Below are 70662 nucleotides of genomic sequence, written 5' to 3'. Positions count from 1 at the left end.
CTGCAACTCTCACTCTCCCATTTATACGTTAAAAATATATTTAAAAATAATACATCAAAACATATAAATTCCATTATTAAAATATCTGAAAATTAATATAAAAAGTAAACTAATAAAACAAATCTTAAAAATGGAATGGGGGGTGGGGGTTAGAATTGGGGAGGTACAGGGAGTAACCCCCCAAAGCCCAAATGATGCAAGTAAGCCCTTTCGTGATTCCTTCATGAAAGACCAAATAACACTCCAAACAAATCCCAAAATGATTCAATTCAATACTAAGGATATTAATTAATAATAATTAAGAATGTGAAATTGTTTTAACCTTATTTTTTGGCAAACGTTTTGTCCTTATAAAAACTATAATTTTAATATATTATTCACCATAAGTAGTAATTATATAACTATATTATATATATATATATATATATATATATATATATATATATATGTGTGTGTATGTATAATTTAATGTAAATTCAAGTAATATTTTCATTGTGATAATTATTTTTAATTGCAAGTACATTTTTACTTATTAAAATAGAGATGACATATATGCTTATATTTCTACTAGTAATAATAGTATCAATGGTATGACTAGAAGAGAAAAATTTATCTACCTTCCTTTTCTAAAAATTAAAAAATTGAAATATTGTTCCATAAATTTAAACAAGAAATATGTTTATTTTTATTATTTTTTAGAAAAAAAATTTAATAGAACCTTTTTTCTTGATTACATGCAAGATCGTCTAAAAAAATTCAAAAAAAAAAATTAGAAAGTAAAGAGAAAAAAATGATTTTCAATTAGTTTGAATTACTCGTATAATATATGTAAGTTAATGATAGAAATATAAAAATTCGATGCTCAGAGTTAAACTTAAAGCTTCACAAATTCATTTCAAAAGTAATTTTTTTTATATGTAAAAATTGAACATATGCCAGCGATATAGAAAAACAAGAATTTTTTAAAGATTTTTATGCTAGGATTAAATTTAAGTTGGTTCTCATATTTGGTGTAACTGCGTTTTAGAATTGATAATATGCTTAAAATTGTTAAACTCTATTATTTTAATATTAAAAATGTAAAATATAAATAGAGTTTTTACAAATAATTTTATTATTTTAAAACATATCATTTGTCTAAAAACTTTTTTCTCTGGAGTTTCCTCCTTCTTCTTTAGGTTTTTTCACTATCGGTTAATCTATTTGAAGATCTAGAGTGATATTTGTGGCAAGTTCTTCACTTCTGTCCCATCAATTTCTTCAATAGAGTGAGTTAGTTTTCTGTTTTTTTTTTCTTGATTTGTTCATTCTTTCTTTGCATATGGCCCTTTTTGGCTTGCTCGTAGTGTTTGAGTTTTCTTTGCTAATCTTTGCTAATAAGTGGACCTAATGGTGTGTCGTAATCATGTTTATGTTATTTCTAGGGGTAGATAAAGCTTTCGTGTTTATGCTATACATGTTTTGTTTATAATTGGTATATTATGATTTATTTTAGATCAAATCTTTTGCACATTAGTTTACCCTTTTATTTATTTTATTTTTTTTGGTGTTTTGTTGTGATTTTGTAATGACCATTTCACAATGTAAGTAGATGTTGAGGAAGGTGATGATACACACCTATGATGGAAGGGAAGAAGTGGTGGAGTAGTTTATAGTTTTCTTTAGTTGTGTGTAAGAGTTCTCACTTTTGAAAAACTCATGTGATTTCGGTGGACATGTACATATATTAGATTACTATAATTGTGATGGTGGAAAACTGTCTTAATAAACAAGTCTTAATTTCCATCAAAACAAAATTTACATATCAAGTACCTTCCTAGACTAATACCTTTGTTATTCCACTTGTTAAAACCTCCAATTTTAAACTAGAAACCAACTATAATTCTCACTTTTTATTATATCAATATTTAACCACAATATATATATATATATATATATATATATATATATATATATATATATATATATATATATATATATATATATATATCATTCAATCTATCAGCACAAAAAGATCAAAACAAGTAACAATTAACCAGCATTCACAATAATATTTTCAATCTAGATAAACACATATAATTCAATTTCAAGCAATTATACCACAACGCAACAAAAATCTCAAATAAACTCAATCTCTTAATCAAACTAAAGCATACCAATTCAAATAATCAAAGCAATAAAATAATAAAAGAGAGGTATTTAACTTCTCTTACCTAATAAGAGCTTAAACAGCTCAAAAGAACCTAAAACCGCTTCCTCAACTCAAAGAGCTCTATATGCACCTACCAACCACAGAATCATTATTAGGGTATGCGGTTAGAATCACTGATCATTAGAGAACATACTAGAAAACTAAGAAGACACATGTGATAGACCAAACCTCACATGCACCGAAGATACATATAACTCAAGAAAGAGTAGAAACTAACTTACTTCTTTAAGAAAACAGATCGACTAGATTAGAAGGTTGCGCCATAGTGATTGCTTTGACACTCTCTGATCTTCAAACAGATGACCTAACAATATCTAAAGAAAAGAAGGAATTCTAGAGGAACTATTTTTAGAGAAATAGTATGACTTGAAATAATGAAACTCGTCTTATAAAACTTTTATTTAGACTTTGAACTTTTAACCTTAAAATAGTAAAGTGTGGTTTGAAAAGAATTTCTAGGGTGAAATTCTTGATGTTGGTTTTAAGTAAAGTGATGTATTGATATAAGGACTCGGTCTTGGAAGTTATCGTGACACTCAATAATTGCGACATCTCAAATAGAGAATGAGATTATGTGGTGAGGAGTAGCAAGGGGGCATGGTCTTTGGTCTGGATTTCTTTATCTGTAGGTGATAGACAAATTAATCTTGTGTGGTAGCTTGCGGGACAATTGTTTTACCATTACAAGTACAAATTTTGTCATAGTCTGATATCAATACATCTATTGGGATGATTTTCTCTAGGTTAATGGCATGATTAAGATGAATGGATTGATTTGGTTAAAATAAAATGTATAATAAATCTTAATGTGTGATGTTTGTTTCTTTTTAACATTGACTTACTTTTGCTATTCTTATATATTTTTTTTTTCTCTTTTGAAATGATCACCTAAATGATGTAAGTTAAAAAAGACGTCTTCAAATTAATCTAGCATGGGATGCGAACAAAACAATGACATGATTAGGTTTTTAGTTTGACAAATATAAATCTTTAACTCTAAAAATATGAAATTCTTAATCAATCAGTAACACTCATCTTAATAATTTTATACTAATAAAATAAGATGTTAATATATATATACATATATATATATATATATAAATTTATTGAGTATAATTGTATTTCTATCGGAAATCAATTATTAAACTATTTATATTATTTATCGTTTTTCAATTCAAGACAAATATAAATAAAAGTTTAACATATTAATTTGTACTAAAACATCTCCAACCTTTGTACGTTTTCAAAATTCATTCTATATGTTTTTCCATATGATATATTTTGCATCGCGATAATTTTTTACATCTTTAAGTATTACTTTTATATTATCAACTCGTCACATTTTTTAATAGTTTAAAATCTATATTTTTTATAAAGTCTATTCAACCATTTTTTTGTATTCTCATCTTTTTTTATTTATAGATAGTCTCTTATTTAAATTTTTTACATTATTTATTTAAAGTCTCATTTAAAATTGAATTTAAGTGCTTAATTTTAACTAACTCAGTTTTTATTTAAAATGATTATATATAATAAATTTTATTAAAAATATATAAACAATTTAAATACATTGTAAAAACTATTAAAATATTATTATTTGATTTTATAAAATAATATAATTATATGAAACTATATTGATATTTTTGTAATCTCAAATTAATATATAATTTAAAACCAGTGCATTTGTACGGATATAAATACTAGTATTTATACATTTAAGAGTAAATAATTTATTTATTTACTTAAAAAGATTGATGGCAATTTGCAATGATTCTGTTGTGTAGGTTGGGATGTGAAGAAAGGTGCACGTGCAAGGGGCAGGAGGGTAGTGGCTGACCGTGATGTACGGGCAGCTGTTGTGGGTCCGGAAGACAAGGACAGGTGAATAGAAGTGCCAGCAAGACCATGAGTCAGGTGGACCCCACTTCGATGGTCCTTGTCGCCTTCTCTTTCTCTGTGGGTCCCTTGCCCCGTCAGCTCCATGTTTGCTTTTCTCAACCTTTTTCTTCTTTCTCTCTATCTTCATTTCTCTTATTTCTCAATATTATTGTCATTCTTATTCTAAATTATTGACAAACAAACACAACATTTCTCATATCTTCTTTTCAATCAATAGAGTTTTTATTATTTGGAAAAAAAAAAATTGCTTCTAGTAAGATTCATTTCATCATATTTTATAAGATTTTAATTTACTTTTTTAAATTTTCTTTCAACATATTCACAATAAATATAAAAAATATTAAGATAACAAATTCCTACAATATTATCTAATAGTTATAATTGTAGAGAGGTTCATGTAAATATAAGTATTCACAATGATAAGATATTGTTTGATTTGTTTTTTATATTACTCCAATTATTTTATCTGAAGTGAGATTTTGTTTGTATCTAATAATATATATTATTTAATTATTAATAAACACATACATATTTTTAAAATTTTATTTTATTTTTCTTGATGCTATTTAAGATTGAAAACATTGATGTTATCTAAATATATTTTAATCTTACAATACTTAAATTTTAAATTTATACTCTATGATCTCTAATTAAAGAGTTTTATAATATAAAAATAAATGGTGATAATGAAAATGTTCTTAACATTATAAATGATATTTTTTAAAGAATGATTTATTTTTATTAGGGTATGAATACTCTTAGCAATTAATAATTCCCTAAATGCATGTCCCACCAATTTAAATGTTTGAAAGCTTTAAACCCTAGTTACTAGAAAATCATGCAATTTTTCATTATAAAACAAAAATGTTGTATTATTTCAATTGAAATTGAATTGTTTTTGGTTTATGGAAAAAAAATTATTTATTTGGTGGAAAATTATGAAATCCCACTATGAAATTTCTGAATTTCTCTTACACTATTTTATGATTATTCTAGAATTGTGGGAAGTGACGTGCTGTGTAAAGAAAGAGGCATAAGTGGTAGATGGGGCCATGCACAGCATAGATATCATGAGTTTGTTTGATTTTGATGCGATGGGAGTCACATAATTACCTTTATACCCTTTCTCTTACTTCATTTTCTCAACTTTTTCAAAAGCAAAAATGTGTCTTTTGCCATTATCAAATCACATTTTCAAAAGTTCTCAACCTTTATTATTATCATTATTATTATTATTATTATTATTATTATTATTATTATTATTATTATTATTATTATTGCTTTCTTTTTCCAATTCAATGCAAATCGCTCAGTCACATTCCAAAGGAATAACATATTATTATTTAATTTATTAGTTTTAAGTATTTCATAAAATTAGTTGATATTGTTTTAGTAAATGTAAAAAAAATAGTTGAAAATGATTATTATATAATAATAATTAAGATGTATTTATTCTTTTATTCTTTTTTGTTTAAATTATTGTTATCTTAAATTTTGAATTGATTATATTTTTCAAGAATTCAATTTTAATTTTAAAACAAAATTATAAGAAAAACTATTTAATTTATGTATTTTATCAAATTATGTAAAGAATTACTTTTAATAAATAATCTGTGTTTTTCATGTGACAAAATTAATTCAGTAACCAAAGACAGCAATATAATTTATTTGGAGAACGTTTTTTTCATAAACTATAAGACTAAATATTTTGTAATTAAATTTAATAACGAGACAAAATTTTTATAAATAGATCGGAGATAAAAAAAATATATTTAATTCTTAAATTTTTAATATTTTGTTAATATAATTTTCATATAACATCATATATTTATTTTGATTTATAATATTAAACAATTTTATCTAAACAATATAAAACAATTAGAAGGTATAAGTTAACAAAAAATACAATAATTAATATTTATAATTGAAAATTTAAAATGGTAGCAATTGATAAAAAGTATAGCTAGGTTAAAGTTTCTGAAAGAAATCACTATACTAAACATTTTTATATTAGTGCAAAGCACATTTACAGTATGTATATAATAGTTGTTTAAGGTTTTTTATAATCCTTTATTAAAGGCATGTGTAATAACATAAAGAACTTAGACCTAAATCTTAGGAAGCAAAAGAAAGATTCTTCTCATTTGGTACAGAAAATCTTACAATTTTATAAGGAAAAATATATTTTAATACATCTAAACTTTTTACATTTATTTTACATCGTTTTTCTTTATCTTTTAAAATAAAATATAAAAATTTATATTTTTATAATTATTTTATCCTTATACTTTGTATCATGTAAAAGTGTGTTACAGTATTATTTTCTTGAACAATTATATTTAGATAATAATTTTTACAATACTTAAACATTATTTATGTGTTATTTTGTGATTCATTCATGATATTTATCATTTGTATCATTTTCCAAGTGCCACGTTCTGTTCATCTCAGAAAGTACAATACATCAGTTTAGAAATAAATTCAGAAAAACAAAAACTAATGGAACAGTGAAATGATTCTCTTGCCCTAGGAAGAGTCCAAGTGAAGAGAACCTTGTGGAGACATGCTTTATTTATTTATTTGTTATTTATTTGTTTATTTAATTAATTATTTCTTTTTTAGTCTTTTTGCCATTAGTTCATACCAGACCAGACCAAATAAAAGTTGTCTGTCTTTATTCAAAGAAATTTTATGTCAATTTAATTACAATAAATAATATTACATAAATAAAATTGATAGAATAAATAGTTCAACTTAGATTTGGGAGAGTAAGATATAATTTGCTGGATATTGGATCTAGTGTCAAAGTAAAATTTTAATTTTTTTTTGATATTTTTGCTTTAAAACTATATATATTTTCTTTAAATAGATATTTGTTATATTTATTTCATTTATTTAAAATTAAAATAAAGTTTTAAAAAAGAAACAGTTAACCTTTAATCTTACTCAAATAATTGATTAAAAAATAACAATGATGAAATATAAGTTGAATCTATGTAAAAAGATTGATAAATATTTCTATCTAAACCCTTAACTTTTTTATCTTTAATATATTGTGAAACTTAAAATTATATTTCAATTTTTTTATCTTAAATTAATTTTTAGTTAACTAACTTAATAAATTAAACAATTAAATATTAAAATATTAATTAAATTGAATTTAAGAAAATGATGAGACACGTTGAATTAGAGAGTTAAAAGGTAGCCCAACCCATTTTGGAGTGTTGTACAAATACTCATCAGAGGAAGGACCAAATATTAAAAAGGTTATTTAAAGTGGAAAAGGTCTTTTTGGGAAAAGGCGTGTTTGTGGTAGAACTGCTCACAAAGTTATTATTATAATGGTTAATAATTCAGGTCAAAAAGAAGAGAAATAAATAATATAAAAGAGAAAAACAAATAATTAAAATTTGAGTTAAATATGTTTTTAGTCTCGATACTTTGGAATGATTTTAGTTTTAGTCCATTTTTAAACTAATGTACAATTTAGTTCTTTAACTTTAGAAAACTCTGATTTTAGTTTTTTTTTTACCAAATTTTTTTAACTTTATTTGCTGTTTCAAACGCATTTCTCAGTTAACATTGAAGTAAAAATATGTCAAACAGTGTAAACAATCCAAATGCTATAATAAAACGTGCTTGAAACAGCAAATAAAGTTAAATAAATTTGTTAAAAAAGACTAAAATCAGGGTTTTCTAAAATTGAAGGACTAAATTGTACCTTAGTTTGAAAATAGACTAAAACCAAAATTACTCCAAACTATAGAGACTAATATAATACTTAACCGTTAAAATTTTTAGATAAAAATGATATAATTAATTTTTTACATATTTTTTTTCATAATTTATTATTGTTAAACTCTTTTAATTCTTTTCTTCAGAAAAATTCAACAATTGTGTTGTTATTGTATTCTTGTGATAACCAGCTCGAATATTTCTCGCGTATTATTGAAATATTAATCTAAAATTTCTTGGATTTTTCCTCTAAAAAAATACAGAATAAGATGAGTAGTAAAAAATTGAATATTTTACATTAAGTAAATATGAATATTATATAAAAGAAATGTAAAATTTATTGTTTTAAAATTTTAAACTAAAGATAATATTTTAGTTTCTTGTATAAGCTTTCTCAAAATTTATCAGTGTTGAATCTTTATAATATTTTTCTTCGAAAAACTGATAATAATATTAAAATTACTGATAATAATATGACTTGAGTTAAAAATAATATTTAATTTGTCATATAAATTTATATATAACTTATTAACGTAAACTTTTCTATGATTATTCAAAACAACAATTTAAAAATAAAAAAAAAAATTATCTTAAAAAAGAGAGGTAGGTTCTAATTAGACAATTGTTTGGTTGGTCAACAATTGAAAACGATAAATACAATAATTTCTTTCGATATTATTCTCTCGAATAATTAAAATCAAGAATTTTGAAATAGAAAAACTTATCTAAAAAACAACTGTAATATTTTTGTTTTTCTAATTAGTCTATTATTTGGTCCACAACGAAAGAAAAAACAACAAACACTATAATTTATTTAATTAGTTAATCTTATTTAACATTTATATGTTTATAAAAATAAAGAAAAATCAACATTTTAATTATATACTTAAGAAATAGAATTATTCTGGTGCACTTGGATTGTCCCCACCAATCAACTTCTCTATTAACACATCACATGATTCATTTTATTATATTCATTAATCAAAATTAACAACTTCTACAATTATTCATGTTTCTTTTATGTCATTATTTGTGTTTATCATTTAAAAATTTCTATAATATATATAATTTTTTTTCTCGTTAAAATAGATAAATAATCCATAAAATGTTAAAATATAACAATCTATTCTATAAAGGTAAAAATGTTAAATCTTAATTAACAAGTGTAAATGAATTAGATTTTTTTATGTGAAATCCAAATAAAAGCTATCTATTTTTTCTTTTTAAATCTTATGAAAGAAAAGTTATACCTTTTATGATAAATTATGTGTATAAGTAGGTAGTAATATGATTAAAGCATTAGTTTTTTCTTTTAAATAAATATATAACATTTAAAAGAAAACAGTATTAATTTAGCAGTTGACTAATTTTTCAAGTTTAACAACTTGAAAATATTCGAAGGTAGAAACATTTGTGTAATAAGAAAAATAGAAAATAGGGTTAAAAAATAGTAATATTTTGATAAATTTTTTTTCAAACATTTTAAATAATAATTGTATAAATATTAATATCAACCAATCACGTAATCACATCTAAATAATATTAAAATATTGTTAAAAAATATCGTGGTTATAAAAAAAATAAGAACATAGTAATAATATAATATTAAAGGCTCATGATTGGTGGGGAGTAGGAGCATAGTTTGCAATGTGCACTACCTTATATAATCCAATTCAAGTGAACCTCTCATTATATAATAGCGATTTTTCTTTGGTTCCATTCCTGCATTTTCTAGCTTCTTCTTCTCTTCTCTCTCTCAGAGCTTTTCATCCATGGCTACTTTTCCTTCTCCTCCTTCACCTTCTTCTTCTTCCTCAATTCCTTCTCCAAGATCTAGCATGTTTTACTATGCTAGAAGTGAAAACCACTGAGGAACCTCACTTCCTTCAAGCTTGTTTTCTTTGCAGAAAACCACTAGGCCAAAACCGTGACATCTTCATGTACAGGTTAGGTCAATTCAGATCACTCATCTGTTTCACCCTACCCCAGATGCTGATTCTTGTTCATTCCTTCAACTTTCAATGGAAAAATTCCATTTTTACACTGAATTTCCATGTGGGGTGCCGTGTTCTAGACCTTTGTTTTCAGATCTAGAATAAAGTACCTGCAATATTTCTCTGGCTTTTCAGCTGATTTAATTCAATCAATAACTCCAAAGATTTGATTTTTTTGTTCTTATTGTTTACAAGTTGAATGGTTTAATGAAGTCTTATTGTTGTTGTTGTTGTTTTGTGGTAGATTGATTGAGATTTGTGATGAGGGTTTTGTAACTGTTGTTTATGCAGAGGGAACACACCATTTTGCAGCAAAGAGTGCAGGCAGGAGCAAATAGAGAATGATGAGGCAAAGGAGAAAAGTTGGAAGCTTTCTTCCAAAAGGGGTGTGAGACAATCAGAGAACAGTCAAAATAGTTCCACAACAAATAAGGCTGTGAGAACAGGCACAGTTGCAGTAGCATAATCAAGGAACAATCCATGACATGATGATGATGATGATGATGGTGATTGTGATTGATGAAGATGAATGGGGAAAAAGGTCCAATTTTTTTGAAGTGAAAAAGATGGAATGGAGAATTCCAAAGGAAGATGATGAAGTGCAATCAATAATCCATGAAGATTCTGATGAAACCGGGATGAATCTTCTCTGTCTTTGTAAAGAAAAAAGTTGGGGTTTTTTTTTTTTGTTTTTTTTTCATTGGGAGAAAAGAAATACCCAAACAAGAATTTTTGGCTACTTTTTTTTTTCTTTTTGGTAATATTTGATTTGACCCTTTTATTTTTACTCTTTTTCTCTCGTGTTCTATAAGAAAAAAAAGAAAAACATCATGAGATCGTGTTTTGTTTTCCCAAAATTTGAGAAAATGAAGAAAAAAGTGTCAAAGATTCTTCATCCAAGATCTAGATGAGTGAACTTTGTTACATTCTTCCAAGAGCTTGTGTTCATGGCAAATTTCATTTTCCTTGGTGACTAAAGAATCATTTTCGTATAAATCCAAATCTCAATGAAACCAATATTTTTTCTTCGATCTAGACAACCAACGATTATTTGTCCATATGGAAAGAGTTTGGATCCTTAAAATAGGTTACCTTTGATTGCATATACGAACTTTTGCAAATGAAAAAAAAAAGAATGTTAAATATGAAATTAATTAGTCAAATTTGGCATCTTTATTCTTTCACTATGAATGTTTTAGCAACCAAAGCTATATATCTCTAGACTGGAAAATTCTTTCATATAATATGAATGTTTTTTTGAAGTTAAATTTAATTTGATAAGTTTGGGTTTACAAACAATTTGATTGAAATTAGTACAATATAATGTTACAATTTTAATAAATCTAAAATTATAAAGCTTCATACAAGAGTTTCTTGTGAATATCACTTTAATATAACTTATATTGGTAAGGGATTCTCATTATTGGAATATAATTATATTTATTTATTTATTTATATATTTTCAAGAAGATCACTTATATATATGACTTTGCAACTTTTCACATGGAATAATGGATGTTAATTTTTTAATGTGCAAGCTCACAACATTTAAGGGTAATGGTGTTCGTAAATAATTGTATATTTAGATAACATTTTTTTAACAATACAACATAGATGATGTTTAAATATTGTCAAAAAAGTAATACGATGTAAATGATGTTTAAATATTGTCAAAAAAATATTATCTTAGGATTATTATTTTGTCTTATTTGTAAACAAATAATTTAGGACTGGAATCTTAACAAAACTCAAGGTACATATTAATTTTACTTTACTTTCTCTAGATAATGTGACTTTCTCAATTTGAAGAATGTTAATAATGGAAGACTAGATATCATTGTCATATTGAATATACTATCACAAAACAATTCTTTTTATTCATTTTATAATAGGTAATCGTTCAACGTAAATGCAGTAACATAAAACTATATCTAATAAAATATCTGATATATTCTAAATATAATAAAGTTCGTTGTAGTTTTTTACATTTTTTTTTAAATTTAGAATTTAGTTAAATAATTTTATTAGTCTTTATTTTGTTAGAAAAGTCTCAAATCGATCTTGTATTTTTATTTATCTCCATTTTGTTTTCGATTTGAAAATATTGATATTATTAGGTTATTATCATTAAATTGAATTAAATGACATTTTAAAATTATATGATTAGGTTTGTTGATATAGAGTTTTAAAATTATGTAACTTAATAAGTTAATGCAATAATTGAAACAAAAACATAATTATTACTAAAAATTAATGTAATGTACAAATTATTATATACTACAATTATATATTATTATATTTCTATTATATATTTTGCGGAGACTTTTCGTATGTAATGAATGAAGTTGTTGTGAATTGGAAGAAAAATGTTGAATATATGCACAAAACATAATGATTTCAATTAGGGTGTATGATTTCCAAATAATAGAGAAAGAAAATTGATTCAATGCAAATATTATTGTTTTCTAACCAGTTGTAATATAGGCATGAATAATGGTCATCATCTAATGCATTGCCTAGTAATCCCACTCATATGAGTCAGTTTGTTTATTACATTAATATATCATCCTAATTATAAATAATGAAGGAACATTGCTGAAATAAAACAAGTATAAGAAATTATGGACTAAAATACCAAACCTTTGAAGGCTAACCATCCAAGCTTTTTAGTCTTAGCAATTGATTTTCCTGACAACATTATAAGTGTTGCAATTGAACTATGAAAAAAATAAAGTTCTAGGATACACTTATATCATAAAGAAAATTCATAACATTGAGGTTGTTACCAATCTATTACTTGTCTAAGATGTTTGAGTGAGACTTGTACAATGAGCAAAATCACACAACAATAGTCCGGTAGGAAAACCACAAATAGTTACCAATGATGCCTGAATTGATAATAACTTAATTGTTATATACTTTAAAATCATAGGTGAAACTTACAAGTTACCAAACTACACTTACAAAGTGATTAATCTTCTTAAATTGTCCAACCAAATGATCCAAGATTCAATACTTGTAAATTATTACTACCGTCTCCTCTTACATTCATGTTTAAAAAATTATATTTTTTCAAAAACCTTGGAGATAGTAAATAATTTTTGTATTCAATCTCAAATGGAAAACTAAGACTAACTCAATACAACAATATATTTAAACATACAATTAATCACATATCTAACTTACAAAAAATAAACAACGTACTATAAAATTATAGGCTCATATTAAAAAGTGAATTTTAAAGATAATATTAGGAACCCGGGAGTGTGAAAAGTGGATAACAATGGAGAAGGATGAAACTACCATGATTTGGAAAGGTACAAAATTCCACCACAAAAATACAGTACCTAGACATAAATACAAACAACATATTAGTCTCAAAAACAAAAGCGATCATAAAAACACATAAAAAACAAAGAGAATCACGCTCATCACAACGAAGAAGATAAATGACAAAAGCAAAGAATGGATGAAGAGGTGGCACGATGGTGACAACAACAAATGAAAGGTACAACAACTTCATGTAGTGATAGTGGCATTCACATTCGAAGATAAGGAGACCATGCAACGATGGTGGTTCACACATATGAAAGGAAGAAGAAAATCGTAGAAATGGGTCCTTTGTGATTTTTTGCAAAATTTTAACCTTGGAAAGACATATTGCTTCAGTTATTTTGATAACCGAAAAAATAGCACTTCTATGACATCAATTATTAGTAAAACGGATGCCTAAAGTTGGTAAATGAAAAAAAAAATTAAAATTTTCACTAATAATTTTGAAATTTGAATCAAACTTTTGACTTTGGTTTTACATAAAATCGAACAATAAATACTCTATGACATCGATTTTACAAACAATTGAGACCATAAAAACTATTCAGACATGTAATAACCAATTTTCAAAGATCCTAAGACAACAATTCTATAAATAACCAAAGCCATAAATCTTGTTTAGAAAAAATAATTTAAAATTGTCAGTTTTTAAAGATCTTGTAACAACGATTATGTAAATAACTGAATCCATGATCCTTTCAGATAATAGTTTAAACTCTCAATTTTTTGAAATATTTTAAATATTTGGTACCTTTAGGTTTTCGTTGTCTTTTAACCGAAAACAAAAAAAAGTATATACGATTTTGATTCTTGAGTAAATTGAAGCTTATATATTCGTAAAACTTACAAAAATATCATTATATTATTTATGACGTGTTTCGTCAAAATCGAAACATATTATGCGGGAAGCTAACTCTGTATTAGTAAAAATTATACTAATGAAAAAACTGTACACAAATAATAAATTAAAAATACAAAATCAATTATTATTGAAATTTCCAAAAGTAATCATATGATAGTTAGATGTAAACGTGGATTTTACGTCAGAATTAAAAAATATAATTTATTTATAAATATGTCATTGGGTATTTTTTTAATCTAATATAAATTATATGACATGAAATTGAAGCTGAGGATGCAGCCAACTAGCTCAGCAAACAAGTCAATGATTCTAACTACACTCACAAGATGGAGGAAGAAGAACGCAGTTGAAAAAGTAGTGATGTTCCATTCTTTTTTTTAATTTTTTTATAATAATATTTTTTAACAATATTTAAATTATCCATGTGTCATTATGTGATTGGTTTATATTGATATTTATGACTATTATAATTAATTGTAGAAAAATTTTAAACTAATCACAAAAAATACATAAATAATGTTAAAATAAAAAATATTACCAAAAATATCAATATTTTTTTTAGAATACTTGACCCAAATTTAATGCATGAAAAATTAGCAGAAGGGAACAAAAGGAAAATGTGACAGGTAATTTAGTTTTATAACTTTTATTAATTATTGTTGTCAATTATTAATTGAAGTTGATGAATCTGCTTACCTAATTAATATCACAGTCAATGAGGTCTAACGTGTAGGCTTTTATATAATAATAATAATAACAGTGACATAATAAGTCAGTCACTGAAACGTACCAAACATTAAATTCATTTTAACTTCTCATCTGTTCATATGATAGAGACAAGGCCAAAGTTTTCAATTTTATACAAAAATGAATAATAATTTTTTGGAGGATGTTGTCGATTTGTCAAGATAATGACCCTTGATCAATGAAAATACATCATGATTTCGAAGTTTGGTTCTGTGTTTAATAAATTAAATTGTAATTGTTCTATCGATTTAGTTCTTAATTTGGAATGTAATCAAAGTATAAATATTTGGATAGTTGAATGATTCTAATAATGTTGATAGATTGATAAAGAATTTGGATTTTTTTAAGTTTTTTATTTATTTATGAATAAAAAGGTGATTTTTTTATTACTATACAAAATTTTTATATGCTTCATGGCAGTAAACATCTTATTTCAATTATCATTCAAACAGTCTTTAATCTATATTGATAAAATGAAAGTCAGAATTTTTAAAAAGATGATAAAAAGCTTTAAAAACAAAAATCTAAAAAGATTATTATATATATATTTTATTACAACACCATTAAACCTAAAAGTTTAGCAACATCATAAGAATTCTCATCATTCTACTTAATACTAAAAGAGACTTGAATACAATGACACATTCTATTTTTGAACTTTAAGTTCCAACTTCAAATCCTAAGCCATTTTAATATGTAACATAAATAATCGAAAAATATTATTTGACACATCTAAATTTCCTATATTTATTTAACACTATCTTTATTTATTTTTATTCTTTTATTTATTGAAAAAATACAAAAGTTTACACTTTTATAACCATTTTATTTTTATATTCTGTCTCAAATGAATATAAAAGTATGTCATAATACCATTATTCTAAATAATCATATGCTTTACTTTGAGAAAAAGAGTTGATAACATATCACATAAAGATTGGCTTGGGAGCATTTAAACACATATATGACAAAGAAAAAATTCTTTTAACAACACTTTTTTAATAATTTTTTGATAACGCATACATGACAGCTTGTGATTGGTCCGTTTTAAATATTTTTTTAAACATAAACTCAAATAGACCAATAAAGTGATAACACGTGTTCCGTTGTATAAAAAATTATCAAAAAGTATTGTCAAAATATATTCTAGAGATGAACCTTGTTCTCACCTACACTTAGGCAAAATGAAATGTTTTCTAGAGATGAAACTATGAGGACACATTGGCTCTATGAAGGATCATAAATCTTTTTCTGCCAGCACTCTCCACACTTTCACCAAGTTTTGCAAGATGTTCCATCCTCTTTTTCCACAGCTCTGAAGACCTTAATTGATTTCCCTTCTCTTCAGCCTCAGCTTGACCATTTTCTGATACCTCAACACTTCTGTCATCTGCCTCATCACTGTCTTCCATTATCTGCTTGAGTCTCTCCACCACCTGACTCATCGTCGGCCGATCTTTCGCGCTCTTACGCAGGCAATGATCGGCGAGTTTTGCAAGTTTTCTTGCTCCATTCTTGGAATACTCTCCCTGAAGTCGCTGATCAATTATTGTGTCAAACTTCTTGCTGTCAGAAGGGTATTGCTTCACCCACTCCAGCAGTTTCTTCTCTGATTTAGGCCTGTTTCTTTCCATTGAACGCCTGCCAGTAAGCATTTCATATAAAACCACTCCAAAACTCCACACATCACTCTTGGCTGTGAGATGACCTGTCTCAATGTAATCTGGAGCAGCATAACCATACGTCCCCATCACCTAACATGAAAAAATGTTTGCATAGCCACATTATAATCATACATAACTTTGATATTGATTATATAAAGAAGATAATTGTTTTGTTGGATTTGTTTTTATACTGGATTAGATTGAGGAGATTGACCAACTCTGAAGTATGAATTGTCCATGCATTTATCTCAACACACTCACTACCCCTAACTACAGTTGGGTCTTTACCATAATTGGACATACTTATCTCAGCTTAAACCGAACACCAAGACAAACCATCGACTCTGAAATTACGGTTGAAAGTTTAACGTTTGTAGGTTTTGTTTTTCTTATATAGTGTTCAACATTTTCATTTCTATTCAAGACTTTTAACTCATGCTTAAATTCTTAACAGGACTGACATTGATAAAGGAAGAATGAGAGAAAAGCCACTGAAGTAGTTTAGACACCATGCAAAGATTGCCATTGGGAGCATCAGTTAGAAAGGCCACAAGAAAAAATTGAGAGGCATCTTGGGGTGAATAATCAAGTTCAATGAAGTCATGAAATCCATGTGGCTGATTTCATGAGGTAGGATAAGACTTTTGTTGTTAAATATTTGGTAAGTCAAGTTTACGAATAGTATTAGAAAGAATTTGTCTTATCTTTTGTCGTCGATGTGAAACTTCCAACAAATAGTACAATTAAATTCAGAATCTATGCAGAAAAATGCATGCAATGTGATAACTCTGCTGAATATAGCATGGCACTTACAGCGGTTGAAACATGAGTATCACCAGCTACTGGCCCTTCCCTGGCAAGTCCAAAATCAGAAAGCTTTGGCTTAAAATCTCCATCCAGTAATATATTTGAAGATTTAAAATCTCGATATATCACCTAAAGAATTTGCATACAAATTGTTAAAAGCAGAGGAAGAAAAGTTCAGGAGATATAAATACAAATTAAAAGCTATATCAAACTGAGAAAAGCAATTCAATGATAGGAAAAATGGTAATTAATAATGTGAAATCCAAGATTATGGTATTACTCCGTTGAGTTGCCACTGTTAGTTTGTGGTATAAAGTTATGAATTATATATTTTACTATAGCTATACTGACAAAATCATGTCGATAAATTATGAAATAGCTGCTTGATCCCAGACCATGTGGTTGTAAAGGCATTAAAACAGTAATATGGACCATGTTTCATATGAGCTTAAAATGTTAGGCGAAGGCAATGAATGATCATATATATCTCTAAGGAAGAGCAGGTATAATCTATAAACATATTTCTTAAATCTAACCTGAATTTCTAGTTGTTCATGAAGATAAGTTAACCCTTGAGCTGCTCCAAGTGCTATTTCAAGTCTAGTTTTCCAAGGAAGAGGATCATAAGCTTTATTGAAAAGATGAAACTCTAAGCTTTTGTTCGGCATGTATTCATATACGAGTAGTCTCTGGATGCCTCGTTCGTCGTCCAAAGCACAGTATCCAATAAGCTTGACAAGATTTGGGTGTTCCACAACACCAAGAAACTGAACTTCAGTCAACCATTGCTTGTGGCCCTACATGAAAGAAGGAAAAATAGTCAAAGGATGTCCTCATGTCACCATATCCAATTATTCAATTACTAACAAATTTTTAGAACATAATTGATATTTCAGGACCTTAGCAAGAAAGAAATCTTGTCTATTATATCTAATTAGCACGTTAGAGTAAAAGATCCATCAAAATAATTCCTCTGTACTTTAAATTAAGGATGATATAGGGTTTTTTGATTAAGAAGTATAATAAATAATTTGTACCATACATGCAGAAATCCATTTATGGAGTTACATTACCGTACAATTTCTGTATATGTAAATTATACCTTAACATACTGAACATTAAGTTCAATTCCAATAATTTTTTGAGTAAAAAGATATGGCAACAAATATAACAAGAAAAGTATCTTATTAATTTTTTGTAAGAGAAGATTTTGTGTTTGAATTGCCTGAAGAAATCCCATTAATTAGCAGTAAATATACAACTCATAAGTGAGAGATCTTTGCCACTAAAAAGAAGATTATTTCCAACACTCACTATCTCATCTTGAACCTAAGGTCCAAGGATGAAAGAAGCAACTATAAATGCATAGACATCTATTGATGTCTTTTTGAACATAACTCGTTTATAAACACATTAACGCAGACTAATGTAATGAGGTACTACCAGTTAGTTTTTAGATAACTTAATAACAGAGGAAATTAGAGTCTTCCCACCAGCCAATCTCCCTACTTTTACAAATGTTAAAATAGTAGATAGACTGTGTAGCGGATGATATGACTTAATCTATTGGGTGAGACAAAAATTCTGATCCATTGAGGATGAAGAATATGAATGATATGAAGCTCGGACACGCATGCGTCCAATACATATCAGACACAGACACATGTATGAGACAACATGGGACACTGACACACAGACACAGACACAGACACTACTGGAAATGGTGACAATTGCACTCTAAATGCTTTGAACCATAAACATAAGAGTTTGTATGCAGAAGTCTCTGATCAATTACATCCCAAAGAAATTGTTGAGTCTCATACCTGTAAGGCATCCTTGTTAAGCCTTTTGATAGCAACTACAACAGGATTCCCATTCCCATCAGCAGGCTGGATTGAACCTTTAAACACACTTCCAAATCCACCTTCTCCTATCTTAAAAAGCCTGTTGAAATCACTTGTTGCACGCTTGAGCTCTGAGAGGGAGAAGACCCTCAAATTCTGACCCTTCTCCTCATACAGTTCCGGTATACCACGGGGTGAAGCAGATGAGCTTGAAGACTTGGTGACTCTCTCAGCCCCTGAAAAGTCCAGTTGCTCTTTCTCCTTCAGTTCAGGTGCTGACCTTTGCCTACCGTTTCTAGATTTATCTCTGAAATAGTGAAAGCACTTCATTGCATAACCAATCAGCTATGCTTATTTAACATGCACAATCTCTGTTCAGCCTGTTATCAATTCAACAATTCACAAAAATTTTGTCAGGAATAAACCCTCTTGGTACCATTATCATCTACAAAGTAGAAAAACACAACAAAGTAGTGAATATAAAAAGCACTTCTCAGCATAAACAATTAGCTATGCTTCTTATGCACAGTCTCTGATTAACCTGATATCAATTCAACAATTCACGACAAAATTATTGTCAAGAATCAACCTCCTTGACACCATTACAATCTACAAAGAAGAAAAACACAAGAAAGCATTGAATAGAAAAAGCACTTCACAGCATTAACAATTAACTATGCACATTCTCTGATTAATCTGCTATCAATTCAACAAATCACAAAAAAAAATAAAAAAATATTGTCTGGGATAAATCCCCTTCACGCCAATGAGCTATGATTCTCATGAACAGTTTCTGATTAACCTGTTATCAATGCAACAAACCACAACAAAAATTATTTTCAAGATTAGGTCCCCATGATACCATTACCACCTAGAAAGAAGGAAAACACAGCTATGCAGTGAAAAGTAAAAGCAGTTAATAGCATAAACACTTACCTATGATTCTTAAGCACGGTCTCTGATCAACTTGCTATCATTCAACAAATCACCAAAATCAATGACTGTCAAGAACAAAACCCCATGATACCATTACAACCTACAAAGCAGCAAAGCACAACTATGCAGTGAATAACGATACCCCAGATGCATCTCTATACTAGAATTGCAAAAATTTTCAAACTTTAAGCAACCCGAAAGAGCAAAAACATTAACCATCAGAGAAAAAAAAAAACATTGACACAAAAAAACAACTTGTCATGTACACAGCACATGCAAAACGAACCAGAATCGGGTAAGTCACACAAACAGGATTCAGAAGGAAAAACCAAGTGAAGAAAGACCAAAATGGTTGAAATTGAAGGTGAGTAATTAAATTTTGGAATCCTCACAGGGAAGAACACAGAAGGGTATGGCTTGGTTCCGTACACGTTCGAGAAGCTTGAAGTTTTCACGAAAAAAACAGAAGAAAAGGTTCACATCCACATGAGTTCGTAGTTTTCTTTGGCTTCTCTCACACGGATATCAATGAAGAAGAAAGAAGTAATAAAGAAAGTTTGCTGAAAGTTGTCTTTTTTCATTCATTGGTTGACCAAAGGTTAGCCAGCTTGCTCAAGTTTGAAGAGAGAAACATCAACACATTAACACATTGACCAATCTATCTTTGTTTTCTCTTTCTTCTTCAGAAGGATAATATCTCAAAGAAGAGATAATATAGCTTTAGGATAATAGGATAATGATATTTAAACAATATATTTTTGATAATATTTAGATATTATTTATATGTTATTTTGTGTGTTTGGTTTCACAATTAATAATAATAATAATTAAAAATATTATTATAAATTAATTATATAATAATATTATTTAAATATTGTCAAAAAAATATTATCTAAGTACCATTATGTTATTTTAATAATTTTTTATAATAAAATATGTTACCTATCGCTAATTTATTTATTGTTCTGGTTAAATTTAATTTTAAAAAAATATTTAAAATGAACTAATATAAATTATCAAGTATGTATTATTAAAAATTATAAAAAAGTTATTAAAAGAAATTTTTCCATCTCACGTACCCCAACTTATATTGCTTTAAATTATTTTTTTTCTAGTGATATATTTAAGATAATTATTTGTATATAATTATACCTTTTAAATTTAAGAAATTTTCCATAGATATAAGAAAAGAGAGTTAACGGGTTTCCTTTGAAATATCGAGTTTAATATATATGTGTAACATTTTCAGTTTAAATAAGTCATTCTTAAATCTTTTCGTATATGTTAAGAATATAGCAAAATTTCAATTAAAAAATCACTTACATATAATAAACATCATTTATTGTTTATTAACTATTTAAAAAACAAATTAAATAAAATTGATAAAAATTAAAATTAAATTAAAATAAATATTAGAATTATATTCAGTGAGCTAAAAAAATTAAAAATCAAATTAATATTTAAATTTATATAAAAATAACAACGTTAAGATATTCTCGTGGTTATCTAGAAGATATAAATGCTTATGCCAACTTCATTAATTATTACATTTAATAGAGATAGTGCAATAATTGAAATATTTAATTGTTAATAAAACTTATTTAATTGTTAAACCCCACACATTTACAACATTTTGTCTTTTTACAAATAATGAAATATTTTTTTTTTCATTGTCTCATCATTAACTTTCTTACTCACACACCTCTTTAATTATCTTTCAATAACTTTATTACCAACTCTTTAATTCATTTTCTTTATTCTGCATCTCTTCTTCAAGGCCTAGTTCTTTTTTCATTCATGGCCCTGTCTTTGAAAATATTAGAGATTAATATATATAGTTAAATATGTTTTTATTTTTTAATTTAAGTAAAAATTAAAATTAGTTTTTTCTTTCAAAATTTTAGAGTAATTTATTTTTTTATTTTTAGAAATATAAAGATTTAATATTTAAATAATACTAGTTAATTATTAATTACGATGAAATAATTATATATATATATATATATATATATATATATATATATATATAATTTATCCAATTAAAATATTAATTAATTAAAAGTGTAATTTGTTTAGTTTGTATAAACTTCTATTTTAAGATTGGAATAGACTGATTATTTGGATAAGTGGATTGGTAAAATGAATTACAAAAACCATAACAAGTTAGTAAAGAAAAGCGAAAAATTAATTTAATTTAAATATTTAAAACTAAATATTAGTATAAAAATTATTGATATATTTTGCTTTTAATATAAAAATATTACGCTCATATAGTATAATAACTTTTTGTTTGAATTTTAAAAGTGATTAATAGAATTGAACATAGTTGTTGTCTTTTAGTAAATATTCACGTATGTATTAAATATAAAATTAATGTTAATATACAACTAATTTTGAAGAAAACATTAAAAGATTCAAATTTAGAAAAAAAAAATGGTAAAATATTTTTTTCTAAAAGTAAATTGCATTTAATAAACACATATAACAATTACAAATTAAATCCATAGTCATCAATGGAGTTCAAAAAAAATTAAAATTTTAATTATTAGATGTTTTAGTATAACTGATTTTGTAAAATAGTATAAACATAAACTGTGTGTCATGCATTAAACACATAATACATTTATATCATATACAATTTTATAATAAATTGTCTTACAAGTGAGGGGAACTGATTTCTTATAGTTTATGTTAATAGTGAATTATACTTTGATTATGATGTAATTTTGAGCAATTTTGTTACTTGATTTGTATTGATGAATTTATATGTTAAAGTTGTTAAATGTTGAGTTGAGAATTGCTTGTAGTGAAGTGATGTGAATTTATGAAAAACTTGAATATGTGGTTGTTGGAAATATGTATGAAAAACTAGAATCTATGATTGTTGGAAATGTTTTTATGAGATCATTTAATTGAGTATATACGACTTGAGTTGAATTTGAATTTTTTAAAGTATTATGACGTTTATTAAGTGAAGATTAATTCAAATGATATCAAATTACTCAATCAAAGCTGGAAGAGGAAGTTTGGTGTACTAATCTATTGTCGAGCGTCACTTAGATATTATGATAGAGGATTATCCCATGCTTCTATAGAAGAAGAACTTGACGAAGAGCCCTTGCAATTCAAATGACCTATAGCAAGGTCAATGAGCAAACAATTGGAAGAATAAATCTCCTCGAGCCTCATGATGTTCATGAAGATTGGAATTCAAGGAACATAAAGTTTATGACTTGGAGCATAATTATACAACAATTAGGCGATTAAAAATTTTTGTAATTTTCTTTTACTTACAAATAATTTGTTTTTGTATTTTTTAAATTTTCAAGATTTTTTTGAGCTCAATGTCTTTGGACTTTCTTTTAGGGTTTCTTAGTTACCTTAAACATTTGAGTCTATATACAGGGCACCAAATACATATGTAGATACTTTTGAGTCCTATTATATGCATTTGCATTCGTATAGAGATATTCTATTGGTTCTTGGATTAGAACGCTGATTCTTATCAATGATTAATAACTTTGTGACGAATCTTTATTTGACTTATCAATATGTTAGATTGTGGCATCCTCATCTCTATCTTATTCCACATTCTTTCATAGGTCTTACAAGTGTATTTTATTCATATCCAAGCCTTATGGTCAGACCATTCTCTGTTTTCTTTCATGAGTCTCAAAAGTAAATTATGCCTATGTATAAAGCCTTATGGTAGAAACCACTTTTCCTTTTTCCCGACTTAGCAAAGTCCTTCGGCCAAAAAGGAAAACAACTCGGCTTTACGGTTACAACAACAAAAGACTTAAGCCAACCAAACTCATCTTCCAGCACCAACTAGACCAACGAGCCAAACATATTATCTCATCCTCTAACACCAACTACATTGATGAGACAACAAACAAACTCATACAATGTGCATATTAATAATCCAATTCATCATGCCATATAAATTCATATCTTATTTCAAAACCAACATAAACCTTTATATTTCATCACAGATTTTCATACCTTTCTTAGATATATTGCACAATCAACATAATAACAAATGCATTAACTATTCGAGAGTATAGAAAGAAAATTACAGTTTCCATAGAACTTAAAAATATATGTTCTTGCATTAAAATTAAATGTAATTGAATGAGTAACATACTAAAAAGAAGAATAAACTCAAATGGGTAACTGTGGAAAACATTATGCATCAAACAAACAATAGAGGTCAAGGTTATCAACAACCTAAACTACTAGAACATTACGTGAAAATTTTTTCTCACTACAAGCCTCAAATATAAGATATGACCGATCAAATTAAATTCCAATATATCTAAAACCTATGGTAAAAATTTCATATTGATCTGATAGTTGATGAAGTGGAAATCTTAATTGTTTACCAAGATGACTCATAAATAAAACTAAGGTGGTGATCAACTTCCTAAAAATGCAAAAATAATTTCTCTAAACACTAAAATCAATTAATTCGGAGTAGTCAAAGTGAATTAATATATCCTAAAAATCGTATATCAAAATTTCAGGTTGATATGAGGGTTAACTAACTAAGAACTATGGTTGTATCGAGACAAGAATGAAAAAGTGAAAAATATACCACCGAAACCAAATTTAACTCCATCCACGTTACTTAATATCATACCCAATACCACATCTAACACCTTACGAAAACACCACACCTAACACCTTACTTAACACCATACTCTAATATACCACACCTAACACAATACGTATTTTACTGTAGCATTATATGTATTTTACTGTAGTGTTACTGTAACATTATACGTATTGTACTGTAACATTATAGATATTATTACTATACCATAAAAATTTATCGATTAACTTAAATATAACTATTTTCAAAGAATTTACATTAAGCAGAAATCAGACTAATTTTATTTCTTGTTTTGAGTGTTATGAAGAGATTATTGATATGTATATACATGTGTGATAAGGTATGGTGATTATAATTGATTAATTGTGTAAGACGAGTGAAAAGGATGAAGTAATGTTACCTTGAGCTAGATGTAAGGGAATTTTCGAAGAGAAAATCCTTGTTGTTGCGAATGTGTTTAGTGTATGCAATGATGTTAAGATTGTATTGTAGATTATCCTAAGACTCTAATAGATATTCGTATTCATATAAAGAAGGGTATAGGTTATGTTGGAAAGTAGTAAGAGGTCATAACCTTATGTGTGGTAGGATGAAACTCATTGGAAATGACTTTGCAAAGTAATAGAGGTCAACGCAAATGCATAACTTACCAAAGTCTGATATCAATGCATGTATTTAGATAAGTTAAGTTTAAAAGAGTCTTTAAGTGTGTGGTTATGTCTTTACCATTGTTTGGATTACTTTGTATGCTGATACAAGATGTTTAATTTGTATATGATGTTTCTTTTTCAAAAGATCCTCATGTGTTTGTTGGTATTATGGTGTTTTGTTTTCTTCATTTTGCAATAACCACCTTATTGGTGTGAGTAGATGAAGATGTAGGTATAAAGACATTTCTTGTGAATCATGAGCTAGTTCTCAGCCGTTAGACGATATTACATCATGTTAGGTATATTTTTGAAATAAAACTATAGTTAAGATGTTTGTGTTACATTATTATAGTCATATCTTTTGGATGACCATATTACTCTTCACTATTTTTTAAAGTATATATTTTCTTAATATTATAATGAAATATTTTATTTTAGTAGTGTTATGTTATTAAAATATGATGTTGACTTGGTATCTATAAAATAGTAACCTTTATCTTTTTTTAATTACTATAATTCTTTTTTCTTTTGTTAATATATTAAAACAAAGATTGAAAGCAAAAAGAATAAATTAGTTCAAAGTGTGATTTTGTTTTATTCTCTTTTGTAAGATATGCATAAAATAATTATGATTTTTATAATTAAATGTAAATATAAAAATGAAATAATACATGAAATTAGAAAATGATCATTATATATCATTAAGCAAGTCAATATTTAATGATAAATTAAAGTTTATAATAATGTTTACCTTGACTTTATTTGAAATGATTTATAATTTTTATTTTAAAAAGTAAATACTTTTTAAAAATATTATTTTACAACATATTTACAGTGTTCAGATAATACAATATTCTTATTTAACTTTTCTTTTGGTGAAAAAATTAAGTAAAAAATAATTTATCTAGATAAAGATTCAAATGGTGTTATATGGTATATATGTAAAAAATAACTCATATTTAGAAATAATTAAAAAAAAATATGTACATCAATTAAATTAATTCCTTTTATTATTATTATTATTATTATTATTATTATTATTGATACATATTTTTATGTTTTTTCATTTTTTATGATAAAAAATTATAAATTGTCATTATTAACTCTAAAATATCAAAGCTCTTTTAGTTTTGCAGTATGCTTTATATATAAATAGAAACATTACAAAAAATGATTCAATCATACTATTATGATCATTTATAAGCAATCATATTATTATGGCAAATGTTCATATTAATGATTCTAAAGACACACACAAACAAAAGAAACTTACCTGCAAAAAGAAAAACACATTTGACCAAAAAAAAGAACAAAAGAACTAAGTTAATCAAACGAAAAAACTGATAGATTATTCTTGTAAAACTCAACACTTTTAATATATAAGTGGTCTTTGATCGTCAAACATATAAATGAGAAAATTAAAAAAAAAATATCTATAAAAATAATAATTTTATATAAAATAAATTCTAATTAGTTTAAACTTTTTATTAACAAAATAATCTAATATTATCTTTTTATAAAAATCATCATTATTTTCTAGATTCTTATTTTCTAGTTTAAACTTATATTCATCATTATTGCCATATACTAGTAATTTATTATTTTTATCATGCAAAGGTTAAAATAAGTTAAAAACATATAACCTTTTAAAGATAGATATATAAACAGATGTTGTTTAAGTATATATATAACTTCATTATAAATAAGTATACAATGCTCTCTTTTTTTTTTCTTTTTTTTTTCTTTTTTTTTTCTTTTTTTTTAAATAAGTGTGTACAGCTGAAAATTTAAAACATATTGCTATGTACATATATTTACATAATCAGTTATGTATGTAATTGATATACTTTATTGTTTTTAATTTTATCTCCACAAAAAACAAGTTCGCAAACACATTTATCTAAATAAATGCGACAATGAAATAAAAAGAAGGGTTAAATATGTTTTTAGTCCCTATACTTTGGGACGATTTTGGTTTTAGTCTCTCTTTCAAACTATAGTACAATTTAGTCCTTCAACTTTAGAAAACTATGGTTTTAGTCTTTTTTACCAAATTTTTTTAACTTTATTTACTGTTTCAAACGCGTTTCTCAATTAACATTGGAGTAAAAATGTGTCAAACAGTGTAAACAATCCAAATACTATAATGTAACGTGCTTGAAACAACAAATAAAGTATAAAAATCTTGGTAAAAAGGACTAAAATCAGAGTTTTCTAAAGTTGAAGGACTAAATTGTACTATAGTTTAAAAGAGGGACTAAAACCAAAATCACCCCAAAGTATAGGGACTAAAAACATATTTAACCCTAAAAAGAATTAATGTTAACTTTGCAGTTTTATATTTCTAATTTTTTATAACATTGATAATTACAATATACAACATTTCTAAAATATAAAAGTTTGTAAAAAATAACTATAATTTGAAGAAAAAACATAAATAGTTACCTTTGCCACTATAATAAGCCTTTTCAATATATATATAATTTTTTTAAAATATATCATAACTTTTTTTTTGTCCACTTACATGTCTCACTTTGTTAAGAAAATTCCAAAATGCATGAAAACAACAATTCATCAATCTCAAATTATTATGATTTTTTCTTTCTTTTTGTGCTTTTTGGCCAACAATTATTGTCGAAGAATTTAAGGGCAAGGTTGGTGAGTGAATTATTTAAGTTGTTGGAAAATCATTGACAACATTAAATTTCAATGTTTGGTATAATCGTTTTAAGAACTTCCATGAGTCTAACATTCTCAAGAATCATTTTTAATTAAATTTCTATTTTAAAACTCAAACTTTTTATAGTTACATATTTTTTTTTTTCAAAATTATCTTTGTTCTTAACAAAAACGAACTATGGAGCATAGAAGTTGACTGCCAAACAATTAATAAAAATCAAGAGAAAACTGAGTTACAAAATATTCTCCCATATTCAAATCAGTTGGAATATAAAATTATACATATAAGAAAACTTACTAATAAAAAATTCTCCTTAAGTCAGTAAAGTTTAAAACTATTGATATAATAATTTGATAACAATAACCTTTCTATTTCATTTCAGATATCAATTGTAATAAATATTCTTCTATAATATATATATATATATATATATATATATATATATTATAATTATTCTATTTTTAAGAAATATGGTGCATAATTTCAAGACAAAATCATTTAAAAACAGGAAAGATTCCGTTTACAATCAAAGAAATGTAATTAGGGTTAGTCACGGGCATTTGTTTGATTTGCTGATATTAGCAAGATGAAGACATGACTTACATAATCTTAATAATAATTACTATAATAATAATGCAACTTACTATAAAATTTTTAAAATAAAGGTGTCAATTATATGCATTAACTATTTGTTTGAATTACAATTGTTTATATTTTTGTCATAGGTTATATCACATCTTATACGTTTTTGAATGGTCTGAGTCTTGCATATATTATAATCAAATAATTTGATTTGGACAAAAGAAGGGTGCTATAAAAAAAAATAATTCTAAGCAGTAGGGTCATGATATTGACTTTTGAGTAGAAAGATTTTGTTTTTTTTTTCTTTCATTAAACATGGTACTGACACTTAGATTAATTTAAATAAAGGTAAATCAAATTTATGGTGACAGTGTTTTCTGCACTTTTACTTTTTAGATATTCCATCTTTAGATTTTTAATATGGTTGAAATAGTTGCTTGTTAAATAAACTTGTTATTATCATTAGTACAAAAATAGTATACAATGTTGAATATTTTTTATCTTTCATGTTGAATTTGAGAGTGATGTTTTATCGAAAAATGTTAAATTGATTTTGAATTTAAAAAATTCGATGTTAATTTAATGTCAAATTTTGTCGACGTTAATCAATTTTATTTTTATTTTTTTAATTAATTGTAATACTTTTTTACAATTTTGTGAGACCTGAAAAACAGAAAAACTACAAATTTCAGTTTTTGGTATTTTATCATGCATGAACTATGAACGGTAATATAGGATCAACAAAAAAAACAATAACAAACAATAAACAAGTTCAATCAAACAAAAACAACATACTAAGTTCAACCAAACAATAACAACAAACAAGTTCCACAAAAAAAAAACAACAAATAAGTTCTTCAAAACGAAAAAGGAAACGAAAACTAACACGTGGATTCATCAGAATAAAGTGTTGCCACCAGTAAGAGAGAAAGCAGAATGTGGCTATGAAAGACAAGACTACGAAAATAATCGATGAAAACAAACGAAAATCATACTTAAAGTAGTTAATTAACATGCATTTGTATCAAATGAAAGAAAAATTACATGTGATGGTCATCAAATTTCGTTTGAGAAAAGTTTGAGTAGAGAATAGGGTCTCGCACGCTAAGATAAAGTGAATGAATTTTCAATCTCCCGCTCAAATTTTTATTGAATTCACTAACCTTTTGACTTCTAAAGTTGGGGCATTCGACGTTTTATATCCTTTTACATCAAATTACAATTCTAAAAGACGTTTAATAATTTCATTTATTTACAAAAATGTCACCGGTCATTTTTAACGTTGGTTATTGAGTGGTTAAATATTGAACGTGTGACGTTATACACTGTTTTTGCACTAATGTATCTCTTGTTAGACAGTTTATAGGAATTCACTAAAAAAAACAGGAATTCACTGCTAGATACATAATACCAAACATTGGTTGTAGAAAATTGAAGTCAAAATTACAATTGAATCAAATTCCTATTCTGCTAGTTTCGTTAATTAATACGAACCAAAGAAGTATTTTGGGTTTATAATGGCAAACACAATTACCAATAAAAATCTTGAAGAAACACCTAACAAAAGTTAATTACTATACATAAAAAAAGTCATGGACAATATAAAACCCTACACCAAATTTCATTTCTGTGTTATATACCCCTTGTAATTAGATTCATAATGAACAACACAAGAAAAACAAACTAATATTAAAATTAAGACATGGAGCAAACAAAGTAGCATATAATATTATCACTTTCAACAGAGCACAACACATAGACATATAATAATATCTAAACTCAACATCTGGATTCATACATTATTATTGAGCTATAACAGGTTGTGCACTTGTGATAGCCTCTACGGCTCTATAGAGCCATTGTCAATTGGTTTCACCCTATCACACACAAGGTTAGTCCGTTAAACGCCTTAGGCCAAGGTAAAGCCCCTAAACTAGGACATTTTTCAACTCTCACAACATTTCTCACCCATCTCTACTTGAGAATGAATGACCATTAGAGCATCAGGATAACCCTAAGACTGAGCTCCTACAATAATAAATACACTAATTGAAACAACCATTATGAATTTCACCTTAGAAACTCTTTTCAAACCATACTTGAGTACATACATAACTTTATGCATAAACTATCATATAATTTAATTTATTTAACTACACAAACTTTAAAGAATCTAAACGTTTCCATCCATAAGCAATAGAAGAGAAGAAAACAAAACGAATCAAACCTGTATACAAGGTGTCCAATGCTAGACTTCTAGCGCTCAACACAAACTCTACTCACCCAACGAGCAACCCTTAACACCTAATGAGAGGGCAAATAGAGAGTTCTCTAAGCCTAGCGAGAACTCTCACACATCCTTTGAAACACATTACCATTCTTCACCACTAACTTGCCCAACGCCCAAAACCTACTGGAAAAATAGTGCTCAACGCCAAAAATTCCGCTCAGCGCCCAGAAAACAGTGGGTTTCACTCGCCCAACATGCCTATCTCACCTAGCTAACTTGTAGAATTCTGTAGAACATTAATTCTGTAAAATTTGCACCCCTCTACCTCAAATTTTCTAACTCTCACATCTCCACATGCACCTACAACTCTGATTCACTATTTCAGGCCTTACGTTAACTCATCAATGTGTTTATGACTCTACTTAGACTCTATTATTCTTGTTTTCCATGAATTTCCAACTAAATCAAACCAAAACACCATTCAAAAGCTCATAAATCTATTACACTCATTCCTCATCACAATTTGGTAAAATCAACATCTAAACAACTTCGAAAATAGCCTAAAAACATATCTTAGACCTCAAATTTTCCCATCCAACTCTTTCCTCAAAATCTCACCTATTAAAACCCCCCTTTTAGACCAAAATCAATACATAATTCTACCTATTTTGCTATTTCCCCATTAAACATAAGATTTAGTTAACTAAGGTCTTATACCAATTTTAATTAACTTAAAGACAACTACCAAACATCAATTATAGTTTCAAATTCACTTGTATAGAAACTCACATAACAAAACCTCAAAATTTGACTAAAAACCAACTCAAAACTTCTTCATTTTACTACTACCCATATCACATCAGCTTCCTACTCACTGTAACCTCAAAGATCAATATCCATTGATTCCAAACCAATCAAATACTACAAGCATTCATAACAACACACCTTCAATCACCAATAACATGCATTTTACCAAATTTTCAATTTGCATAGACTAACATATATTCATATTCATCAAACAATCTATTTAAACACCAAACCAAACCAATTCAATTTCAATACAATAAAAGCATACCAAAACAAATTCTTAGTTTACTACAACTTTATAAACAATCAATTAGCTTCCCTCACGTGATGAAAAGCTCAAATAACTTTGTAAGATAAAAAAACTTTGCCTCAACTCAAACAACACTTGCAGTACCTACAAACCACATAATTATTATTAGGGTAAGTCCTTAGGACCACTAATCGACAAGAAACTAGAAAAAGAAGTCGAATGACACATCCGTCAAACCTACACACATGTGGCTTAAACAAAAATCTATGGAAAAAGGAATAGGAACTAACTTATTCTATAGGATAAACTGATCAGACGATGTTGTAGTATTCACTATCATGATTGTCTAGTCACCTCCTGATCATCAAAAAGATAACTTATGAGTTCACAATCTTAAACAGAAAGGAGAAGAAGTCTAGAGAAAATATTTTAAAGAAATGATAAGTGTTTTAACTAATGAGATGCATTTATAAAATTCTATTTATATTATTTAATTTTAACATTAAAATAATTAAACTCATTATTTTAAAATATCTATAAATTATAATACTCTGTTTTCTAAGATTTTACAAATACCTTTTATGAAAGACTCAAATATTGATAAAGAAAGTTAGATTTTAAAACTCAAAAATTCAATATGAACATCTTCAAACATCATTAAGCATATTGGTCATCATTTGTGTCTTCAAAACTCTTCTTAAAAATTAACATAATACTCAACAACAAAAAGGGTGCAGTAGGAGTAACGAGGTGTACTGCAGTGGAGAGGTGCAGTGCGAAAGAATTAATGTTGAAGATGAAGTTGTACAACAAGGGTATTTTAATCTTTTTGCTATTCATTTGACGTCATATACTAATTATGAGAGTGTAGGAAGTAAAAGTCTAAATTGGCTGACCCTTGGTATCTTAACCCAAAAGAATGGCCCAAATGTATTTAACACCCCGAACACGATCAGTAACTCAGCTACCAATGACTCAACTAAATACCTGCTAAATTATTTGAATTTATAATTGATAATGGCAAGTGAGTCACGAATAATAATATTACTAAAAAGGTTATTTTATTTTATAATTGAGCATTACATTAAGAAATATAGTCCATCCTAAGAGAATAATGAAATACTTTTCTATATTCCATTTTTAATCATGATCGAATTCAATATAAAAAAATTATCAATTCGTATTATTAATTACTTTTAATAAAAAATATAGCTATTTATTGAAAATATTTTCCATGATTAATTCTTTTACCATGAAATCATAGAATAAAATAATTATTTATTAACATGAATTTTATAATTTAAATTGATTTCAATATTTAAATAAGTTTGTTATATATATATATATATATATATATATATATATATATATATATATATATATATATATATATATATAGACACACACACCAATTATGTTTAAAAGGTGAATCTTTTCCAGAGCCTTTTAATATATTAAAAATACAAATTATCAACCTCATATTTAGAATTAAGATTACGGATAAAAAATTCTAATATTTATTATTATGTTTCGTCAATAAATCTATTTTACTAATGAATTGTTATCCATCACTAAAATTTCATGAATGAATACACTAATTGAATCATGAATGGGTAAATAATACATGCCTTCATAATACAAAGAAGTTTACATGGTGAGGCAAGTTTTTGAAGTTTTAGAAGAACTGCATACCTAATAAACATCCATATAAACGATTGTCCTTATAACACAAAATTCTTCACTAACATGTTATGTTAATATTGAAATTTACATAATTTCAATAAATCCTCATTTAAAATATTCACTAAGTCATCTATTGCCATGCTGAAATGTTCCACCTGCACAACAATAGAAAGAAAATTCTTAATAACATTTCTATGAAAAAAATAAGAAAAAAATGACATCATATTTTTCATAAATTAATTGTAAGAGCTAATTTATAAATGTTATTTTTACATCAGATTATGCAGGAAAAAATTTTCATAAGAGGAACCACAACCTATATATTTGATTTATTTTCAAAAATGTCATCGCGCAGTATTATGCTGTGGTTTCTAGTGAACCGATACATAATGTGCGCTATAAAAACTCTATTTTTTATTAATGAAATACTTAAATTAGCTTATATGTGAGATAATTTTGTAAATACTCTTATAATTGCTCTATTTTTAATTAAATTTATGTTTAAGATAATTTTAGTATTTTTTTAAACTTGTTTCCTTAGAAATATACTATTATTCCTAGCTAGATGTGATATTCTGTCTAACATCGAAATATGTGATATGTGATATTCTGTCTCACATTGAGATAACATCAATTTATAATATATAAGTGTGTGCAAACTTCACTTTACAAACTGATTTGGTGGAATTGTATTAGGTTTAAAATCTACTTCTTAATAATTAAATTTTTTAAAATTTACTTTTTACTTCACACACAAATTAACTTTAATTTAAGAGATATATTTATGGAGAAGTTTACTCTAAACAAATCCTAGTTAGTAATGTTTTTCCTTTTGCATGGATGATATTAGATTGTACCTGGCAAATGATACAAATGTTTAGAGCAGAACTTCCCAATGGCAAAACACTGCTACCAACTATGGAGAGATGGTGAGATTCAAGCTTCGAAAATAGCTTTGCTACAATGTGTTGTCGTCTGTCACAAATAACTCTGATTCTTACATCTTTACCTGAAACACTTGCATCAACTTTGGGAAATTTTTCTGAAATATTAACATTGGATCCCTTGTTTTTGCTGCACTTTACAGATTCTGTCTTACGTTTTTGTTCTTGTAAATCTTTCACACGATTCTGTAAATGTTTTACATAATCGATCGTTTTGCCAAGGATAGATATCTTGTCTAACTGCACATACAAATATTTTATACTTTTAACCAAACACAAATGTTTCACATAATTTCAATATATAATTGCTATTAAATGGTCTATTCTATAATTTTTTTATAACTCTTCGTTTAATTTTGACACCCATTAATTTTCTAATGTAAGCTTGAATATTAATGTGAAGATGTGAAAATAAATCACAAATTCTTAGGTATCTCTGGTGTCATGCCAAACTGATTTTTTGACACACCTAAATTTATTTAACATATTAATATATTTAAAATTTCTTTTTTTTTTACATTGAACAAGGGCAGTACAGTATATTAATGAAAAATAATTCTTTAACACATTTAAATTTTTTACATCCATTTGACATTATCCTCTCACTTTTTATTTTTTTTTACAAAAATTTACACTTTTATGATCATTTTATCCATGTAGTCTCTGTCAAATTAATGTAAAATGGTCATACCCGTACTTTTTGTTTCTTCAACTTATAATATATAGAAGGATTTAAAAGGAAATAAATAAGATGTAAATAATCAACTTATATAAACATATTGGGATAGAACTTCACCGATCTTCTACTATATCCTAACCTTGTTCAATGTAATAAAAAAAATGCAGTTTTTAATAGAATATCATTATCATGACACACTTTTATATTTATTAACAAAAAATATAAAGGTAATATGGTCATAAAAATGTAAATTTTTGTATTTCTTTAAAAAACAAAAGAGTAAAAAGTAAGTAAGGATAGTGTCAAATGAATGTAAAATATTTAGGTGTGTCAAAGAATCATTTTTCTTTTTTTTGGAAAATGATATTTTAACATCATTTTTTGACATCACTTTGACACTGCACACGTGTCAAAATGTGGTTGGACGATTTTAAATTAAAAAAGCTGAGACAAGGACATATTTGAAAGAAAAAAACCAAAGTTTTTTTTTTTTTAATTTAAAATCATCCAACTATATTTTAACACATGTACAATATCAAAATGGTATCAAAATGGTGTCGAAGGAAATGGTGTTAAAATGTCATTTTCCGTTTAGGAATTGAAGTTACCTTTTTCAAACCAGGAAGCATGGCTGAAAGTTCTACCATCATAGTGCTGATTTTCTCTCTCCTCTTCCTCTCAGCCATTATGTGCTGATTCGTCTGATGAAAAGTGCTTCTTTTCTTTTCAGGCTTTGCATGTAATGCTTCATCAGAAACATTTGAAACCACAGTGGAGTCCTCAAAAGCCAGAGTGCATGAACATATATGTTTCTCCAAACCAGAATTCGCATGTTGTGTGTTCGTTTTCAAACATGAACCACCGTCTATGTTGTTCTTCTTCTTGTTGTTGATATCAAAACCTGAAGTGCTCTCAACCTTCATCAATTCTTCCTCAAGAGAATTAGTGAACAAATGAAACTCATCATCACCCATTTCCTGCAAAAATGAAAATAATTTTTTATAAGAACCAAATCATTTATCATACGATGTTCGGTTGCATTTTTTATAAGAACCAGTTTTCCCATGATTCATCCATTGTTTATGCCAATAAAAGCTTCATTTTGTTTGAACTATGTAATGTGAAAAAGAAGAGAAAAACAACAATGTGGTACCACCACAACATGTGGATAACATAGAATGGTTGTACAATGATAATTAAAAATTAGAAAATGACGTATACTACACATCTTTATTGTGCCAAGTCTTAAAAAATATTATTTTTTTAAGTAATTAAAGTTAAAATATGAAAAAAAATAATTAATATGTTATAAAATACTTTTCTCTAAGTAATAAAAATTAAAATATGAATAAAATATAATTAAAATGTAACTTTATAAAATGCTTGTATTAAAATAAATTTTTGAAAAAATTAAAAAATATTTAGTTCGTGGGACTGGGCCAAGTAAAAGTAAGACGAATTTTATATTGGAATAATGTTGAAAAAGGCATTTTTTACAGTTTATTTGATTTTGGAAAATTGTATAGAGTAGTAGGTGGGTAAGAGAATAAACGAAAAAGTAAAATGTAAATAGATAAGTCTGATTGAAGAACAATAAAAATTAATTACTTTAAAATAAAAATAGAAATTAAAAATAATATTATGAATTTTAAGTAATAAATTTATAAGCTATATATAATTGATAACTTTAAAATATGTTGTCATAACATATTATTGTAAAATAAAATGAATTAAATAATCGTTGATTTTGAGATTACTATTTATTTTTAGGATGTTTTTGGTGAAAAAAAAAGTATAGGATTCACAACTTAGTGTTTTAGCTCTTTATGAATAGTGATTTAAAGTGAGGGATAGTATGATTCAATGCGGTGTAAGTGAAAATCAAAGTGGAAGGTGAGATACTTGTTTGTTTAGAGTGAATGTAGGAGTTTACTCTTAGAGGTTATTATGAAACTCTAATGGTATTTCATTTTCAAGTAGAGAGGATTGAACCATGTCTTGAGGAATATCACGAAGTCTTAGTCTTGGGAATCTCCAGTATGCCTCAAGACTCGGAACAGACTAAGCTCGTAAGTGTGGTAAGGTGAAACTCATTGACAATGATTTTGCAAAGCAGTAGAGGCCACCACGAGTACATAACCCGCCATAGCTCGACAATCATTCTAAGTCCGGACAGGCAAGTCTAGGTAACATGTTAGGATATGTCTGAACTAGTTTATCTTGCTTGAATAATTATGTGAATGTATTATGTTATATAATTGTATGAATTCTTTTATGTCTAACTTACCCTTGCTTTTATGTTGTCTGCCTTTATATGTTTTCTCTTTTGTGATGATCACCTGATTTGTGTGAGATTAGGGAGACATTCGTTCTAGTTACTCTAGCTATAAGTGATTGAGGGGATTCAGTGGAGAAGTCGAACGAATCTACAGGTGTAAATATTGTCTTTCATAAATTTACTTTTTATAATAGTTAATTTATGTTATATGTAATATTATTTTAATAGTATTTTACTATTCAACATAGGATGTTACAGATATCATCTTTCTTAAATTCAGTTTATCCGAAAAAGAATTTTTGATTGTTATTATGTTATCTGATTATTTTTTATAGTCAAGTCCAATTTGGGGTAAATCAATATCTTTTAATGATTTTTTTATGCTTTAAATTTTCATAATCTAATTACTTTATATTTTGAAAAATTGAATGAGGTTATTATCATTTAGAGTCTTTCCAAATTAGTTTAAAATCACTATCTAACATACAAATATTTTAGCTATTTAATATTATTAAATTTTAATTAGTCTCTAATACATAGTAGAAATTAATAATAATAATTATTTAAATAATAAAAATCATTTTAAACACTAATAATTTGTAAACAATTCAATGAGTGTTTTGTAACACACACACACACACATATATATATATATATATATATATATATATATTTATATATATATAATTTATTAGTTTTTCATGAAAAAGTATTTGATTTACATAATTGTGAATGAAAAAATTATTTTGGTTATTATTTTATTTAAAATTAACTTTATTTCTTCCTTTTTTTTCCCTTTTCCAATAACTGTTCTCCTTTTTTTAATAAAACCCAATATGACATTTATAATCTATTAGGCAAGTGTTTTTTTTTTTCTTTCGAAATTCACGTTAATAGAATTTTTCATATCTGATAACTAAAGAAATTAATAAAAGTGACTCAATAGTTTTCAAAATAACTTTTTAGAAAATTCATAAAAAATATTCACATAAAAAGGCTACAGTAATAAAATATTTTTCATCTAAATCAATTATATGAATAAATGAAAAATAAAAACAAAGCCATAAGTGAAAGAAAAAAAGAAAAATCAATGATAGTAGAATATAATTTTACGTTAATTTGATACATAATATAAAAATAATTTTTTTATAAAAGTGTAAAGTTTTATATTTTTTTTAATAAGAAAAAAAAAATAAAAAGTAAGAAATGATACTGTGTGAGATGTGAGATGAATGTAAAAAAAGTTGGGTTTCTCCAAGAATATTTTTAAAAGAGAAATGTGAGAATTGAAGTTTTTCAAACCAGGAAGCATAGTTGAAAGTTCTACCATCATAGTTCTGATTTTGTCTCTCGTCTCAGACATTTTGTGCTGTTCTGTCTGAAGAGTGCTTCTTTTCTTTTGCTCGGCATGGAATGCTTCATCAACATCATTTGACACAACAGTGGAGTCCTCGAAAGAGGATGACAATTCTTGGTTCTTCTCCGAACTAGAATTCGTGTTCGTTTCCAAACATGAAATATTTTCCATGTTGTTGTTGTTTTTGATAGAAAAATCTGAATCATAAGGCACTGAACTCTCTCCTTTCATCAATTCTTCCTCAAGAGAGTTCACGTCGTGTTCGTTGAAGAGATGCAACTTATCGTCATCCATTTCCTGCAAAAAGGAGAATCTTTTTCAGAAGAACAGATATAAAATATTAACATAGAATTTTTTCTTGCGTGATTCTCATGCAGTGTATGTTGTATTACGTACCAAATCAGAAAACCATTTTTCCCATGATTCATCCATTGTTTATGCCAAGTATAACTTTCTGGAACTATATATTGTGGAAGGAACCCTTCAAACGTTCTACCAGCCACGTGATAATATAGAACGGTTGTGCAATGATAATTAAAATTTATTAGATACCAATAGTACCACATATAGAGCTATCAGTCCAGTCCACAGGATTTGGTTCTGTTTTATATGGACTCGGGTAAAAAAAACCTTAAAAAGGATTGTCTTTATTAGATCACAAGATAAAAAAGTTAACCGGGTTACTTCATGGATTGTCTTTTTAAACATGAAAAATATATTATATTATTTTGAAATATATTATTGAGTCTTTTTATTTATGACAGTTTATCTCACTTAAATCTATCTTGGCTTTCGATTTAGGTTTGGGTCGAATTCACATCGATCTTCGACTTTCAACTTCTGTCTCGTTTTTCAATCCAGAACAATTTATCTCATTTTTTGACATGGAATGATCTCTTTTGACCTTCAATAGGTTTGTCTTGATCTTAGACCTATGTTAACCTGTCGACTCATCTTAACTTTTGGCCTAGGTTTACCCATATCAACCTTTAGCCTATACTGACTTGTCCTAACATTCAGTCTAGTCCGTCTTGACCTTCGACTTGGACAGATTCATCTCAACCTTTAGCTTGGGCAGATCCATATCAACCTTCTCTCGACCTTCGGCATAGACGAGCCCGTCTCGGTCTTAGGCCTATGTCGACCGTCTTCACTTTTGGCCTGAGTAAACTTGTCTCGACCTTCGACCTGAGTTGGCTTGTCTTGACTTTCGACCAGGACATGCATGTCTCGCCCTTTGACGTAGGCTTGTCCATCTCGATTTTCAGTCCAAATCGGTCTATCTCGACCTTCAACGTGAATAAGTCCATCTCAAACTTTGATGTGAACAGTCTTGTCTCAATTTTTACTCGAGTCAAACAGTCTTGATTTGGATTATATGTATTTATTAAATATTACTTTCCTAGTTAATAAAAAGTTAAAATATGAACAAAAAATAAATAAAATGTGATTTGGTAAAAGTCTTGTATTAGAATAAAAATTATAATTTTGGTATGACGAAGAAGAGAAAGTAAAAACATGTAAACTTTGGATTGATTGCATATTATACTTTCATAATTTTTTATCATGTAAACTTTTTTAAAAGACTTTTGAATATATATATATATATATATATATATATATATATATGGGGTTGGTTAACGCTAGGGATGACAACGGATCGGGTCGGACACGGATAGTACCTACCTGTAACCTGATTTGTCGAATAAAATCCTACCCGCTACCCGACCCACTACTCGCCGGATACCGGTTTAAAAAATACCCGTGACTACCCGCGAAAACTCGCATAAAATAAAAAAATATATTTATACATTTTAAAATAAAATTTAAATAAAATTACAAAAAATATATATAAATTATTATTATTTTATTATTTTTTGCGGGTAACGGGTACCCGCGGATCGGGTAGTATACTACCCGTACCCGACCCGTTTAGAAGCGGGTATTAAAATATCCGCTACCGGTTACCCGCGGGTAGTAAATATCTGTAGGTAATAACTACCCGCCGCAGATTTTACTCGCGGATACCCGTGCCTGCGATTTTTTTGCCATCCCTAGTTAACTCGCGTACGCCTGTTTTTTAGTTGGTACATTTTAACAATGTGTACGAGATTATAGTAGACAAAAATACCCTCATATATTATGGATTCTAAGATTTAAAGTCAAGGATATTTAAATAATTTTTATTGTCAAAACTAAAAAAAAAAAACCCCAAACCCTTACTCACCTCCCTCATTCCTCTCAATCCTTTCTCTTTCATCTCTCACTCCAACATTTTCTCTATCATCCTATGGTAAATCCAAATGAAAAATAAATTAGAAATACTCGTCTTTAAACAATTTACCTTTGTAAAGAGTTGAGTCATTGGCATATTCGCCTTTAGGCAAAGGTTCATTCAAGATCTCTTCAATTTCATTATCTTCACTAACCTCTCTAATTTCATTATGTGCAGATGTTGAATCGTCATCTCTTAAAAAACCTTCAGGCAAATTATCAATTCCTTTTGATGTCATTATACTTGTGAAAATTAGATAAAATTAGATAAGACAAAAATTATAAAATGAAAACTCATTATAAAATCATTTTTTGTAAGAAATTGTTTAATAGCGAGCGTTTCTTATTTTTTTCAGGCGAATTACCAATTCCTTCATATGTCATTATCCTTGTGAAAATTAGATAAAATTAGATAAAACAAAAATTATAAAATGAAAACTCATTATAAAATCATTTTTTTTAAAGAAATTGCTTAACATCCATTGTTTCTGATTTTTTTAATTGGGACTACAATAGAGATGACAGAGAAAAGGTTGGAGTGAGAGAGATAAAAGAGAAAAGATTGAGAGGAATGAGAGAGGTGAATAAAGGTTTGAGGGGTTTCTTTGTTTTTTTTAGTTTTGAGAATGAAAATTATTTAAATATACTTGACTTTAAAACTTAGAATCTATAATATATAAGAGTATTTTTGTCTACTATATTTTAATACACATTATTAAAATATACCAACTGAAAAGATGTATGCGCGTTAACAAACCTATATATACACACTTGAAAAATGTATCTTGAAATGAAAAAGTGTACGGAAGATTTTATACTAATTAAAAATAAAACAAATTTACAATATGAGATGTCTAACTATATATATTAATATAAATTTTTAAGGGACTTTAAAAAACGATGTTAGAGATATATTTTGTTAAAATGTTAGTATATATGTGATTACCATATTCGAGGGAGTTTGGTAATAGAATATTAATATTATAAAAAAAAGTTAAATACACAACGAATCTGAAATTTCAAATTGTATAAGTTGTAAAATAAATATTATAAAAGGCGATATTTTATACGTAGTGGTAGGAAATAATATATTTATTAAAATTTTTCATCTAAATATTTTGTATAGTCTATATATTGTATGGTGATTATTCTTTCCACGTTAATAAAAAATACATCTGTCCCAATCTTTACACGTAGAATATTTTATGATTACATAAAAATACATCTATCCCCGTGAACAGTTTTACAGTGAAAACAAACACATTTAGCACGTGAAAAATTGAATGATGATGAAAAAAATATTAATTAATCTCATTTTTAAATAAATAATTGTATCGTTTTCAAAAATTTAATATATTGAATTTATTTCATTTTATAATTTAATTTCTAAATATTTTATTGAATACAGTAAATTTATATTTATTAAATTTTATTTTATTTTTGTTTTGAATTAACATCAAACGCAAAAATTTACTCCTTCAACTATATAAACACTATTAAAAGATATTCACATCAAACTTAAAAAAAATATAAATTATATATACTTAACACTTTACAAAAAATAATTAGTTGACATTAATGAAGAAAATTTTTATTTCACATAATGATAAATAGTGTTAAAAATATTAAGGGTTAGTTATATTTTTACTCTCTATATTTGTATGAAAAATTAAATTTCTTTTATGTTGGAAACTTTGATATCCCTTCCATTCTATTTGCTTTCCTCCTTCCATCTTGTTGGTTGCACTACCATCTCAACAACATCAAGAATGTCTCATCTTCTTGCTCTCTTTCATTCCAATTGCTTTCTATATCTTGCTATTTTTTAATATATATATATATATATATATATATATATATATATATATATATATATATATTAATTTTTATGACTTTGTATATTTTGAATGCTAGGTCTAAGTCGTGTAAAATATGACAGCCTTTTAGTTTATATAATAAATATTATTTTTAACACACCATATCCATGTTTTCTTCATGCTTTCTACATATCCAAAACACACAGTACATAAGCTACCTACTTTTTTTTTTCTCTTTCTTCCAGCTTTTAGGCCATTTTTGGACATTTTTTTCTCTGTGTTCTTTTCAACCATATGTTTTGTTCTTCGTCCCATTCTAATCCATGTGCTGCATATTTAATTATATGAATAAAACAAAATTATTCTATCCATCTATGAAGAAGTTAGTAGATGATTTTGTTGCTTTTAATGGAAATATATAGACTTCACTAGAATTAAAAAAAGTGGCAAAAAGTGACTAAGGTATGTAAGTTTAAACATTTCTTTTTATTGTTGTTAGAACTGTGAAATACTACAATTTTTTAGATTATTATTATTTTTTAAATATAATCCTCTTTTAGTAGAATATATATTTTCTTTTCTAGTCATGTCTTCTTTTATTTACTTCAATATGAAATTTTATTTAAGATATACAAACTTAGTTTCACACAAAACTTGCCTATATATATATATATATATATATATATATATATATATATATATATATAAAATTATAATTTGATTAAACTAAAATATATTGATAATGAAAATAAAAAGGGTGTTTCTTAATTAATTAATTTTGTAAAAAATTAAATTAATCATCCGGGTTTCGAAATGAAACTTGCAAAATAAATTTCTATCGGAAAATGATATTTTAACACCATTTTTTGACACCATTTTGACACTGCACACGTGTCAAAACGTGGTTGGACCGATTTCAAATTAAAAAAATAAACTTTGATTTTTCTCTTCCAAATATACCCCTGCCTCAACCTTTTTAATTTGAAATCGTCCAATCACATTTTGACACGTGTGTAGTATCAAAATGGTGTCAAAAAATGGTGTTAAAATATCATTTTCCATTTCTAAACAATACAAATTTATATATCAGTTTCAATGACGTATCATACACTGCCAAACTTTATATAGTCATAATATATAAAGACAAAGTTGTTTTTAATGCATTTGGATCTTCATCATTGAATTTCATGACCCACTTCTTTGTTTTCTCTGAGGTACTACGTTTGATCTTGAATTGTTTTTTTCTTCTTTTCTTTTCTTTTCATTTTGCAAATTTTTTGTGTATTAACTTTGTAATAACATTAAGTTCATATAACTTTTCAAAAAACTCTAAGTTAAAAGGCTATTGTATAATGCTCTCAACCGTTAATCACAATATTGAAATTAGACGTACTAAAAAAAATTCAAATATAGTGTTCTTTTATTTTTCATTTAAGCAATTAATCCAAATATATTCTGAACTAAAAAGAAGTTAATAAATTTTGGAAAAGGACTAATATATTTAAATTAAAAGAGAAAAAAATATGTGAAATGTTAAAGGCAAAGAAAAAAAAAGAAAAAAAATGAAGTTATTTAAATTAAAGAAAGTTAATATATTTAAGTACAAAGTTTATACTACATATTGATTTCAAAATAAATATTTTTATTTTTTGTTTTAATAATATTAGTTACTTATTTATTTATTTTATTGTAGATGTAAGAGTCTTAAAAAATAGTGTTTCAATATTGATAATTTGTTTAAAATAATGAAATTGATTATTTTGATATTAAAATATTTATAGTATGAATAGAGTTTTTATAAATAAGTTTTATTATTTAAAAAAGATATCATTTCCAAAAACTTTTCTCTAAAACTTTCTCTCTTCTCTCTAGGTTTTCTTATTTTCTGTTCTTTTTTTTAAAGATTGGAAACCGTTAGAGTGATTCTTTGTATGAGCTCTTCAATTTTGTGTGATCAATTTCTTTGATAAAGTAAGTTGATTTTTTGTCCCTTCTCTTGGTTTGAATGTTTTCTCTATGCATGTGAATCATTTTGGTTCACATGTAGTGTTTGAATATTCTATAATAGTCTTTGTTAATAAGTGATCTTAATGGTGTATCTCTTTTTTAGATTGACTTATCCTTTTTTTTTGTATTGTTTTTTCATTATGTTCTCTTTTTTTGCAGTGACCACCTCAATTAATGTTGTGAATAAACTATCATGTAGCGGTAGACGCAGTTCAAAGATGACAGTAGTGTTGAATTATGTTGAAAACACTCTACTTTTAAATGACACAACACCACCATTTCTTTTTTCTCATAACATAACACTCACAATATCACTTTTTGGATTTTTTCTATTACCCATTTCCCTTCTTTGCATTTTCCAACTCATATTGTTACACTTAACCTTACAAAATCGGTTTTTAGAGTAAGGTTTGCACTCACTTATATATTATGAATTGATCTTATCTTTAATCGATATAAAATTTTCAAACACATATTAATCAAATTAGGTGAAAATAAACTACCTTCTTTTTTCTCTTTCTTCGAGCTTTTATGCCATTTTTGGACTTTTTTTTTTCTGTGTTCTTTTGAACATGTGTTTTGTTCTTCATCCCATTCTAATCCATGTGCTGCATATTTAATTATAACAAGGAATGCGAATAGAATAACACTATTCTATCCATCTATAAAGAAGTTAATAGGTGATTTTGTTTCTTTTAATGGAAATATATAGACTTCACTAGAATTAAAACAGTGGCAAAAAGTTGATTAAAGTATGTAAGTTTAAACATTTTTTTATTGTTGTTAGAAGTGTGAAATACTACAATTTTTTAGATTATTATTATTTTTTTATATAATTAATCCTCTTTTAGTAGAATATATATTTTCTTTTGTAGTCATGTCTTCTTTTATTTACTTGAATATGAAATTTTATTTAAGATATACAAACTATATATATATATATATATATATATATATATATATATATATTCAAATTAATATATGTAAAGATGGTATAAAATGACAATTTGATTAAACTAAAATATATAGAAAATGAAAATAATTTTGTAAAAACAATTAAATTAATTATCAGGGTTTCAAAATGAAACTTACAAAATAAATTTAAATCCCAAAACAATAGAATTTTATATATCAATTTCAGTTCGACAATTATGTCTCATAAAGACAGAATATATAAAGACAAAGTTGTTTTCAATGTTGAGGACATGGTTGGATTTATTCAATTTCATGACCCACTCCTTTATTTTCTCTGAGGAATATGTTTAATTTTGAATGGTTTTTTTTCTTTTCTTTTCATTTTGCAAAAATTCTGTGTATTAACTTCACACTGGAAAAGATATTTCAACCTCCCAAAATATAATTTAAGTGAGAAACAATGTTATAATTTAACAATTATAATATATGGTTCTGTTAATATAACTTTTCAAAAGAACTATAAGTTAAAAGAAGAGCTGTCAAAACGGGTCACCTCATTCAATCCGGCCTGGTTCATCACGGGTTGGTCACTTAGTGAGTTAATCCAATCCGATTCATTTATTAGCGAATCAGAAAAATTCGAGCCCGACTCGACCTACCTTGGGTTGGTGGATAAATGGGTTGACTCAGTGGCTCACTTAATTATTATTTTTTAAATAAAAAAATTATAAATTTTCTATAATTCAAATCTAAACAAATTTTACTTTCAAATTTAACTTCCAACATAGATGTTTAATTAATTTTTAAACTAAGGAACTTAAATAATTTTTTCAAGCAAAAAAAATAATAAATATTTTTTTATAAAATTAAAATTAAAGTTTAATAAAATAAAATTAGGTAGGTGGGGTGGTGGGCTAACCCGGCCCACCGTAGGTTCAACCCGCATGAGTCGGGTTTAAATGAGCCGGGTTGAAATTTGACCCGGGTTGAAATTTGACCCGCATAAAAAAAATACAATTTTTTCAAACCTAACCCGATCCGAACCCGTGGTGGACTGAGTTGACCTGTGAATTGTGACTCATTTTGACAACTCTAATTAAAAGGCTACTATAAAATGCTCTCAACCGTTAATCACAATATTCAAATTAGTCATGTACTAAAAAAACAAAATTCCAAATATAGAGTTCTTTTATTTTTCATTTAAGCAATTAACCCAAATATATTTTGAACTAAAACGAAGTTAATAAATTTTGGAAAAGGACTAATTAAGGCTTTGTTTGAATATACCATTCCCCTTCTAGTGCTTTCTTGGTATTTTGCTTACATGGAAGATAGAGGAAGATATGATAGAGACATACACACATCTTTTCTCTGCTATGTCTAGTTTTCGAGGTTGAAAATTTGTTATTAGTGAGTATGTAAGAGCCTAGAAAATATTGTTTTAGAATTGATAGTGTTTAAAATGATAAGACTCAATTATTTTGATGTTAAAAGTTTGAAGTATAAATAAATTTTTTATAAATGAGTTTCATTATTTAAAAACATCTTTCTAAAAAACATTATTTTAGAGCTCAATCTAGTTTTTATGAATAGAATTTTTATTTACGAGTTTCATTATTCATCTGTTTGAAGATCTACTAAGATGATCCTTTAGGCGAGCTCTTCATTTGTGTCTGATTAATTTCTTTGATAAAGCAAGTTGGTTAATTAATTTGTTTTCTTTGTGAATGTGAGTCATCTTTGTTCACATGAAGTGTTTGAGTATTCTATAAGAGTCTATACTTATTAGTAGTCATGATGGTGTGTCCTAATCGTATTTGTTTTGTTCCTAAGGCTAGATAAGGCTTCTTGTGCATATAAGGGTGTTTTAATGGTTATTAAATAATTTGGTGTTTCTCTTAGGTAAGGAAAACTAATTGCACAATTTTAACGTAATTGATGTCTTGTAATTGCTTATTGTATGATGTTACTATGATTGCATGCATGATTGAGTTGTATGATGAAATTGATCTACTGAATTTGGTACGTGGATGTTTGTCATATTGAATTGTCTTAGTTGAGTTTATGTTGATTGGGAATCTTGGGATCTGATCAATTGAGTCAATTGATATATGTTCCCTAACATCAAAAGTTGTTATTACCCAAAGTACTAAGAAGGGGATACTAATTTGAGCATTCGGACATGTTCCATTTTCTCCAAATCACAAAATTTCATATGTTGTTATCCGATACATCAGTAAATGATGACAGGTTAGCGTTGAGTGCTAGTTCATTTTTTAGGTCTCAAAGCATTTTAGATTCAAGACGTTGAGCGTTAGTTTTGAACCATTGAGTGTAGTAAATTTGTGAATGCTTTGGTGGTGTGCAGTAGCAGGACATTGTTGAGCACCATCTTGCATTATAGGCCTATAGAAATTTAGTTTCAGGATGTTGGGCAGTAGAAGGGTGTCACTGAGTGTGAATTTTTGTGAGAAAATGACATTGAGTGCGACCTTTTGTGAGAACTCTGTTGTTGAGTGCCACCTATGAGTGTTAGTGTGTATGTTTGAAATTTTTTTCTTCTTTGATTGTCTAAGATATAATACAATGTACTTCATGCATGTCTAAGAATATCATGGTGTTTATTCATGTATGATATTTCGATGTGATGAATATTGTATATGTATTTGACGTAATTTTATGGATCTCGTGGAGAGATTCTATGGTGGTGTTTCATTAATGTATGTATTGATATATGGATTCAGCATTGGGAGTTATCTCCTCGCTGTAATAACTACTGTTAACCATTGGTGAGAGGAGTAAGAGTTCATAATCTAGGGGCTTTACCTTGGTCAAAGATGTTAACGGATTAACCTTGTGGTATGGTGAAACCCATTGGCAATGACTCTGCAAAGTAGTAAAGGCTAAAACAAATTTGTCAGAGTTTGATATCAATACATGTATTTGGATGATAGAGTCTAGTATGTATTTTTATATGTGATATGATTTTTGTTATGAATGAGTTTTGTGTGGTAATATCTTTATGCCTATCTTATGAATGTTCTTTTGCACATTAGCTTACCATCTTCTTCTGCATTGTTTTTATCTGTTGTATTCTCATTGTTTGCCATGATTACCTTAGTGGTGTGAGCATACATTGATGTTGCGGTAAATGCAGTTCAAAATTATAGTGATATTGTATTATAGATGTAAGATGATCTTGTTTTGTATAAACTTATTCTTTTCTAAAAAAATTATTATACTTTTGATAAGTATAATATTATCTATAATTGTATAGAATCGATATATATATATATATATATATATAATATTGAAATTATAGTTACTTTATATAAGTGTAATAACAATATTAAATTTTGATTATGTGATATTTTATACTGTTAAAGAAAAATATAAATACATAAACTATTATTAAAAAGATAACGACATGATTGGTCGTGTTAATATTTAAAGTATGTATAACTTATAATATGTAATAGAATTATGTTGAAAACATATAGTGATTTGCCTTTTTATTAAAAAGGTTTTTACTTTTCTTGAAATTTTTATTTATTTTTCAATGATTATGTGTTTCAATTTTAAACTTTCTCTTCTTTTTTTCTTTTTTTTTTTTGCTTTCTTTCTGTGTCTGTGTATCCAAAACACACTGAAAGGGTGAATTTGTTGAAGCATTTTAAATTGCAATGTAGGGTGGAGAAAGCATGCATATACAAGATGAAAACTATAGAAATATATTAATTGTGTAAAGTACACAAAATCATTTTATTTTCCATAAAAATGAATGTTCGTGAAGATGGCCAAAACCATAACTATCATGCACAGCAGCACTATTTCGTTCTTTATAAGCTTTAATGATAGAAAAAAAATGGAAAAGAGACATTCAACAGTAACCTGTTGAAGTTCATTAATTAATATTAATAATGCAGATTACAGCACTTTGGACAAATCCTCAGTCAACGTTTTCACAAAGTTGTCAACTGTGGTGGTGAATTTAGGGTTCATCTGCAAGATAAGGCAATCATATATACGTATCATGGTCCATGCACATCAATATATTATTATTTTAATGCTCCATGTGATATGCATGTAAGGCTCACAAAAGATAAATATTCTTATTCTTACATCGTACATGTAAATCTTTGAAAGAAAACACCTCGTGATTTTAATTATTCTTAGAAAATATCTTATAAAGTAATTAATATAATGATCTAATTGTACTATTATAAAGAAATATATAAATTAAAATTATAAGAAGAGTGTAAATACCTGAGCAATGGTGGTAATGGTGAGAGCAGAATTCCCAAAAGGCAAAACATTGGTGGAAACAAGAGAGAGATTATGAGCTTCAAGCTTGGCCATAACATTCTGCAGAACGTTCCTTTGCATCTCACAGGTTACTCTGATAAGTACATCTTTTCCTGCAACTCTTGCTTCAACCTTTGAACATTTATTGGTAGCTTTGTGATCATCATAACAAGCATCAGAGCTCCATGAAAACTCATAACCAACCATCTTGCTTTTTCTCACTTTCAAACATCCTTCTGATGATTCTATCTTCCTCTTCTTATTCTCTTTCTCCAAATCATTCACACGCTGCTCCAGACACTTCACGTATTCTATCGCCTTGTTCAGAACAGTAACCTTGTCCATCTACACACATCTTTACAAATTACAACTTTCTTATTCTACTTCATGCAAAGCAAATTCATCTTTGCACCCTTTCAACAATCTACATCAGTTCAGTAATACATGTAATAAATAGTAGATGCTAATACTATATTAAAATAGTATGAGAAATAGTTCTATATATATATATATATATATATATATATCCGTGGTACCAAGAAGCAAAGGAAAAACCATATGAACTAACCTTTTTCAAGCCAGGAATAAGAGAAGAAAGGGCAATGAACATTTTGGTGAGATTCTCTCTCCTTTTTCTCTCAGCCATTATGTGATCAAGTGTCTGAGAAGAGTTTCTTTCCCTCTTGAGGGGTTTTCTGGTTTTTTCTTCAGTCTGATTTGAGTGTTCACCAAGATGTTGGCATGTTTTCTTATCAAAAATTGGCACTGAAGTGAAATTCTCAAACGACAGAACACAAGACTTTGGTTTTTGTGAAGAAGCATGTTGTTGTGTGAGACTTGTCATGTAAAAGCCAGTGTTCTTTTCCAAAGATGAAATTCTCAAACTGCTTTCTTTCAATGAGTCTTCTGCAGGCACCACAGAACTGTCCCTCTTAAATTCTTCAGTTAAAGTATGGCAATCATTTTCCTCCTGCAAATACAACAAAAGAGAACAATTTTTAGGAACAAGGTTGTGTATAAAGTTAGATACCATATTTCATGTTACTTACCAAAATTGAAACCCATTTTTGCCATGACTCGTCATCCATTTGGTCCATCAAACTGAAAAATGGGTGTAGTGCAGTTTTTATATGCTTATGCTATCGTGGGGAGATACCCAAACTGAGCGACGTGGGACTCCTTCCAGTGCCATTATTGGTAATTGATTGATAGTGTGTGATTAGTGTATTGGTAAAGTTGAGAAAGAATATATGTGGCTGAGGTTAAAGCCACGACCCTCTCACTTCTCTTCAACAGGTGGCATTACGATTTGATTTTTTAATTATATGCTGTAAATCAACATAAGAACAGTGATAGAAAGAGTTTTATATGTAAAAAATAAACATGTTATTGGAACCATTATAAGTGTTTAACTTGAGCAAGTTGAACTAGATTCTGGTCAAAAAGATTTCAAAATTAAAATGATTAGAGCAATTTGTATTAAAAAGGGTAAATTAGATTTGTTATATGCCAATCATTAAATATATATATATATATGTAAAGGTCGAGAAAAAACCAGTTGCTCTTCTCTTCTTTTTCATGTCTTCTTCCTTCTCATTCTCAACAACTGAACTTTGAATTCTGGATCAGATTTGGTGTCCTAAAGATTCAACCATAGAAAGCTCTCATCCGCATTTGCTCAATTTTCAATTTCCTCACCGGTAAGCCAAATTCTCCTCTCTTAAATTTGGGAATCATGATCATGCAAAGAGAATCTGCTGCATGCAACTTTCCTAAGCTTTTCCCCCAAATTTCTAATTACATTCAAACTCTAAAATATGTTTTCTTCCCAAATTGACATCCCATAGGTGATTCTAGCCTACTTTGAGTCACAAGCAAGCCACCGCGGTTCCGTTGAGTCGTGTCACTGTCGAGGTAAGGGAAGTTGGATTTGATTCTCTATTTTGTGAATTGATGTAGAAATGTGTTAGGGTTCTGTTTAAATTTGGAATTTATGCAATGTGAAAGACTTGTTTAGTATGTTGTTGATGCTTGAATTGAAATTAGATGATTTTTGTGTATGGGGGTATAAAATTCTTGTTTTCTAAGATTTATGAAGCTGTGAATGGATGCATGTGAATTGATTTGTATAAGGAAGAATGTTGGATTGAGTTTTGGTAGAGATGAAAACTGTGATGCAGGTTACTAGAGTTCAAGTTAGGTGAATTTTGTTATTTTAGGCCATTCTAGAGGAAGTGAGAGAGTGATTTGGAGATTTAAGGGTTAGGAGTTGAGTTAAGCTATTGGGATGACTTAGTTGAGTCAAATCTGACTTGTTAGAGGTGTCTAAAGGGCTAAAAACATCTTCTAATTGGTAAATTTAGATTTGAGTCCTTAGGTTGTTGAAAACTAAGATTTTGAATATGAATTGATGCACAAACACTAAAGGATGGGATTAGGAATGTCTAGAACCAGTTAGACAAGTTTGATTCATCATATAGATCAAGTTAGGAGTGTTAGAAATCCACCAATAGGCATAAAATGAAACTTAGGGGTGTGAGTTCTGCAAAATTTGTAGAAAATTTGCAGAATCCACGCCTGGGCGCCCCAAAAGGGCGTTGGGCGCCCCTTTCCTGCTGTTTCCAGCATAAATGTGACGCCCGGGCGCCCCAAAGGGCGCTGGGCGCCCTTTTCTGCTGTTGTGTTTGTTTTTGATAGTTTGTGGAGTTTCGGATGTCCGTTTTGGACGTTCTTTAGGTCGTTTTGGGGGGGGGGGGTTTGACCCTTCCGGAGCCATTGGTGAGGGTCTCCAAGCTGTTTGAATTACTTAAGTATTGATAATTAAAAGTCCTAAAGAAATTTGTGTGAATAAGTGATGGTTTTGTGAAAGTATGTAATGTATGAGTTGTTTTTATGACATGGTTGATGTTGTATGATGGTGTATGGGTTTGATATGAGACAATATAGTAAGAATGCACTTGAATGACAATGAAATTTTATGTTTGATGAATCAAAGTGGTTTATGAGGTACATTATTAATTCAAGAGGAATATCATGTGATTTAAGGTGGTCGGATTGAATATGAAATTGAGATCTCTCGGTGAGACCAGTTAGTGTATTGAATGTATGTAAGAGGCTTCCACTATGGAGGGTTATCCCTAACACTCTAACGGTCTTTCATTCTCACTTAGAGAGGATTGACGCGTGTGGTGAGAGTAGTGGGAGGTCCTAGGGTAGGCGCTATCACTGGAGGTCTATTCTGCGGTAACGGACCAGCCTTGTGTGTGGTCGGGTGAAACCCCTCGGCAATGGCTTTGCAAAGCAGTAGAGGCCACCACAAGTGCAAAACCCGTCCCAGCTCTATATACATTCTTAGTTTGGACGAGTCTAGAGGTCTTAATATGATAGGATGATTATTTTGATTTGTTTTTTGAAATTAATGTCCACGTTTATGAGGATTTGCAAGTTTATGTGGGTGTGGAGGTTCTCGGAAATATTAGATTGAATTGGATTAAATTGTATGTTTATTTGAGACCTAGCTCACCCTTGCGATGTATGTGTTGTATGTGTTTGCCTTCCTCCTTGCGATGATCATCCAATCCTTTGGATGTGAGCAGTAGGTGATGATGTGCCTCTGGAGCAAGCCTTGGAGACTGCAGAAGACCCAACTCCTAGTACTTAGGACTTCCATTAGATTCAGACTAGTTAGTTCTTTATTTAAAAGACTTCATGTAATTGTCATATTCCTAGACCTTCATTCTATTATGTATTTTGGAGAACTCTGAAGATTTTAATTAGGTTTTATTTCCCTCTATATTTTGGATGACTATATATAGCATGGACAAGGAGCGGCTCCTGGCAGGCTTCTAGTGGAAGGGGCACATGGACGAATCGAGCATACACCGGAATGAGAGGGATCTAGAGACGGTATAGGTATGAGCTATACGGTTGAAGGATAGCTTAAAGGAATTGATTTGGCTACTCATATCAACAAATGCATTTGCTTTTCGATAGCCTAACTCATAAGAACTCCATGGTTAAGCGTGTTTTTACATATTATAATAGCTGAATCCTATTATATTATATGTGTATATGATATTTTGGGATGTCACAATATATACATATATATATATACATATATATATATATATATACATATATATATATATATATATATATATATATCACACTTGTTATTTTGTTTATAAAATTAAATCTTATGAAAGAAACAATTGTTAACTTTATAGTGTGTTAAAATGAAAAGTTCTTAACCTCTCATAAACAAAAGTCAATAAAGTGGGGGTAATAATGGCAATAGTTAAATATATATAAATAATTGTTCACACTTATTATTTTCTAAATTAAATATTAAGAAATAACAATTGCTAGTGTGTTAAATTATTTATCAAAGAAAAGTTCATAATTTTTTTAAGACAATGTTAACCAAATACAATATACTAATTAAGGAATTATAAAATTATATATATATATATATATATATATATATATATATATAAGAAAATTATACATGATTTTAATTACCTTGGGATGATAGTACCTTATGTACGGTGTTAAGTATCAATTTTAAGTAAAATTGAATATTAGTTTTGATATTTATATGCCTTTAGAATATTAATTTTCTAAAATTAGAAATATAAATGTTACGTTTTAATATTATTTATAGATAAATAAAAAAATAAAACAGATACAGCACATGACACAAACAAAGTATTGTTCTCTTCCACAATCTCCCAAACACAACATATACAGGAGGACAGGTATGTAGAAAGGAGTGGAACAAGAGACAAAAATTTAATTTTCTCATACAGAACTTTCAGAACATACAAAACGTACAGTACTATAAAAATAAAAACAACTGCAATAAAAGAAATTGTCTAATCATAGAATAGAAACATTTTAATATCTTAAAACAATGTATAATGTTACGCGTTTAACTGAATGAACAATGTTAGAAATGACCGATGATAATTTTGTAAATAAATGTAATTATTAGACGTCGTTTAGAATTGTAATTCGACATAAAAGATATAAAATGTTGAATGTCCCAACGTTAGACGTCAAAAGATCAGTGAATTCAAAAAAAATTTGAGTGGGAGATTGAAAATTCATTCACTTTATGTTAGCGTGCGAGACCCTCTTCTCTTCTCAAACTTGTCTCGAACGAAGTTTGACGACCGTCACATGTAATATTTCTTTCATTTGATACAAATGTAGGTTAATTAACTACTTTATGTATGTTTTTCGACAAACCCACCTTTTGAAGGTTAATTTTTGTTTTCGTTTTGAAGACCTTATTTGTTGAACTTGTTTGTTGTTCTTTTGTTGAACTTGTTTGTTGTTATTGTTTAATTGAACATATTTGTTGTTGATGTTTATTGATTAAACTTGTTTGTTGTTGGTTATTGTTGTTTGTTGTTGATACTACACTACATGTTCATAGTTTATGCTTTATAAAATATTAAAAACTGAAATTTGTTGTTTTTCCGTTTTTCATGTCTCATAGAATTGTAAAAAAGAATCACAACTTAATTGAAAAACAAAATTAATTAACGTTACATATATTTACAAAATTCATCTTTAATTTAACGTAATATATTGATAAAATTTGACGTTAACTTAACGTCTTTCGATATGACGTCGATCTCGAATTCGACGTAAAAAAATCTAAATATTTGACGTTGTAAGTTGTTTTTGTATCAGTGTAAGCTCTATCAAATTCTCAAATAACAATTAATTGAGAGGCTTGGTAAAAGCATCAATAATATGATATTATGCAATGTATAAGTTCTATTCTTCCTTGACTTACTTGGTCATTCCAGATATAATTTGTTTTTTTCATTGTTTTTGTTTCTGCCATGAAAAACGAGATTTTTGGAGAGACTAATGATGGTAGAATTGTTATCTACCAACAATTTTAGTGGCTTCTCGTATTCTAATTCAGCTCATCAAAGTCTCCCATCATAAGCACAGAAAAGAAGCTTTTGTTGCTGTAATTTATTTAATATATATAAAATCTTGGTTATTATAATACATGAATTACCTAGAGTCTAGATTTATGTTATAAAGGTGGCTTAGAATTTTAAAATTCAATGTTATAACTTTTTGACAAGCTCTTTTTCTTGGTCAAGTTGAACACTTATAACGAATCTTGTTAGCAATTTGGGTTATATATATATATATATATATATATATATATATATATATATATATATATATATATATAATTACTAAATGTGTTAACGTCATTATATTTTATTAGTCAATTTTATAAAGTGATTTAATTAAGATAAATATTTAAGGGTATATTTTCATGAAAGGTATATTGTGTAGAGACCAGCAATAATTTTAATTTGTTGAATGGCTCAAATTATAATTATTGAAACTAAAGAATATTAATTAATCTTCAAAGGTTATTTAAAGAGTCATGGTCCTCATCTGTGAACACAAGGATTTATTCATGTTTCTTTCTCTTTATCCCCATCAAAAGAGAAAATCCAAAGGAAACTAAAAGTGCTCTGCAAAGGGAAGATCACAATTCAGGTTCTTCATTAATTGTTCTTAATGTTTAATCCTTCAAGTAAGCTTCCGCTTTAATGTTCTAAGGGTATTGAGAACTGCTTTGTTTAAAGTGTTTATTGTTCATTACTAATTTGTCAATCATAATAAATCTAAGGCTTAATACCTCCCTTAGTCCTCGTATTTGTGTGAAAATCTCAGTTCGGTCATCAAGTTTTGAACTGTCTCAATTGGGTCATAATTTTTGTAAAAATGCACACATTTTACCCCAACCGTTAACTGATCTCAAACGGCGTTAAGTTTAGCTGACGTGGTATGCTGACGTGTTGGCTTAATCCCTTCTTGGTCCTCGTATTTGTGTGAAAATCTCAGTTCGGTCNTCAAGTTTTGAACTGTCTCAATTGGGTCATAATTTTTGTAAAAATGCACACATTTTACCCCAATCGTTAACTNATCTCAANCGGCGTTAAGTTTAGCTGACGTGGTAGCCAGAAGACATGCTGACGTGTATTATTTAATTATATGAATTATTTTTTAAAATAAGCAGTGTTTCACGTGGCACAATGCCTATTATTTAGTTTATTTGAATTAATGATTTTATTCATCTCTCTGACAATTAGGGATTTTACACAGATTATCTCGTCGGCTCAAAAAATAAAGTCACCGGAAAACTCGCATAACCAGTGCAATTAGTCTCACAGCCTTTTCTGAAAATGAACCAACTTGGTAACCTATAGGTTCATCACTAGCCTTTAAGCTATTTATTCCACTAATAGCAGAAGATAACTGTTGCACAATAAGATCAGTTAACGATTGGGATAAAATGTGTGTACTTTTACAAAAATTATGACCCATTTGAGACAGCTCAAAACTTGAGGATCGAACTGAGATTTTCACACAAATACGAGGACCAAGAAGGGATTAAGCCAACACGTCAGCATACCACGTCAGCTAAACTTAACGCCGTTTGAGATCAGTTAACGGTTGGAGTAAAATGTGTGCATTTTTACAAAAATTATGACCCAATTGAGATAGTTCAAAACTTGAGGACTAAACTGAGATTTTTATATAAATACGAGGACCAAGGAAGGTATTAAACCTAAATCTAACAATTAGTATCAGAGTATGTTAGTGATTAATTGAGACAGAAAGGAAAGGAAGTCTAGAGAAAAGATTTTAGAAAGAGGTAAATGTTTTTAATAATGAGATATATTTATAAAATTCTATTTATATTATTGAATTTTTAAAATTAAAATAATCAGTCTCATTATTTTAAAATATCTATAAATTCTAATATTATGTTTTCTAAGTTTTTACAAATAGCTTTGTGAAAGACTCAAATATTAATAAAGTTAGATTTTAAAACTCAAATATTCAATATGAACATCTTCAAGCATCATTAAGCATATTGGTCTTCATTTGTGTCTTCAAAACTCTTCATAAAAATCAACATAATACTCAACAACCAAAGGGGTGCAGTAGGAGTAATGAGGTGTACTATAGTGGAGAGGTGCAGTGCGAAAGAATTAATGTTGAAGATGAAGTTGTACAACAAGGGTATTTTAATCTTTTTGCTATTCATTTGACATGCATATAGTAATTATGAGAGTGTAGGAAGTAAAAGTCTATATTCGCTGACCCTTGGTATCTTAACCCAGAAGAATGGCCCAAATGTATTTACCACCCCCAACTTATCAGTAACTCAGCCATCAATGACTCGATTAAATACCTGCAAAATTATTTTAATTTATAATTGATAATGGCAAGTGAGCCGCGTATAATAATATTACAAGAAAAATTATTTTATTTTATAATTATGCATTACATTAAGAAATCTAGTCCATCATAAGAGAATAATGAAATACCTTTCTATATTCCATTTTTAATCATGATCGAATTAAATATAAAAAAATATCAATTCGTATTATTGATTATTTTTAATAAAAAATATAGCTATTTATTGAAAATAATTATTTATGACCATGCATTTTATACATTTAAATTGATTTCAATATTTATATATAAAACTTATGTAAATCCCTCTTTTGCTCTCTCTTATATATGCGGTGTCAGAGAAAAATGTTGTTTAATAATTAAGTATGATAAAACAAGAGCATTAATTAAAGCATCTAACACCATTTAAAAATATTAAAAAATTATCAAATTCTATTTATAAGATATAAGAAATTTAATAATGTTAAAGTAATAAAATTGTAATTGTAACTTCCGTTGTAAGATTGAATTAGCCAAAGTTTCTACTTTTAATTAGCTGAAGTTAGTGATACATTTTAATATTCAGATATATCAATTTCTACTTGTATTATATCTAGTAGAGATCGTAATTGGGTCATAATTGGACCAACGCTTATCATACTGTTGGATCAATAATCTAGTAGAGGATAAAATAATTAAAGATATTTGATTATAGATATTTGATATGTTGTGATATTTGATATGTTATTTATGAATAACTAACTGAATCTATAGGTAAGTTTGTTTTTACTTTATTGGATCTGTACTAGTTCAGGGCCCATAAGATGGCTTATAAGTATAAGATCAGGGCCAAAAGTCAAGTACATTTTACTTACACTCCACTACATCCTATTAATGTTTGATCAAAATTCAAACATACAATTGTGATACACAAGTCCCAAAATCGCTCCTAACTTGAGCAGTAGAGTGCCTTTTGCAGCTACCTCCCCCTCCTGGTTAAGAAGACAACCAAGCGACCTAGATTGAATGCAACCGAGAGGTCCAGACCAGGGGCAACCGAGTGGTCAAGGCTGAAGAAAGGCGAGTGACTCAAGCTATCCAGACGTTTAGAGGCAAAGAGAACACGTCGAAAAGGTTAGTGTCTTGGTCCCACAAAATCCCTACCGAAACATTTTGGTGCCCACAAATTCGGAGTTGTTGTATTTCTTCATTGCAGATGATAGGATCCTGCATACAAACCACTCAGCCAAGTGATGTCCAAAACCGAGTGGTGAGGTACCATACAGACTCACTCTCATCCTAAACCAAGCGATGAGGTTCTATACAGACTCATTCTCGTCCTAAACCGAGCGGTGGGGAACGTTCTCCATGAACACTCACTCTCGTCCATAAAACCCAGGGAACGCTCTCCGAGAACCCTAGTCCTAAACCANGGGAACGCTCTCCGAGAACCCTAGTCCTAAACCAAGCGATGAGGTTCTATACGGACTCGCTCTTGTCCTAAACCGAGCGGTGGGGAACGTTCTCCGTGAACGCTCATTCTCGTCCACAAAACCCAGGGAACGCTCTCCGAGAACCCCTGAACCTAAACTGAGCAGTGAGGTTTTATACGGATCCACTCTCGTCCTACACCGAGCGGTGAGGTTTTATACAGACTCATTCTCATCCTAAACTGAGTGGTGGGGGACGTTCTCCGTGAACGCTCACTCTCGTCCACAAAACCTAGGGAACGCTCTCTAAGAACCCTTGGTCCTAAACTGAGCAGTGAGGTTCTATACGGACTCACTCTTGTTCTATATTGAGCGATGAGGCTCTATACGGACTCACTCTCTTCCTAAACCGATCGATGGGGAACGTTCTCTATGAACGTTCACTCTCGTCCTAAAGGATCCAAACAGGGACGAGTCGCTGCAGAAATTGGTGAAGAAACACATGCACAGAAAATAGTCGCTCATCAACAGGTTAATCCCAGTACGCTATGGGAAATCCTACAAACTCCAATGAACAGCCAGATATCGTCGCAGGTCAAGCACCAGACTGTCATGTCAGGAAAGACGACACAAAAAGCGAAGAAGGAAAACTTTAAATGAAACTCTTCATCGTCAACCCAGAATCCTAATGACGATATGGCTAATTTTATTTGCTTTTAAAAGGTAAAAGCTCCGTTTAAGATTATAATTGTAATCAAGGTAGAAGAAAGAACAATGGCTATAATACCAAATGATGATAAAATAGCAGAGTATAAAATTGACCTAAACATGTTATATTAACATCACGGTAACATATTCAGATAAAAAAAACAGGGAAAGCAAAAATGAAAGAATAATAATGTGCGTACTTCCTGCCATTGCAATTTTGTAATGAAAAAGAAACAACTTTGTTTTCTAAACCTTAACTCACTCAAACTCGTTTGTTTTCTGAATAAAAGGGTAGGCTTAGTGAGTACCGAGAGTAACACATTCCAAAATAAATGAACTTTACATTTAAACAAAATAATAATTGTTCCATAATCTCGAGTTAAAAAGATAAAAATAATAACTTAATGGACCACTTTATGTTCCTTAAAAATAAGAACCGAAAATGCTATAATATTTATTTTATATTTAAAATAATGCTAACATAAATAATACATGCCTTCATAATACAAAGTTTACATGGTGAGGCAAGATTTTGAAGAGAACTGCATACCTAATACACATCAATATAAATGATTGTCCTTATAACAAATAATTCTTCACTTAATGTTGCAAGTTATATAATTTCAATAAATCCTCATTTAAATTATTCACCAAGTCGTCTATTGCCATGCTGAAATGTTCCACCTGCACAACAATAGAAAGAAAATTCTTTATAATCATTTCTATGAAAAAAATAAGAAAAAATACATCATTTTTTTCATAAATTAATGTATGTAGGAGCTAATTTATAAATGTTACTTTTATATCAGATTATGGAGGAAAAAAGTTTCCATAAGCATTTTAGAATAAAGAAGAGATGACAAGTTTTTCCAAATACTCAAATCAGTTTATATGTGGGATAATTTTGTAAAAACACTTATAATTGCTCTATTTTCTTTTTAATTTATGTTTAAGATAATTTTAGTATTTTTTTAAACTTGTTTTCTTAAAAATATACTATTATTCCTCATTAGATCTATCTGACATTCTCTTTTACTCTTACCGGATCACAATTAATTCTACTCTTACGTTCGATATGTTTATACTTAGAGAAGATGTGTTGGAAGTCTCACGTTAAATAGAGATAAGACATTTTATATATATAAGTGGATGCAAACCTTACTTCATAAGCTGGTTTTGTGGGATTGAGTTACATTTAAAATCTACTTCTTAATAATTATTAACTTTTTCAAAATTTATATTTTATTTCACACACAAATTAACTTTAATTTAAGACATATATTTATGGAAGTTTCCTCTAAACAAATCATAGTTAATAATATTTATCCTTTTGCATGGATGACATTAGATTGTACCTGGCAAATGATAGAAATGTTTAGAGCAGAACTTCCCAATGGCAGAACACTGCTACGAACTATGGAGAGATGGTGAGATTCAAGCTTCGAAAATAGCTTTGCTACAATGTGTTGCCGTCTGTCACAAATAACTCTGATTCTTACATCTTTACCTGAAACACTTGCATCAACTTTGGGAAAATTTTCTGAAATATTAACATTGGATCCGTTGTTTTTGCTGCACTTAGATTCTGTCTTACGTTTTTGTTCTTGTAAATCATTCACACGATTCTGTAAATGTTTCACATAATCGATCGTTTTGCCAAGGATAGATATCTTGTCTAACTGCACATACAAATATTTTACTTTTAACCAAACACAAAAAATGTTTCACATAATCATGGGAAAAAAGTGGGGTAGGAATTGAAGTTACCTTTTCCAAACCAGGAAGCATGGCTGAAAGTTCTTCCATCATAGTGCTGATTTTCTCTCTCCTCTTCCTCTCAGCCATTATGTGCTGATTCATCTGATGAAAAGTGCTTCTTTTCTTTTCAGGCTTTGCATGTAATGCTTCATCAGCAACATTTGAAACCACAGTGGAGTCCTCAAAAGCCAGAGTGCATGATGAACATATATGTTTCTCCGAACCAGAATTCGCATGTTGTGTGTTCGTTTTCAAACATGAACCACCGTCTATGTTGTTCTTCTTCTTGTTGTTGATATCAAAACCTGAAGTACTCTCTCCTTTCATCAATTCTTCCTCAAGAGAGTTCACGTCGTGTTCGTTGAACAGATGCAACTCATCATCATTCATTTCCTGCAAAAAGGAGAATCATTTTCAGAAGAACCAAATGCAGTGTATGTTGTATTACATACCAAATCAGAAAACCATTTTTCCCATGATTCATCCATTGTTTATGCCAAATATAGTTTGATTTTGTTGAACTATATATTGTGGAAAGGAACCTTTCAAACGTTCTACCAACCACGTGATAATATAGAATGGTTGTACAATGATGATTAAAAATTATTAGATACCAATAGTACTACATATAGAGCTGTCAGTCCAGTCCACAGGATTTGGTTCTGTTTTATATGGCTCGGGTAAAAAAAACGTTAAAAAGGCTTTAGATCACAAGATAAAAAAGTTAACACTTACTTGATTTTCTTTTTAAACATGAAAAATATATTATATTTTGAGATATATTATTAAATTTTCTTATTATATTTTGAGATATATTATTGAATTTTCTTTTGTTTATGATAGTTTATCTCACGTAAGTTCATCTAGGCCTTTGATTGAGGTTTGGGTCGAATCTATATCGATCTTTGACTTTCAACTTCTATATCGAATATAGGATGACTTATCTCATTTTTTGACCTAAACTAATTTGTCTTTCAACCTCTGTCTCATCTTTCAATCTAGGACAACTTATCTCATTATTTGACCTGGATTGATTTGTTTTGACCTTTCGTTCAATTGGCTTGTCTCGACCTTTAACCTATGTTAATCTGTCTCGACCTTTAGCTTGAGTTGATTCATCTTGACTTTTCGCCTAAGTTCAATCATATCAACCTTTAGCCTAGACTCATTTATCCTGAATTTTGGCCCAGTTCGTCTTGACCTTCGAATTAGGCGGATCTATATCAACCTTCTCTCGACCTTCGAAAAGATGCGTACAGAATCGTTGGCACCACGGAAAGATCGACAAAAGGCGATTAACGAAAGTGACACCATGAGAGTGAACCATCTGGGTAATGAGAGCGAGAAACTACAAAGACCAATCAAAAAGGGTTTTGGGAATTGGGGGTAAATAAACCCTAGATAAACCCTAAATTGAAGGATTTGATGAAGAAGGTTAGAGTAAAATCAGGAATAGAGTAGAGACGAACATAAAATGGGCTATGAACTGAGGAATAGTGTGTGAGACACGACATAGAAAGGAGGAAAACCTTTAGAATAATAGTGCAGTGAAGCGTACTGATGAGAGAAAACAGTATACAGTTTGGTGTTTAGCGTATGAAGAAAGAAGGATCAATTCATATTTCTCCACTGACAGTTTAACAGCCATGGGGCAACAGTTAAAGCTTCGAGATCAGCTGAAAATGAATTCAGATCGGCTTCCATGTTTTGCAACCAAATTTCCCATTTCAGAACTTTATATACCAAATTTTACTACAACCAGGTATCTTACACACTCTCCTTTCTAGGTGCTTCAATGATTGGCGAACTTTAATGATTGACGAAGAGGAACTCAAACCCTAATTCCTCTTTTTTTAACCTTTATCACGTCATTTATATTTTGTTTTATCCAGAATGGCCACTACACCGTTAAAAAATTAGCGTCGTGATAAAAAAGGATTTAATTGCACACTTTTTTTTACAAGTTGGGATCATATTTAACTTTTTAAAAAACGTAGGACGAACTTGAATATTTCCTCCCTTTCAAGAGACTAAAATATATATTAAGCCTATTATTTTTTTAGTTAATAAAAAGTTAAAATATGAAAAAAAAATGTGATTTCGTAAAAGTCTTGTTAGAATATAAATTATAAATTTAGTATACGAAGATAGGAAATAATATATTTAATTAAAATTTAGTTTATTTAATCTCTCTATAATTAATTTTGTCATATTGTTTCCATAATTATAGGATCTAGATATTTTCTATAATTTATATTATTCTTTCCACGATAATAAAAACACATCTGTCCCAATCTTTTGATGGTGTATTTTGGCACGTTGAAGTGCATGGAAACAAGTGGTGGGTGGAATGAGGACCATATCTCGGACATGAAAAGTTGGCAATCATATGATTCATGTAGGTCATAAAATATGACTTTTATGGTTGTCTCCTTTTTCTTTCTATAATTATTCTTCAAACAACACCTGACAAAGTTTTAATAAATAATAATAATATTACTATTTTTAAATTGAATGATGATGAAGAAAATGATTAATTAATCTCATTTTTGAATAAATAATTCTATCGTTTTTAAAAATTTAATATATTCAATCTATTTTATTTTATAATTAATTTCTAAATATTTTATTTAATACAGTAAATTTATATTTTATTAAATTTTGATTTTATTTTTGTTTTCAATTAACATCAAACGCAAAAATTTACTCCTTTAACACTTACAAAAAATAATTAATTGACATTAATGAAGAAAACTTTTATTTCACATCATGATAAATAGTCTTAAAATATTAACCAGTTATGGTTTTAGTCTTTAAATTTGTATGAAAAATTAAAATTTTTAAGTTCTAAATTTTGATATATTTTAATTCTTTAACTTTAAAATTGAATTAATATAATCCTTTTACGTATGTCTTAAATGTGATAGTCTATTTTAAATAATAAGACTTATTTATTTTAATATTAAAAATTTAACATATAAATAAAATTTATATAAATGATTTCATTATCTAATTTGATATACCAAATCTGTAAATATAAGATATTAAGGAATATCATCATGTAATCAAACTATCGAGATTTGGTCATATACATTAGTGTTAAAGACACTTTTTATAGTGACTTTTTATACTGGTTATAATCCACTTGGTATAAAAATTGGCATTGTGACATACTTGTAAATATTGTACGACTTTCTATATCACTTGAAGCTAAAATTAGTATATAAAGTGGTGGAGTGACAAAATTGTAATAAATTACAAAGTTTTCATATACCAGTTGGACCTAAAATTATATAAAAAGTGATGCAGTGGCAAAACTATAATAAATTACAAAGTTTTTCTATATCAGTTGGACTTAGAACCAGTATAGAAAGTGTGCAGTAGCAAAATTGTAATAAATTACAAAGTTTTTCTATACCGAAAAAACCTAGAATTGATATAGAAAGTAACGTTTTATACCAATACCAGTTAGTCATTATAACTGGTCTGAAATGCTTAATTTTTTTCTTTTCAGCTTTTGCACTTGACCTATTGGCCTTTACATGTAATTACTAGAGTTATCCTTCTCCCTTCTCATGAGTAGTCTTCATCTTCCCTTCCATTCTATTTGTTTTCCTCCTTCCATTCCATCTCGTTTTCGACTTCGAGCTCTCTTCCTTCCATCTTGTTCGTTGCACTACCATCTCAACAACATCAAGAATGTATCATCTTCATCGCCATTCCATTTGTTCTCTTCCTTTCGTTCCAATTGTTATCCTCGCATTTGTCTACTTGTCCTCGCATTCGTGTCTCCCCCAACATCAAGAACTTATGCACTAATAGGTTGCCTTAGGAACTTTTCTCAACGACATTCATGAGGGTGGTTGGGCATTGTGTGGTGTTGTGGTGTTGGCTTCAAATGGTGTGGTGTTGTGGTGTTGCCTTCGCTGCCACCTCCCTTGCATTTTCTTCATTAGAAAAGGTTAGCATATAAACCTAATACGGGGGTTAGGGATTGACTAAGTGATACCAATGGTGGTACTAATACTCAGTTGTAATCTTGTTGAATATTTTTGTGGAACCTTCTAAGATGTCTTAGAGGAGAATTAGACATATATAGCTCAATGGAGTGAACTGGTATAAAATAACTGTGTATTTATTACATCAGTCTTGCAAAACGTTTTACTTATAAACTCTGTAATTGCTTGTTAACTCGATCATTTACAAAATCTCTTGTCATTAAATGTTATTTTTATTAAGAGTTGTCTTTCTCAGAACACTATAGTAGATTTACCTAAAATAATTGAAAAACATTTTATCTCTAAACTTGCAATTCATATAGAACTTTATAACTCAAGCATTTGACAACTTGTGTAAACCATTTAATCTTTAACAAAGTTGTTAAACTACCTTTTGGAAAAAAGTTTTCTTAATCCCCGCCTCATCTAGTGTTTTTCAGATAGACCGAGTATTCTTACACCACTCCTCGTATCCACGTATAACTCAATCTTAGTTACAAGTATTATCTGTCACTCTTGGCATCCGAGTATAACCCACTCATGCTTTACCTTGTCAATCCTGATTGGTCCGAGTATTCTTACACCACTCCTGGTTTACAAGTGTTTTATTACAAGATAGAAATAACTTTCTCAGAGAGGATGTTAAATCAATACAAAAATATTCCTAAATTCTTATAAGTTCTCTCTCTCTCTGGTTGAAGACTTCAGACGATATAAGCTTGGAGCATGACACTTGAATTTTGTTTACTCTCTAGTTTTCTTTCTTTTATCCCAAAATTTTTTTCCTCTCTCACAACGTCTTTTTCTTGGGTGTCGTGATTATGATAATTTCTTTCTGTTTTCCTGATCTGCATGGATTCCAAGAATAAAGTTTACAAGCATCAAAGTACTTTTTCCTACATGCATTAAATGTTTTAAACGATTGTAAACATTACGCAGTGTAATGTATTCAAGACATTTTATAATTTTTCATTTCATTCATAAATGCATCTTTTGGTAAGACATATAACATGTATATTAATAATATGATATTAACATAAGAAATTTTTTCAAAGGCTAAAGCTTTTATAGAAAATTCATCAGACGATGTTTTTTCTAGAAATCTTTGTTAGATATAACATTGTATTCAATAAAAATTTTTTTTAATCTTAGTGTTATATACAAGATAGATTTTTGTTTTTTTCTAGAAATCTTTGCTAGATATAACATTATATTCAATAAAAAAAATATTTAATCTTAGTGTTATATAAGATAGATTTTTGTTCTTACAAGACGCTAGTTTGTTATACATATAGTCTATTGAATGAATACAATGAAAGATACTTTCTTTCATACGCTTTTTTATAAGAGTGTTTGTGTAATCTTGAGTCTATCCTTTAAGGATGCTAGATCATTCATGTTTTATTTAGTTCAGACATTATAGTTTATAGATATTCTTGACACCATGGTCCTTAGACCCCACCATGGTCCGCACCTTTCATCCCATAGTATACCAAATTACAACTTCCCAAGTAAAAACACGTTGATAAGAGTTTAATATCAACTCATTGAAATCAGGCTTAATACTCTTTCTTAACTAAGATATTCTTGGACTTTTTCAAAGATCACAAAATATGATGATATCAAAATATGTTATTCAATAATATATTCATAATCCAAACAAACACAAAGAATATACATAACAATAAAACATATAGGTAACTTTCTTCTATCCATGTTCATCAAATATAATAATATTTAATTTTTCTTTATTATATATATATATATATATATATATATATATATATATATATATATTGAATTATAAAATAACGATGTTTATAAAATAAAATAAAAATTAAAGTAACAACTTTAAATAAATAACTATACAATAGAATATTATAAACAAACATAATAAAGAAGGTATAAATTAATATAAAGGATTAGTATATAACTTGATATAAATAAAATAAAATAAATAAATAGAACCAGTATAACTAACAATAAATTAAATGAAATAAACAATAAGACGAGTGTGTGACTAGATAACTTAAAAGAATAATTAAACGGTACATAACTAAAGATAAAATGATATAAAATAAATAAATAAGACTAATATACATTTAGACAAATTAAATAAATAGGATAAGTGCATAAAATAAATATAGAGTGTAACAATTGAAAATAATATAAAAGAAAGTAAATAAAATAATATATAATTCAAAATAAAAATAAACTCATTCAAACATACATGAATTTATTAAGATTAAGATAAAAATTAACCCATTCTTCCTATATTTTATTGATGAGATTAATATACTAGAAAAACTTTTAGAACAATATTTCTTCTAATAAGTTGTTTTAAATTTTCTCTTTCTCGTGTCTCTTTCTTTCTCATTCTTTCTCTCTTTTTTTTCTCTTTCTCTTTATACTTTTACTCTTTCTTATCAATTGACTTATTTATAAGTTATTTTTTCCAAGCAATCACATGTGTATTTAATATACCTCATTATATTTTCTCTCATTTTCTCATGTGACATACACATTCTTTTTTCTTTTCTTCTATTTTCTTTATTTTTTTTTTCTTCTTCTTTGTTTTATACTAGATTTAAGATAGGAAAGTTAATTTAATTATTATTTTTTCAATAATCAACACATATATACATATATAAGTAATATCTTCTTAACAAGTAATTATTATATATATTAAATTTGCGGCAACAAAAGCTTTTTTTCATGCTTATGATTGGAGACTTTGATGAGCTAAATTAGAATATGAGAAGCTATGTAGATAACAAATCTATCATTAGTATCTTCAAAAATTTAGTTTTCCATAACAAAAACAAAAGTAATGAAGAAAACAAAAGTTTTACATAGAATAAAAATATAAAACTAATTTATAATATATAAATAAAGATTAAATTTTATCTTAAGACAGGTAAGTAAAGGAAAAATATAACGCAGAAGATCGTATCATTAAAGCCTACCAATTATTTGAGATTTGAAAATTTGATAGAGTTTATGAGATTAGACACTTTCTTTTAGGCTTAAATCTTTAATTGGTCCTCAGGTTAAGAGGGAATTTTCAGTTTAGTATCCGTTTTTAAAAGTGTATACATTGGATCCCCATGTTTTGCAATTTTAATCAATTTAGTCCCTTTGAACCATCAATTTGGCTTGAAAATTGCAAGTGGCAAGTCATTTTGAGTTGCAGCATGTTTATTAACTGTTTGAACATTTGGACACCTTCCAATTGCTGTTACAAACTTGTTTGAAGTGTCATTAATTCACTAAATTGACACAAATTGCAAAACATGGGAACCCAATGTATACACTTTTAAAAGCGGGTACTAAACTGAAACCAATTAAGGATTTAAGCCTTTCTTTTATTGAAGTTGTTTTTATTTTTACAGTTCTGTACGTTTTGTATGTTCTGAAAGTTCTGTATGAGAAAATTAAATTGTTGTCTCTTGTTCCACTCCTTTCTACAAACCTGTCCTCCTGTATATGTTGTGTTTGGGAGATTGTGGGAGAGAACAATACTTTGTTTGTGTCATGTGCTGTATCTCTTTTATTTTTTTTATTTATCTATAAATAATATTAAAACGTGACATTTATATTTCTAATTTTAGAAAATTAATATTTTAAAGGCATATAAATATCAAAACTAATATTCAGTTTTACTTAAAATTGATACTTATCACGTACATAATGTAGGTACTATTATCCCAAGGTAATTAAAATAAGGTATAATATTCTTTATATATATATATATATATATATATATATATATATATATATATATTGGGTTTTTTAACACACGTACGCCTGTTTTTCATTTGGTACGTTTTAACAATGTGTACCGGATTATAGTAGACAAAAATACCCTCATTTATCATGGATTCTAAGTTTTAAAGTCAAGGATATTGAAATAATTTTCATTCTCAAAACTAAAAAAAAAAAGAAACCCTCAAACTCTTACTCACCTCCCTCATTCCTCTCAACCCTTTCTTTTTCATCTCTCTCACACTAACATTTTCTCTATCATCCCTATTTTCTTTTTCGTTCATTTGGAAGATGTGTTATATATTTTCCCTTCTTATTATTATTAAATTTCATTTTTAAATTAAATCATGTAAATAAAACCTTCATAAATCAATTAAATTTTCATATATTATTTACACATCTACACCACATTTCATTATATTTTTAAAGAACAGGATATTTCCCTCTATTGTCCTTTTCCCTTTACACAAAGTGTTTCTTCTTCCTTTCTCTATTGGTATGGGATACATGATGTAAGATTACAACCTAAAATTGAAAGAATTGTACTCCTAGGGAGCTCTTCTATACCTATTTCTTTAATTTTCTTATGTCCCTTTTTTATCACTGAATCAACTTCTACAGGCGTTTAGAATAAACTTTAACCACTGTGCAAGATAAAAAACAGTAAA

At 28.0% G+C, this 70662-nt stretch overlaps 4 protein-coding genes and 1 pseudogene across 6 annotated transcripts; 1 reads left to right on the top strand and 4 right to left on the bottom strand.

Annotated features, from left to right (window-relative positions):
• The first annotated feature begins 9534 nt into the window (after positions 1-9534).
• LOC106773670 lies at positions 9535-10775 on the top strand (annotated as a pseudogene).
• A 4944-nt stretch (positions 10776-15719) lies between these two features.
• Positions 15720-20689, bottom strand: LOC106772918 (probable serine/threonine-protein kinase PBL19). Of its 3 annotated transcripts, none has more exons than XM_014659551.2 (6): positions 20320-20689; positions 20034-20133; positions 19077-19477; positions 17790-18050; positions 17260-17382; positions 15720-16536 (listed from the first exon to the last, which is right to left on the bottom strand). In XM_014659551.2, the coding sequence occupies exons 3-6, from the start codon at positions 19425-19427 to the stop codon at positions 15991-15993; spliced, it is 1281 nt and encodes a 426-aa protein (XP_014515037.1). In that variant the 5' UTR covers positions 19428-19477; positions 20034-20133; positions 20320-20689; the 3' UTR covers positions 15720-15990. The 3 variants fall into 3 exon arrangements, with proteins under 3 accessions (XP_014515037.1, XP_014515036.1, XP_014515040.1); XM_014659550.2 differs by having other exon boundaries at positions 20426-20689; XM_014659554.2 differs by lacking the exon at positions 20034-20133 and having other exon boundaries at positions 20426-20689.
• A 12942-nt stretch (positions 20690-33631) lies between these two features.
• On the bottom strand, positions 33632-39220 carry LOC106773264 (transcription factor bHLH85-like; the record flags this gene model as incomplete). The annotated part of the gene is made up of 6 exons (XM_022785896.1): positions 39185-39220; positions 38759-39085; positions 35762-36130; positions 34630-34714; positions 34388-34539; positions 33632-33685 (listed from the first exon to the last, which is right to left on the bottom strand). Coding segments are annotated over exons 1-6 (1023 nt in total), but the record flags the coding sequence as incomplete, so codon positions are not given.
• Positions 39221-49524: 10304 nt separating this feature from the next.
• On the bottom strand, positions 49525-51347 carry LOC106773877 (transcription factor bHLH18). The gene is made up of 4 exons (XM_014660639.2): positions 51156-51347; positions 50675-51076; positions 50068-50451; positions 49525-49803 (listed from the first exon to the last, which is right to left on the bottom strand). The coding sequence occupies exons 1-4, from the start codon at positions 51201-51203 to the stop codon at positions 49729-49731; spliced, it is 909 nt and encodes a 302-aa protein (XP_014516125.1). The 5' UTR covers positions 51204-51347; the 3' UTR covers positions 49525-49728.
• Positions 51348-60975: 9628 nt separating this feature from the next.
• Positions 60976-62786, bottom strand: LOC106773964 (transcription factor bHLH18-like). The gene is made up of 4 exons (XM_014660736.2): positions 62774-62786; positions 62241-62624; positions 61829-62152; positions 60976-61157 (listed from the first exon to the last, which is right to left on the bottom strand). Exons 2-4 carry the CDS (start codon positions 62619-62621, stop codon positions 61074-61076), a joined length of 789 nt encoding a protein of 262 aa, XP_014516222.1. The 5' UTR covers positions 62622-62624; positions 62774-62786; the 3' UTR covers positions 60976-61073.
• Positions 62787-70662: the final 7876 nt, after the last annotated feature.

The sequence above is a fragment of the Vigna radiata genome, chromosome 9 (assembly GCF_000741045.1).
Source record: "Vigna radiata var. radiata cultivar VC1973A chromosome 9, Vradiata_ver6, whole genome shotgun sequence".
Classification (NCBI taxonomy): Eukaryota; Viridiplantae; Streptophyta; class Magnoliopsida; order Fabales; family Fabaceae; genus Vigna; species Vigna radiata.
The sequence above is the reverse complement of the archived record's forward strand: the minus strand, read 5'-3'. Positions and strand labels throughout refer to the sequence as shown.

Excerpts from the sequence above, each read along its gene's own strand:
- LOC106772918 (XM_014659551.2), bottom strand. The coding sequence starts at position 19,427 with ATGAAGTGCTTTCACTATTTCAGAGATAAATCTAGAAACGGTAGGCAA. Across the intron at positions 17,383-17,789 it reads ATGAACAACTAGAAATTCAG|GTGATATATCGAGATTTTAA; the intron begins GTTAGATTTAAG and ends CAAATTCTTTAG. Across the intron at positions 16,537-17,259 it reads ATACTCATGTTTCAACCGCT|GTGATGGGGACGTATGGTTA; the intron begins GTAAGTGCCATG and ends TTTTCATGTTAG.
- LOC106773964 (XM_014660736.2), bottom strand. The coding sequence starts at position 62,621 with ATGAATGATGATGAGTTGCATCTGTTCAACGAACACGACGTGAACTCT. Across the intron at positions 62,153-62,240 it reads TGCTTCCTGGTTTGGAAAAG|TTAGACAAGATATCTATCCT; the intron begins GTAACTTCAATT and ends TTGTATGTGCAG. Across the intron at positions 61,158-61,828 it reads ACATTTCTATCATTTGCCAG|GTGGAACATTTCAGCATGGC; the intron begins GTACAATCTAAT and ends ATTGTTGTGCAG.
- LOC106773877 (XM_014660639.2), bottom strand. The coding sequence starts at position 51,203 with ATGGACCAAATGGATGACGAGTCATGGCAAAAATGGGTTTCAATTTTG. Across the intron at positions 50,452-50,674 it reads TTATTCCTGGCTTGAAAAAG|ATGGACAAGGTTACTGTTCT; the intron begins GTTAGTTCATAT and ends AGATGTGTGTAG. Across the intron at positions 49,804-50,067 it reads CCATTACCACCATTGCTCAG|ATGAACCCTAAATTCACCAC; the intron begins GTATTTACACTC and ends CTTATCTTGCAG.